This window comes from Lygodium microphyllum, chromosome 22 (genome assembly GCF_053477565.2).
Source record: "Lygodium microphyllum isolate KBCC chromosome 22, Lygodium_microphyllum_v1.1.10, whole genome shotgun sequence".
In the NCBI taxonomy this organism is placed as follows: Eukaryota; Viridiplantae; Streptophyta; class Polypodiopsida; order Schizaeales; family Lygodiaceae; genus Lygodium; species Lygodium microphyllum.
The window spans coordinates 88,299,964-88,372,052 of NC_141156.1; the positions used below are offsets into that span (position 1 = coordinate 88,299,964).

At 39.0% G+C, this 72,089-nt stretch overlaps 1 protein-coding gene across 1 annotated transcript; it reads right to left on the bottom strand.

The window, feature by feature from the left end:
* Positions 1–28,924: 28,924 nt before the first annotated feature.
* On the bottom strand, positions 28,925–29,967 carry LOC148017388 (uncharacterized). Its single transcript, XM_087662382.1, has 3 exons — positions 29,818–29,967; positions 29,422–29,639; positions 28,925–29,226 (listed from the first exon to the last, which is right to left on the bottom strand). The coding sequence occupies exons 1-3, from the start codon at positions 29,951–29,953 to the stop codon at positions 29,122–29,124; spliced, it is 459 nt and encodes a 152-aa protein (XP_087518508.1). The 5' UTR covers positions 29,954–29,967; the 3' UTR covers positions 28,925–29,121.
* Positions 29,968–72,089: the final 42,122 nt, after the last annotated feature.

Sequence of the window (72,089 nt, forward strand, 5' to 3'; positions counted from 1 at the left end):
GGCGCCTATATTTTGTCACGCCTATTTATTGAGACGTTGGATATTTATTTATTATTTTGTATGCGCATGGGCGCACGATTATGATATTTGTATTTGGACATTGTATTGGGTATGCCTGTCTCTTTGGGCGCCCGCCCATTAGCTTTATTTCTATTTTGTGCTAAAGCAAACTCAAAAGCCAAAAGCGTGCTATTTTGTAATTTGGGCTATTATTTGAGCTTGAAGATGATTAATACATAAAATACATGCTTTGTGGAGCGCTCACACAAGGCATGGGGGGAGATTGCACCCAATTGGTCTCTTGTTCATATCGTGCATGCTTTTTACCTTGAGTTTTGTGCAAAAAGTAGAGTTCTTTTGTTCTTGGGGACCTTCCGGCATTCACTATGCGAGCATACAACATCTGATCTGCGCACCAAGAAGAGATGGCAAGATGTTCACACTTGATGTGTCTATTCTTGAGTTAAAAGCAGCCGTTTTTGCCCATGATAGTGGAGCAGTTCAAGATGTAGAAATTTAGCCCAAACACATTGGTCATGTAAATATTTAGAGACTGAAAAATATGCAATAGAAGCAGGTTGTACTTGGCTTGCCAAAGTTCAAGTACAATGATTTAGGACATGTATGTTATTCTGCCTGTTAGTTTGGAAAACATGCAAGGTTTTTATTTATGTAGCATGTTAGAAATAGTTCTCCACCTTTGCAATTGATACATACAGACGTATGGGGTCCATCCCATAATGCCTCTTTTGGTGGTGCCATGTATTATGTATTGTTCATTGATGATTTAGCCGGTATACATGGTTGTACATTCTGAAACACAAGGACGAGGTACTTGATGTATTCAAGGATTTTAAGAAAGATGCTGAAAATGAGTTTGGCTACTACATTCTATATCTAAGGTCTATTGGAGATGGAGAATATGTCTCTAAAGAGTTTGATAGGTACTTAACCAAATATGGCATAAAAAGACAGCTCACATGTAGTTACACACCTCAACAAAATGGTGTGGCTGAGCAAAATAATCATGTAATTATGGAAGTTGGCAAGGAAATGCTCAACGAAAAAGAATATGCCAAATGGATATTAGGCTTAAGCAGCGGTTAGTGAAATCTATGTATCGAATCAAACACCTACAGTTGGATTTCATGATTTAACTCTATATGAGAAATTGTATAAGCACAAACCTGACATCAACCACCTTAAAGTGTTTGGTTTCATTGCTTATCTTCATGTGCCTAATGAAAAGAAAAGGAAATTAGAACACCCCAAGGCAGTAAAGAGTGTCTTTCTTGGATATGCACAAGACAGAAAGGTCTACAAGTGCTATAATTGGTCTACTCGAGAGACTTTGATCAGCTAGCAGAGATGTATTTTTTGATGAGTTGGCCTCTTGGTATGGTGCTTCGAATAATGTAGTGGTTTTTTATGCATCAACCACAGCTCTACTCATATTGAAAATTACCCTTCAATTAGCACTACAGCCAATGGCCCCTTAGGTAGTGGTTCATCTACTGTTAGTCCTTGGACAGGACGATTGCACAATTATGACAATGGATCCACTGAAATAGATATGTCAATGAGGGGGAGATTGGATAAAGACAAGGAAAAAATTCTTGATGATATTATTGGCCTGCTTATGTCTAGATATGAGTCACTTGTCAGTGATAGCCTTGATAATGAATTGGGCATACCATTAGTTATGACGCCTAGTGTAAGGCAGAGCAGGTACATGCCACCTCATGAGAGGCAATCGTATAAGTGAATTGCAATTGAGAATATCTAAAAGGGCTAGGGAACTAGTTGATAGGCTGACATACAATGGGTATTCCGCCACACATTATGCATATATGACCAAATTGTCAGGCTATAGAGAGCCTATGAAATTCAGTTAGACAATTGGAGATAAAAACTAGTGTGCTCCCATGGATGAGGAATATGCAGCATTGAATGAAAATAACACATGGGAATTGGTTACTTTGCCTAAGGGCAAAGTACCCATTGGCTGTAAATGGAATTTCAAAGTGAAGTGTAAGGAAGATGGTACACTGGGAAGATATAAAGCCTGACTGGTTGCAAAGGGATATGCATAGCAATATGGATTGGACTATGAGTAAACCTTTAGCCCAATTGCCAAGATGGCAACAGTGAGAAAAGTAATTGCATTAGCAACTTCAAAGGGATGGAAGCTTTGGCAAATGGATGTGAAAAAAGCCTTTCTAAACGGTAACTTGGTTGAGGAGGTTTATAGTTATGTTTTTCTGGTGGTTTATGTGAATGATCTGATCATCACTAGAGATGATGATCATGGGATTGCTGAAATTAAAGCAATGTTAGAGGCTGAGTCCAAGGTGAAGGATATTGGAGAATTGAAGTATTTTCTTGGGATTGAGGTTGTTTCTACACCTCATGGTATATGGTTGATCCAAAAACAATATGCTCATGATATGTTACAGAAGTATGGAATGATGGAATGTAAACCCATGGAAACACCATTAGATTAGAATGTCAAACTTGCAATTGATGTTGGGAATGAAATAGAGAATGTCACTATGTATAGACAGATGGTGGGTAGTCTGATATACCTCACTATCACTCGTCCTAACACTTGAGCAATGCAATGGGCCTCATTAGCCAATTCATGCAAAAACCTCATGTGCCACATTTAGATACTGTCAGGAGAATCATGTGGTATGTTAAAGGTACTATTGACTATGGATTATTTTATGAGCATGGGAAATCACTTGACTTGACAGGTTATACAGATGCTGATTGGGTTGGTTGTGTCTATAATAGAAGGTCAACTAGTGGGTATGCTTTTAGCTTGGGTAGCTATATGATTAGCTGGAGTAGTAAGAAACAACCAACTGTTGTATGGTCTAGCACAGAGGTAGAATACAAGGGGCCAACCTTAGCAACTTGCGAAGCAGTTTGGCTTGTGAAATTGCTACATGACTTGGGCATTTAGTTAGACAACAAAGTCACATTGCATTGTGACAATCTTAGTAGCATGATGCTGGCTTGCAACCCTATCTATTATGCAAGATCTAAACACAGAGCGGTTCATTACCATTTCATTAGGGAAATGGTGCTTGCTAGACATATTGATCTACTTCATGTGAAGACAAAAGACTAGGTAGCAAACATCTTTACCAAATCACTTGGTAGAGATAAGTTTGTTCATTTCAAAGAGCTATTTGGAGTACAATAAATAGTTTGAGCTTGAGGGGGAGTATTGAGATTCAAGCCCATGATCACCAACACAAACTCTACCTTGACAGCCATAGTCATAGTTGTCCTCATATGTCATGTGCGTACAATAAATGAGTCAGAGTGTCAATTGTAGTTAGTGACATAGTCAATTAGTAGACTAGAATGTTAAGTGCGTGTGACTAGACTTTAGTCTATGAGTTATGAATAATGAAGAGTAGAACATGAGAGTAATCTAGTCTCTGTGTGGGTTTCTAATGCATGTGTCTTTCTCTCTCCCTCTAAAACTTTGACACATGCCATGCGTCCTAGCAGCATAGGACAACCTGATTGATGATCAAAAATATCATTCATGGAATGGCTACTAAAAGAGACCATCAATTCTGATAGTAGCAACACAATAATGAAGGTGGTGGATTAGCCACCGATTATGGTAGATGAACTTCATGACAACCTGGGCAGTAGAGGCTATAAAAGGATCAAAGAAAAAGTATTGTGTTATGTTCTCTCCTCTCATCTCTCTTCCATTTTACTTCCTCCTTTGATCTTCTATTTGGGTCCTGCTGACCTTTCCTAAACCCTAATGATCACCATATAAAAGGATCTAAGAAAAAGTATTGTGTTCTATTCTCTCCTCTCATCTCTCTTCCATTTTACTTCATCCTTTGATCTTCTATTTGGATCCTGACCTTTCCTCAACCCTAATGATCACCATATAAATCTTCAACACAATGTAACACTGCAATGACAGTCAAGTCAATCCGGTCCATTATCATCTATTTCTTCTAAGTCGTTACCTTTTGGGATGTACTCTACGTTCCAATATTTGTTATCAAACCTTGTAAACTCTTGATGGAATATATTGAGCAGTTTTCTTTTCTTGATTGAATACTCATCTCAGTAGTGCAAATGGTAGTTAGCTCTTTTGGTATGAAACGATGTTGAGTCCATGATGCTACTATACCCCTGTGTTAGGTTCGGGTATGATAAGGCTATGTTTTTTTGGAAAGCTGGTGCAACCAATTTGCACCTTGCAACCGCAACCAAAACTTGGACTTGATTATAGTACCTCAAATTGAAGTACAAAATATATTAGTCAAGGATTGAACTCAAGAAGAAATGCAACAATATATGCAAGTCATAGGTAAATATCCACAACTATTTTCTATTGAATATACACACATAGGGGGAGTAGATAGTATACAATAACATATAGATCTAAAAGAAGGTGCAAAATCGGTGGTGGAAATTTTAAAAATTCTTAGGGTAATACAATAAGGAATCTTACACAAAGAGTTGCAAAATTTCTAAGAAGTAGGTTTTTATATCCGATGGAGAATTTAGAGTGGGTGTTAAATGTAGCAATAACACCAAAGAAGGGAGGAAAGTGGAGTATAAACTTTAAACATTTGAATGCAACAACAAAAAGAGATAATTTCTCTTTCCCTTTTTATAATAAGATACTAGATGATGTAGTAGGACATGAAAGGTGTATGTGTGATGGTTATTCATGTTATTTCCAATTGAGTGTAGGCCTAGGAGATTTAAAAAAAGACAACTTTTATAATCCCTTGGGGATGTTTTGCTTATTGGAAAATGTTATTCGGACTAATGAATGCTTATGGACTTTTCAAAGCTACATAAATTATGATTTAGCAATTTTCTTGAGGAAGAGTATTAGGGTTTTCCCATATGATTTTTGCATCTAGAAATCAAGAAGTTTACATGTTAAAATCGTAGATGAAGCTATGGTAAACTAGACACTAATAAAAAAGCTTAATTAAATCCACAATCAAAATGTCATATCACATTTACTAACGTGTCTGTAGTGTCAAAAAATTGAATGGAGCTAAGCCTCGAAAGAGTAAAAGCTTTATTGTTGAAAGAGTCTCCAAGAGATATTAAAGAGCTATTATCATTTACACAAAAGGTTAGGTACTTATCTAGATTAATACACATGTCACATTGGCTATGCCTATTGCGTTTTGATAAATAGAATTAATTTGTGCAAGTTTTTACGCTAGTGGAAGGCCTACTTTGATAATAGACTTGAAGAAAATATCCTATTCTTCAAAGAATTGCTATATCATAATGTTCTCTTCATCACCCTAATGCAAGAGCAAGGGGTTGATACTAAGAATGAAAGTGGAAAATTCACAGATGATGATATAAGCACTGACTTAATTGACTACGACATTAATGGCCAAATGATAGAGCAGATCTTGGCTCATTCTAAGCCCTCTTGCATAAAAGGTTTGTTTCTTGATGCAAGCATAGTTTAAGTAAAATCTTAACTTGAATGATTGGAGCACATAGAGGTATTAGAGTATGAGCATATGAGATACTAGCCCATTGAACTCATTCCTTTTGTAATAGCCTCAATTAATAAAGAAGAGAACCTAGTATTTCATGCTCAACTAATAGAGTATATCAACTCAAAGGCATATGGGAGTGATGATTTAAATCCTAAAGTATTGCCACCATCCAACTCTTACAAGGCTAGAACAAAACTACCAATTCATCTCAGATACAAACACCTTAAAAACATCACACTTGAGAATGAGGCAAAAATTGAGAGCCAAAAGAAGCCAAAAGATCTCCCAAAATGATTTACATGGTATAAAAAAGGAGATTGAATAATTATTATGCTTGCCGCTAAAAGGAAATGCAAACCAGCAAATCTATTGCAGACCTAGTGAAGGTCAAAGAGTCTAACCTTGCTAGGCTAGGGAGAATCCCTAAATTAGTCTACATAAATGAGGATGTCAACGTATATTATGACCAATGATTAATTGATCCACTTAAGGAGTATTGTGATGTGTTCACTTGGAATTGCTCTGACCCAAAGGGCATTCCTCGTCAAGTACTAATACATACAAGTCCTTTGAAATTGATACCAAACACACTAAACAATGACCCTACCCTATACATCCTCACTATCCATCATGTATGAGAAGAGCTTGAGAAAATTTTGCAAAAGAATAGGTTTCATTTACAAGATTGAGCATATGGATTGGGCATCACCCATCATTGTGGAACTAAAGAAAACAGAAAGAATCGAGTATGCATTAACTACAAAAAACAAATAGTAAAACTAAATACTATTAATTCAATAGCTTTGAACAAACTGGTAGGAGATTGGGCCATAACATTAGCGAAAAAACTAGGATCTAATCCATACATGTACTTATGTAGTTTAGCATCATCTATCATACTCTCCACATATATGATAAGGTTAAGAAATTGATTTATATACTCCTATACATTGAGTCCTTGTTGATCTAAGTTGTATCACCTTTAAGCAAGCCTTTCCTTTCAATTGGGGAGATAAAAACTTGTGCCAATAGTGCCTTAAAATCTTCCCACATCTCTATAATATGATCTTCCTTCTTCATATATTACCACCATGTATGTGTGAAGCTTTCTTAGTGCAAAGTGGTAAATTGAATCTTTTGGTCATCTATTCTTAAGACAATGTCAAAGTAAGATTCCAATTTGGTTTCCACGCCTCAAGTTTGGATGGAGAAGAAGATTGACCATTATACTTGGGTAGCACTATCTTATCTCTTAGTTTCCATTCATTATACATTGGCTGTCCATTATGGAGTAGATAATTTTGATTGCCCATAAAACCATTACTGCATGAATAATTTCTAGTATAGGAAGAATGATGTCTTGATATATGAATGGGTGGCCTTGGAGTAAGAAGATTCACTCCACCAATGTAGCCAATAAGGTTATGATTCTTATGAGAAGTCTCTCCTATCTCAAAAGAGGAAGAAGAAATCCTTAATATACCAAGAATACCTTGGGTATTGATATTTATCTATTGGAATGGTGGTCTTTTAGCATGTATTCTTTCAACCTGTGTCTGCAATCTCTCTCTACCTTGCTACAAATTTCCCCTTTCTTTCTCCTTCATTTGAAGTTCCCTTTCTTTCAATTGATTTTTCTCTTCCCTAGCTTGAAAATTTTCCTCCTTAAGCTAGCATCCTCACGAGAATCATAGACACGGCAATGACATTCTATGCTAACAAATCAGCATGATATGCATGAACTTGAATCAAGGCTTTCATTTTTTAATGAGATGTAATTGAGCTTGTAAATTTTGGAGTTACAATAGAGATTTACCGTAGGTAAATAGTGACTCACTACTATCACTTACCCTTTACAATGGATTATGAACTTTTATTGTTTAAAACAAATATGCACTAATCAAGAGTGATAGTTAGAATGAAACTTCAACTCTATTGAGATTTTATGACCAATACCCAAGCTAGAGATTGAAGACTAAAGAGCTTATTGATTTGAAATAAATAAGAACTCAAGCAAGATCATAGTTTCAAGTTTCTAAGAAGACTTAATTCTTGAGTCTCTCCAATAATTGGATTGAAACCCAACAATAAACTTTAAAATGAGAGACTAAAAATTAAGAAAATACATTTGATTAAACTTGAAGTTGAATTCCCTCAATAAGCAATGCAATTGGATGCATTTACTAATGTAAAGTCTTCAATGGATGCCTCCCATAACTCTCCCACAATCAATAGGTGAAAATTGCTCCATTATGAATCAAAGCCCCAAAATATTGCTTCAAAATTGTACTTCATAGCTCCATAATACTATTATGGCACCATAATGCTACAATGTTGATAATGAGAAAGCAAGATCACTTGAAAGCACTTGGATTGAGTGTCTTCAACTCTCTTTTATCTTCAAAATTGAATAATCACTTGCTTTTTTAAGAACCAAGAAGTTCTTCTCCAATGGAAGCTTGATAGACTCCAAGAATGCCAATAGGCTTCAAATCTTGTAAAGATATTGAGGAATCTTGTTGTAGGTAGACTCTGGGGTTGAAGAAAGAAAAAAACATCTTAAATCTCAAAAATTTTGGCAAATTTTTGAGAGCTCTCATACCCTACACCATTAGGGTTTCAAGAGGGATAAATGCTTGAAGAAGTGAGATTTTATTTTTGAACGATTAACTAATATATATATATATATATATATATATATATATATATATATATATATATATATATATATAGAAGAAAATAGAGAGAGAGAGAGAGAGAGAGAGAGAGAGAGAGAGAGAGAGAGAGAGAGAGAGAGAGAGAGAGAGAGAGAGAGAGAGAGAGAGAGGTGGTTTGGAGCTCGAAGGCATATGGTACAAGTGTAGTAGAAGACACATGGTCATTTGCGGAGAAGATTGGGGATGCTTGAATAGTCTATTTTGTGTTGATTGATCCAGCATGTTACTATCATCTCCTTGCTCAATGATCGATATAATGGTACTCTATCTATCGCTCATGATATCCAAGAACTTTCTACGCTATCCATTCTTGAGGAAAAGTAAGATTCATGGAGTAGAATGGAGATGATGCATTGAAGGTTTTATGAAAGCCTAAGAAATACAAAAGAAGAAGCTCTTTCTCAAAAGGTGACCATTGTTTAAGCTTCGATTAAGTCTAGGTATCTCTCTTTTTGTTGGAGCTATATATGGCTCACCCTATCTAGACTAGGTCTCACCTATATATATGTAGATTGTGATCAATATGATATAGTCTTTGGGAGTGTATATAGTGTGCCTCTTCTCCCTCTATCGTGTCTCTACATATATTTTCTCTCTACATTTCAACATGGTATTAGAGCTATCGCGATCAACTGTAACCAATTCCTTGAAGAGGACAATTAGGAAGTATACCTATGTAGTATCTCTTCTATTCTTGATTCATGGTTAAATTTGATGTATTTTTTATGTTATGAGTATCTTATGTTATGAATTTTAAGCATAGAGGAAGTTCACTTGATCATCATCAGTCATCATTTAGATTGCAAATATGTTGAATGATATGCCTTGCTTGGACACCCTAAAATTTTCTATTTGGAAAACTCTTAAGGAAATGCCTTTCTCAAGAAAATAAGTTTTTGTGATGTGCTAGGACTCACAAGATTTCTTCCTATTAAATCCTTGCTCAATTTGGAGTTTTGTATCAAAAGTTATGTCAGTTCAAGAAAACTAAACTTGAAATATGAAAATAAATTGGACAATAAGTTTTCATGCAAACTTCTATGACATAGGTTTTGTCACAATTACTCACTCTTGCATTTTTGCATTCCTGCCAAAATTAGCTAGATCGTCATCTATTCTTGTCCAAAAAGTAAAGTGATAATGCTTTGAGCATTGTTCATATTTCTCGTCTATGTTGTTGGACCAATTTCTTCTCTCACACATTTTGTCTATTTTGGGTTGCTTTATTCTTGCCCATATTTTATCTATCTTGCATCTCTTTCTTTTAGAGTATGCTTTTTAAACTAAACTTCTTTCCTTACATCATAGCTTTTGCATGCGATTTATTGTGCTACACTTTCATCATCGTTTCATATATGGTGTGTAGTCTCTCTGTGATCTCATTTTGTATGTATTTTCTTAGCCAGCTATATCAAATTCTATAATCATTAACTGATTTCTTTCTGGGGTAATGTTCCATCTCTCACTTTCAAGGACAAGGATTCCTTGGGTGAAAAGTAAAGCGATGCTACTAATTCTTGAAGGCAATGACTTGCATGATATTGTTCTTGGTAATTATGAATGTTCGCCTCAACCAATTGATCACACTCATGATAATATCCTTGTAACTGAAGGATCTATCTTTGAATAATGGCAAACAGTTTATAATGAGTGGGTCATACGCGACAAAGCAGCTCATTGATATATTCTTTCTGCTCTTCAAGAATCTCTTATGCTTGATGTATGTAATCCTTCAATCTCACAAGCTATATGGGAGTATTTAATAGTAAATTTTGAGAAGAAATCTATTACAAAAATACTTTATCTTTATAGTCAATTGATGAGTTATACTATAACATCGAAACTTCTATGAAAACACATATCGAATCATTCAAGAACATTATCAATCAACTTGTTGTTTGCTGGTGATGCTATTCCACGAAAGCAACTAGTAACACAGCTTCTTAACACTATAAAGGGTCTTGCTTATGATAATATTATTACCATATTATCACTACAACAAAAAGGCCTCATAGATGCATATTTAGATGCGATTTTTGAATACAGAGAAAAACTTACAGGTGCGTCTATCTGCTCGTCTATTTGCGCGTCTATCATTCTGCGTCTATAATCTCATGTATCAACGCATTTACATGCACAAATAGACGCGCAATAGATGCACATATACACGCACATATAGACACGCTGGTAGACGCGCTTTTACAAGCACTGATAGACGCGAACAAAAAACAAAAAATGTCATTTAAAAAAAAGATATTTAATTTCTTTTTTAAATTTGAATTATGAAGCGCGTGTATAAGTGCGTGTAGTCTGCATTATAGACGCGCGAATAAACACAAATTATCAGCAATTTAGACGCATTGATAGATGCACAAAACAGAACTGGAAAAAAAAAACCAGAGAGCATGTGGTTGCAAAGACATTAGATTGTGTATTTGGAAAAAAGACAATGTATCTTACGGGCACGAGAATTGAAAGTAAAAGTCCATGTATTCATCATATATCAAAGCATTTACAAGGGAAGTTTTGAGTGCTTGCGACCTAAAGTGTGGCCGCAAGCAGTAGGCTCAAAGAGATATCATACATATACAAGAAAAGAAGGCCTTATGAGGAGGTATGGTGCTTCTCTACGAATCTGAAGAGGAAACATCCTCGCTAGTACCACCATGGCTACTAGCGTCGCTATCCCCCTCCTCGCTATGCTCCACATCCGGGTTCGCCTACACACACAAAAGATCAGGGTTGCTTACATAGAAAAGGTGGAGAAAAAGTTATAATTAGTTATACTTTTAATAGGAAAGTAAGAAAAACATACCTCCTCTAGTTGTCGAATCCTCATGGCCCGGTTGTATTGGTCCTCAGTGATAAGACCCTCCTCATAAAAGTGAAGCCATGTCGCTGCGCGATTATGGCCTTGATGGTAACCTACCTCTCTAGGGGTAGATGTCCTACCAACGATGGTAGTCTGCAAAACATTTAGAGATATACAAACAATTAGACGTCACAATATATTAGACTAAAATATATAAAGAATTGAAAGAAATTTAAATTTAAAAAAACTAGAAATCAAAATATACTTACAAACTCTGCCTCCACGACTCTCTGCTGTCCGATCCGTAATGCGACGATCCCATTGTTTCCATTTGGATCCGTCGCGCTCTGCGTGCTGGCGGCTCTTCACTTTCTCAGCTGCTTTCTTCTTGGCTTTCTTCCACTCTACGCGGTGGCACATAGGTGGTTGGCTGTAGGCTCCACACCCCTCCTCCAGCCTCCACAGTGAGTCCCTGGCTCGTGTCATGAGGTGGGATCTTTTGTTGTGAAGTATATCCCTCACTTTTGTACGTCCCCAATCATCCGAGAATCGCTGACTCTCAGGATTTGGGTATCTCCTATGGACTGCCCTCAACACCTCCTGCCACAAGCCGCTTTTCTGATTTTTGAAGGCAATGAAACAATCTTTATACGTCACATGCACGACGCTCCTCATGTACGCCATTACATCCCTTTCCTCATCATCATGAAAGATGCCACCATCATCTGTAACTCTATAGTACTGGCGTACAACCTCCTCTACATGATCTACTGGTGAGGGTGATCGCTCGCCACCTCCTAGGCAACCCCCACACAACCCTTGTCCTCCCCCTCGACTCTCCCTCCTCTCTCTCTGTCGACTGCCCTCTGCCTCGCTGGACGCATGAGCTTCTGCAGATGCACGTGCTTCTGCAGATGCTTGTGCTTCAGCCGATGCACATGGAGCACGTGGAGCACCTGCAAATGGAGTACCTACATATGGAGTACCTATATATGGAGTACCTACATGTGGAGTCTGGAAAGTAGTGCTAGGCAAAGACGCCAGAGGCGTCCCAGACATGACACTGAACACCTCGTCTGCTGTGGGAGAGCGGCCAAGGTGTCTGGTCATCTCTCCCATGAAGTCTTCCCTACTAGGAAAACCTCCAAAAAATGCATTGATCCCCCTGCCAAAGGAGGCCAATGTATCATTCATGCGATCCACATCTGGGTCATTGCTAGATAAACCAGGATACGACATCTGCAAAAAAAACATAGAAAAAAGATAAATTTATTTGAATACAAAAAATCATATATTACCTACATTTTCAAAGAGCTTTCTTTAGACATTGAGCATAACACTTAAGTGCTGATGCTTCTCTTAAACAACAAAACTGATAAACACAAACATGGGATTGGTTACATTTATCATTGCAAAAATATATTGTTTAATATTAGAACTGGGAGACCTGGCGCGTGTATCTCCGCGTCTACATTGTAGGTTAGACGCGCTCTCAGATGCGCTCCAGAGTGAATCTTCTGTCCAGCACGTCTATCTGCGCATCTAACATGCAGCACAACTCTGCCAGACGTGCATCCCAGGTCAATTTCTATCCAGCGCATCTAACATGCAGCACAGACGCGCTGCTAGATGCGCCTCCCAGGTCAATGTGTATGTATCCCCGCGTGTAGATTGCAGGTCAACCTTCTATGCAGTGCATGTATCATTGCGTGTACATTGCAGAGCACACACGCTAGCACACACACTCTAAGACGCATCCTCAGATACTTCGAGAGGAAACATTTTTTTGCATCTATGTCTGCGTCTACACTAAGATGTAGACGCGCTAGCAGACACGCTCGGTCGGCCGATTTTAGGCCGACGACCGCCATTGACGATTTACAAAATCCAATACATAATGGAATCACAAATCCTAAATACACAGACAGAGTAGAGAGAGGAAGAGAGAAACAAAGAGAGAGAGAGAGAGAGAGAGAGAGAGAGAGAGAGAGAGAGAGAGAGAGAGAGACTCACCTTGGGTGTTTGATGTGGTGGGTGGTGGCGCTTCTCCTTCTCCTTCTTCCTCTCCTTGGTAAGTTACCCTCCCTTGATGCTTGTTTGCTTGCTTGCTGCTTCTTCTTGTTCTCCTATTTCTTGTTCTCTCTTTCTTCCTCTCCTTGGCTTTCCTTTTTCCCTTCTTGTGTGTTTAAAATGAAAGAAGAGGTGAGTCATAAGGAGCTGAGGCATGAAGAGACTAGGTGAGGCATGAAGAGACTACATGTCGGCTAAACTCAAGCTTCAGAACCGCAAAAAACGCAGGAAAGGAAAGGCGGAGTTTGAAAAGAAATGATTTAAGTATGGTTTGAATTTTGACGTGTGCGTCTATTTTCGCGTGTATATGTACGTCTATTGTTCAAGTAGACGCGAGTATAGACGTGAACATAGACGCATAGTTAAACGCAGATATAGACACGTATTTGGGATTTATCATAATTTTTTGTTTTTAAGATAAGTTTTGATAGTGAATTCTTATCATAAGTTTTAATGTATTTATGATGATTTTTGTGTATTTAAAATTAAGATCTTATGTAAACATATGAATGACAAATATTTTGATGTTGTCATGAATTAGGTTTAATCATGTCGACGTTGTCATCACCTAGTGTGGTGCAAGCTGGTGAGTCAATGAGCACATCCTCAAGTGAGGATGAAACATTGCGTCTTCATAATTGAGATGCATGGCTACGACGAAAAATTAAATGCATGTGTGATAGTTGTTGAGGGTGTATTTTTCGAGCACGTCGAATTGCAATGTCACACCTCAGCTTGTATGGAGAATGGGACCGAGAAAAATCTCTAATGGAATGACTCCACAATCTCTAACCATTCAAGATTGGAAGGAGAGATGGATTAATGCCAACATCCACCCTCCACTCGGCATGAGTCGGTAAAAAGTGCATTTCTCTCGATTGACTTTAAAGTATTTAGCATGATGAATTGTTTACATAATATATTGTTTGTTTGTTAGGTTCTCTATATTCTTTCGTCTTCCATATTGGACTGAACTCAAGATCAATCACCTGTTGGCCCATGCACATATTCAAAAATGTTGTATCTACATTATGGGATCACTTGATAGGGGCTCGCGATTCAGTTAATGTAAGGGAGGATTCACGTAACATTGGTCGTATGAGACGAGCCTGGCCACGCATTGGACCCAGAGGAAAGATTGAGCTACCCCATGCACCTTGGATGTTGTCAAAGAACGAGGAAAAAATAGTGAAGGAACAAATATATAGCTTTTGAACACCCACAGGATGTATGAGATGTCTCAAGGGAGCCTTCATAAAGAAAAAAAAAAGAGGTGTGGAGCAACTATCTGGTTTGAAGTCCCACGATTGGCACAAAATGATTCAAGTAAGGGTATCTCTAACCATGAATATAGTAATTAGTGTAGTAACTATGTGTAAACTTTGGGGTATGATGACTTTTTCCTCAACTAATCATTTGATCTATGAATATTGTTTACATTCAGTTCGTACTTCCTACTAGCATATCCCATTGTGCCTCCAAACATGTACGTGATATCATTTATAAGATGGGAGAGCTTGTGAGGTGTGTATACATTGTATTTTTTCATTATACATCTTTGAATTTCTACACAAAAATAAACAATTCTCAAATACATCTTGACAGATATGTGAGCTCGAAGGAAATTGATCCAAACACATTGCAAGATGCTCGAGTATTATATGTTGAGGTGGTTTGTTTGGTGGAGAAAATTTTTTCTCGATCCATTTTGACTACTCAATTACATTTACTCGTACATTTGATTGATGAGATCGCACTTTGTGGGGCAGTTCATGTAAGGTGGATGTTTTTTCTTCACTACAAGGGAATGGGGCAATAGCGACGCCGATTAGCGACGGTGGATGTCGGCGTTGCTATAGGCGTCGCTATATGCGTCGCAATTGGCGTCGCTATATGCGTCGCTATTTGCGACGCTATATTTGCAACGGAAATAGCGACGCATATAGCGACGCCAATTGCGACGTCGCAGGGAAAAAAGCGCGGCCGAAACCAGAGCGCCGTTTTCATTTTGTTTTCTTCGCCTTTTGAGAGCGAGAGCGAGGGAGAGAGCGAGGGAGAGAGCCAAGGCTTTGTGGGAGAAGAGGAGGAAGAGACTTGCCACCGCCGCCGCCGCCGTCGCCACCGCCACTGTCGTTGTTCGTGAAGGAGAGGAGGAGCCCTCGTTGCAAAGAGAAGCCGCCCACGCTCGCCATATCTCATTGGTGAGTCTCCCTCTCTCTTTCTTTTACTTGTTGAAGGTTTAAATCGTTCTCTTTTGTTTGTTTAGGAGAGGAAATGAAAGAGAAGGAGAGGGAGAGGGAGAGAGAGGGAGAGAAAGAGAGGGAGAGGGAGAGAAAGAGAGGGAGAGTGCATTCTCTCTTTCTCCCTTTTGCTTGTTTAATGTTTAAATTACTTTCTTCTTTGCTTGTTTAGGAGAGGAAACGAGAGAGTAAGAGAGAGGGAGAGGGAGAGGGAGAGGGAGAGGGAGAGGGAGAGGGAAAGAAAGAGAAAGAGAAATAGAGGGAGAGGGAGAGGGAGGGGGAGGAAATAGGAGAGGGAGAGAAAGAGAAAGAGAGGGAGAAGGAGGGAGAGTGCATTCTCTCTCTCCCTCCCTCTCCCTTTTGCTTGTTTAATGTTTGAATCACTTTATTTTTTACTTGTTTAGGAGAGGAAATGAGAGAGAAAGAGAGTGAGAGGGAGAGGAAGGGAAAGGAAATGAGAGAGGGATAGAAAGAGAAAGAGAGGGAGAGTGCATTGTATCTCTCCCTCTCCCTTTTGCTTGGAGGATGTTTAAATCACTTTATTTTTTGCTTGTTTAGGAAATGAGAGAGAAAGAGAGATAGAGAGGGAGAGGGAAAAAAAGAGAAAGAGAGGGAGAGGGAGAGGAAGAGGGAGAGGGAGGGGGAGGGGAAGGAAATGAGGGAGGGAGAGGGAGAGGGAGAAAGAGGGAGGGAGAGGGAGAGAGAGGGGGAGGGAGGAAATGAGAGAGGGAGAGAAAGAGAACGAGAGGGAGAGGGAGAGGGTGAGGGTGAGAGAAAGAGAGGAAGAGAGGGAGAGGGAGAGAAAGAGAGGGAGAGGGAAGGGAAGAAAATTTAAGATAATATACGTATTGATAATGGTATGCAATGTGCTTTGCATACGGCCATATACTTCATCAAAATGAACCCAAAATTATTGTTATAGAAAAAGAAACCCTTAAATTGAGTATAGGATAATTTCTCTCAGGTCTTATGACTATGAGTAGAATTGATTGAAATAAATTTTATTACTATAGCTATAAAATTTCATAGATGGCGCGCATTAATTTTAAAATGGATTACTTATACTCAAAGCCGAGATATAACAAAAAATTATCTACCGGGACAAACAAATCGTTGAGCATGATACAAGGCTGAGATATAACATCGGAAAATCTCTCGACTACTATATACAATGCAAGGTTTATGGTCAACTTGCAACTTGACGTACATCTCCATAAAGCTATCCATTTAAGCCTTGTTTGCTGTAATGTAGATAAGATGGCAAACGAAGAAGGTCCTATTGTTCAAGACCACGAGTCGTATCTTAATCAACGTGTCCCATGTCCTTGCTCTCAATGCAAGTTGGCAATTAGACGAAAACGCCGATTGTCTATAGAACACGTACGACGATTTGGCGAGTTTCAATCTGAGATCATTGATCAGGCGATTGTAGACTTTCAGCAAACGGTAATTTGAAGTTAGCATTTTTCATGCATTGTACTCTCAAGCTAATTGAAAACCATACACAATAAGATTGGGTCTTGTTGGTAAATTTTGTATCCAGGGGGGTGATGTCTCGACCCAAGGGGGAGTGCACCCTTTGCGGCCAATTAGAAGAGTTCGTGGACGTGCGATGGATGGATTGCAGGAGCCAATCGACCACTCGCAAGGCCCATCTATACCGTCAATGCCAGAGGAGACAGACAACCTTCCCGACTTGCCTACAATCTTGGAGCCTGAGATGGAGGTAATGATCGATGCATTGATTCCCATGGATGTTGAGACATCTGACCCGCTCAGAGAGGAAGCATCCATACCATTATATGATGGGTGCTGAGTATCTCGGTTGAAGACATTGCTTGCACTCTTAAGTGTGCAAGCAAAATACGGTTGGAGCGATATGAGTGTGACTGAGTTATTCAGGTACCTTGCACACAGACTTCATTGTTTTTTTTTTAAAACAGTATTATTGCAAACATGGATAGATTTTTCAAGGTGTTTTATGATTTTTTCAGGTTATTGAAATATCATATATTGCCACCTGCAAACACCATGCCTGAGTCTCGTGATGATGCGCGACATGTTTTATGGAAGCTTGGCATGGACTACAATAACATCCATGCATGTATCAACGACTGCATATTGTTTCGAGATGAATACGAGAGTATGGAGACATGCTCAAAGTGTGGTGCTCACAGGTATCGACAGGACTTGCAAGGGCAAACCATCCCTCAAAAAGTCCTCAGACACTTTCTGCTCATCCCCTGCATAAACCACATGTTTCGCACGTCTGCCATGGCAAGCTTGACAACGTGGCATGTGCAGAATAGGTCCACGGATGGAGTTCAAAGAATATCAGCAGATTCGTGCGCATGGAGCCACATTGACTCTACCTTCCCAGGCTTTGCGCGAGAGCTAAGGAATCTTCGGCTCGGTCTCGCCATGGATGGTGTGAACCCATTCGGTCTGTGCTCGACTTCTTACAGTGTGTGGCCTATAGTGCTTGTCAACTACAACATTCCTCCATGGCTTTCTACGAAGAAAGGACATCTCATCCTTAGCTTGCTCGTCCCGGGCCGCTACAAAGTAAAAAATATGGACGTGTATCTTCGTCCATTAGTCGATGAGCTTAAGATTTTGTGGGAGGAGGGGGTCACGGTGCAAGATATGAGCATGCGTGATGGTCGGCGGTCAGCCAACATTCGAGCCATTCTCATGTGGACGATGCATGACTTTCCGGGATTGGGAGAGTGCTCAGGTGAGTAGACCTTTGTTGTCGCCGGTAATATCTATATTTTATTTCATTCAATCAAGTATTCACTAGGTCGTGGATCGCCTTGCAGGTCTCGTTACCTCAGGTTATCATGCATGTCCATTGTGTGGGCCACAGTTAGACTCCCGAAGGTTACGAACCATGAAGAAGATGGTATATCAAGGACACGCCGCTTTCTTGTCGGAGGATCATGAACTCAGGGAAGGTTTTCTTGGACGACCTCCAGCACGTATGAACGCTGCAAGCTGGTACGAGCTGAAAATGGTAAACCCGGATTCACATCCAAATGGAATGTGGCGGTTCTCAGTTTTCTACGAGTTGCCATATTGGACCCACTTACAGGTCAACCACTTGTTGGATCCCATGCATATTTTCAAAAATGTGGGCAGCTTGCTATGGGACCACATCACAGGAAAGAGAGACACTATAGGGGCACGAATGGATTTAAAGGAGGTAGGTAAGATGGAGGCGCTTTGGCCGCAGTCGAGTGCTGAAGGGGGAGTGCAGCTTCCTCGCGCTCCCTGGGTTTTGTCTACCAAAGAAGAGCACATTGTGAAGCAAGTAATCAAGTCTATCCGCACTCCGACGGGTATGATGCGTTCTCTCAGGTCCGCATTTTCTAAAGATGACCAGATTTCTGGGCTAAAATTCCATGATTGGCATAAGATATGTTAGGTTTGTGAACAGAATGGATTTTAATTAGCGTGGACATTTTGAAATTTGAAAAGTGACCATTATTCTTAATGCTTTCTCATTTTTGGCAGTTTGTCCTACCGATCGCGATCGCGGGATGCCTAACTCCAGAAATTCGCGGGGCCATTTACAAGCTGTCGACTTTGGTGCAATGGATCTCACAGAAAGAGATTAAGACGTCCTCTATTGAATCCGCAAGGCGGGGAGCAGTTGAGACGGTCTGTCTCTTTGAGAAATACCTGCCCACTAGCATGCTCACGATACAAGTTCACCTTCTTGTGCATCTTGTGGATGAAGTGGAGATTGTTGGACCTGTCCATACACGATGGATGTTCTTCTTGGAGCGCTTCATGAAAACCCTGAAAGGCTTTGTGCGACAACGAGCTCGTCCGGAAGGTAGCATGGCGGAAGGTTGGTTGGTGTCAGAGGCGTTAGTGCATATCTCACAATGGCTACCAACGGTGGAACTAGACAATGAAATGCTATGGACGCTGAAGGATGATGACAGGCTGACTGGAGATGTGGTGGTTGGAAATGGGATAGAAAAAAGAATCGATGCCTCAATGGAAGAGAAGGTGAATCGCTTTTGTATGTTGCACCATGCCTCTATGGAGACGTGGCTCGCCAAGTACCAGATTGCAAGGCAAGATCGAGAGGAAGCACGAGCCGAATTCCGACGCAGTACACGTCACCGACCGATTCGATATCCCGAAGGCATGGAGGAGATGCCGCGGTTTATGTCAACACGATGGTTGCATGGAGCCTTGACCGCAGCATCCAGCGAAGGGACAGAGGTCTCAATGGAGGAGTGGGAGTTCTCGAGGGGATGTAGTCCAAAGGTAATGAGGGGTTTAGAATGTGTCGTATCTAAATTTGCTTGCTACATCTAATTTGAGTGTTTCAATGTGCAGTACAAAATATATAGTGCAGCGTGGTCGCGCGGACGGCATTTTCGGGTGGAGCGTATTGACAAAATGCGCTCCACAATGGACTGTGGTGTCATGGCAAGGTTTGAGCAAGAGAGCCGGCGACGAGCAACGGATCCGAACACGGTTGTGGATGAGATGGAGTATTTTGGGAATTTGCAAAGTATTATTACGGTGGATTACCGTAGCTTCTCCATGATAATATTCGACGTGCAGTGGTTCAAAGTGGTACTTGGAGGAGCTGGCGCAACAGTTCAACGAGGTCCATCTGGATTTCTCGAAATAGATTCCGAAAAAAAATGGATGGATTTGCGCGACACCTTTGTGTTGCTGGCCCATTGTGAACAGGTGCAACTAGGCATTTGCTTGCTAATTGTAATACGACATGGTTTATGTCACAATGGTTTGAAGACGGTTTGTAAGTGTTTGTGAACATGTAATTTTCTATCCAAATCCCCGACAACCTCGATGGTGGTATGTTATACCTTTAACTCCTCGAGGTGCGAGAGTATACGATCAAAGCGATGTTCCAGGCATAGATGAAGAAAATATGCAAATAGAGGGATCGAAATTACAAGGGGTGGAGGCCACCGCAAGCTTGGAGCCTGCATTGGCTAACAATGATGGAAATACAGAAGTCGTAGAATTTTTTGAGAACGAAACAGACTCGTTGTTTTGTGGTGACATGTCTATCCACCTTCCAGTGTATGCAGAGTTGTGTCAGGAGATTAACATGGGACCATAGAATACTTCATTCTTGGAGAATTGTATTACTCAATTCGTTGTTTAGATCTTCCATAAAGGTAGATAAGATATGCATTTTAAGAGGGATTTTTCAAAAATGATTTTATTAATGTGCTTTGTATAGTTTAAATTGATTATTCTAACATTATTTTTTATCTGTGCAGGTATCGACATTTTCAGGATGAGTCGAGGGATGAGCGATGAGGAGTTTCAAGAGATGATGGCACGTATGTCTCTAGATCAGCTCGTGAGATTCAGAGAGATAGCAGATCAGGAGCTGTCTCGTTCTTCATCAGGACGCTCTGCTAGATCAGCTTCGGCGCGATCAGATGCTTCAGCTTCGAGTAGACGATCTCGACGCTCGCGACTTGGGCCAGAGGGAGGGATTGCGACTGCAGGAGGATCAGGGGGGTGCTGTTGTGGAGACACGGACGCGGTGTCTCCGTCTCGTCGTTCAGCTGGAGCTCGGTCACCGCCAGGATTTGTCACACCTGTGGGGACGTCCACTCCAGTTACTCCGGCTTTTGCGCAGCCGTTGGCAGATGTCATGCCTTTTGGTGGCACCCCCTCTGGTGGCACTCCTTTTGGTGGCACACCCTCTGGCGGCACCCCTTTGTGTGGCACTCCGGGAGAGGGTACCCCCGTCGGTACACCGAATGTTCAGGGATCTCCTGGATATGCCCAGGAGCGTGGACAGAGATGGGAGAGGGCCCATACAAGGCACACTCCTAGGGATTATGGATACCTAGTGGATGGTAGGTCAGGAGCCATCGTCATGAATGATGAGGGGAGGAGGGTGATGGCTCACATGAGGGAGTTGTGCCAACAAGTTTTTCGGCACAACGTCCTGGATCATTGGAGGAACATACCGGAGGGGAGCAAGGAGTACATAGTAGCATCCTTGCACGAGGAGTTCCCGGTGCCAGCCGCAGTGGATAGATTCTCTACGGGCTGGATGATGGATTGCATGCGTGCATACATGTCACATAGACGATCCGACGCACACAAGGCAATCATGAGTGGGGCTCCAAAGCCCGAGTGGTTAGATGCAGACGACTGGCACCGACTGAGGGAGGAGGCTACAAATTCGCCAGGACGTTGGAGTCAGCAACGGGAGGCGGCGAGGGCACGAATCGAGGCCGGATCGGTACATCATCTTGGGAGTGGCGGCCACAGGACATATTTGGAGGACTTTGTAAGATTCTCTTTTGTTTTGCTTATTTGTTTTTTTGAGATATTCTTTGTACTGACAATCATGTTTCTAACAGTTAGCATTTTGTTTTCTTTGCAGCACTCCATTACAAATCGCTATCCGCAAGGCCTTGAGACTCGATATGCGGAGAGGCACGGTCTCAGATCATTGATCGACCGATTGTATAGACGCGGCGGCCCAGTAAGTCACTCATCTTTCTTATCCGTAGTTACCATGAGATATTTGAATGCATTATTGTATGGTGGATTGATATGTTGTTTCTTTTTCTGCAGAATCCGTTTGATGCTCCTTTACAGCGGGAAGAGCTTTCGGGGGACGACGATTTGTAGCTCGCCCTTGGATCCTTAGAGCTCACATACCTTTAGTTTTTAGTCGCCCGATCTATGTAGACATTTTCTATGTATTAGTGATATTGTTTTATGATTGTACCAATCGCATTTTATGCGATATCATGTATTTATTTCATCCATCAGTTTTATGATTTCAGTATACATTCTTTTTGTTTGCAAACGCTTTGTATGAAGCAGTGCAGAAACTATTTTGTATGGCTCTCATACAGCACACAGTGCTTTATGTGGCAGGGCAGCTTGCTGCCCTGCCACAATTTTTTTTTTCTCTGTTACCGTCGCTATTTGCGTCGCAAATTTACTGCACGCGTCGCTATTGCCGTCGCTATCAACGTCGCAAATTCTCTACAATCGTCGCTATATGCGTCGCTATATGCGACGCATATAGTGACACATATAGCGACGCATATAGCGACGGTTATAGCGACGATTCTATGGCGTCGTCAATAACGACGCTTTTTGCGACGACGGGGGCAAATTTTGTTGTTTGTATTTTCGTCGCTTTAAACGTCGCTATAAGGTCTATATCTTGTAGTGGTTGAGCGCTTCATGAAAACCTTGAAAGATTTTGTGAGGCAAAAAGCACGGCCTAAGGGAAGCATGGCTGAGGGTGTATTAGTGCAATCATCCCTTATTTATATATCTAAATATCTTGTTGAAGTGGATTCCTCTTAACCATGACTATGAAAAGATGATGAAGACTTGAGGATGACCTCTATAGTACCTCAAGGAAAAGGAATGAGTAAAGTGCTAACAAAAGAAGAACTTTGTAAGTTAAATAGTTTTTGTGTGCTCAATAGTGATGTTATGAGCAAATGGGTGACACTATATAATGAAGCAAGGGCAAGAAGAAAAAGCAAAAGACAAGAATTTCGCACTAGATATGGACGTAATGTCTCATTTCCAGATCATCTAAATGCGCTCCCACGTCATATTGACATAGTTTGGTTACATGAGAAAATGGAGAGAATGAAAAAAGAGGAGGAAATTAATATATCTCAAGAAGAGTGGGAATACACACAAGGTTGCTTATCAAAGGTGAGACATACTATCAATTAATTTGTTTCTATATGTTTTATTTTATATAAATAATTGACATGTTTGATCTTTTATCTTTTACTACTAGTGCACATTATTCAATGCACTTTGGTGTGAGGGTAAACATCTTCGAACTCAACGTATAGATGAAAAGAGAAATACCTAAGATTGTGGTGTCCTTGCTCACTTCGAGGCTGCCAATGGTACCATGGAAGGTTATTGTGGCTTGATCCAAGATATTCTGAAGCTTGACTTCAGACGATTCTTTATATATGTACTAGATGTGAAGTGGCTTAAAGAAGTGGTAACAAATGGTGAGCATTGCACAATCAGACATCATCCAAGTGGTTTTGTAATCATTGACTCTACAAAATTTCACCAAAACAAGAATGACACATTAGTACTACCTCAACAATGCGAGCAGGTATATATGCAAAGGCTAATTTTTTTATATGTATACATGTGATACATATACACAATATAATAAGTACTTAAGTTTTTTTGCTTTTGTTTTTCAAATACAGGTTGTGTATCATCCAATGGTAAACAATAACCGATGGTGGTATGTCATCTCTATATCTAATCGTTCAAAACCAATATATGGTAATATTACCGACATGGAGATAGCAGATGACAATCCAACAATTAATGATGATGTGCATGATGACACCATAATGGATGATATGTGTGATATAGTACAAGATGAACCTCGCGAGGATGTTCAAGGAAACGCAGAAGAAGACAATAATGTGATTGTCGATGATATTGATGAAGTTATTGAGCAATATAGCAACACATCTGATAGTGGGATAGACTTATTTGTTTCGTTACCTCTTGGTAACATAGACCTAGAAGTAGATAGTTTAGCAAGGGCTAATCTCATTGAAGATGAGATGGATCATTCACTGTAACATACTTAATTTGCTTATTGATTCAATGTGTATTCCTAATTCTATGCTTTTTATCATGCGCACACGTGCATACTCAAGAATCAATAGTCAATTTTAAAGCAAGCATTGAATTTTCCATAATAAAAAGAAAGTATCTTTTATCATCTTCAAGTACATAGAGAAATTACGAGATACATATTGCAATGCTTGCTACTAATTGTAAGGTTTCTGTCGCTTGCTGCTAATTGCTTATATCAGGCTTGTCAACTAGAGGAACTGCCATTCATTAGAGAGCAATGAAAAAGTAATTAATAACTCTATTTTTTTAATTCAATGATTCAATGTGTATTCTTAATTCTATGTTTTTTATCATGCGCACATGTGCATGCTCAAGAATCAATTTCAGGTGGTTAAATAATTATTAACTTTGGTTTTTCAATTATGTAAATTGCTAATTTTAGGTGGTTAAATAATTGTGCATCAGCCGGCGCGTCTATATTAGCGTCTATTTGTGCGGATATATAGACACAAATTTTGCATCTATTTACAAGCAGATTTACACGCATTTATAGACGCTTTGATAGACGCGCCCGACTTTGCACGTCTAATGTGCGCGTCTATGCCTCGTTTCTGTTGTAGTGTATCGAACAAAGATGGGATCAATTTTGATCAAGATTATGTATCTTTGATTGAATATCCACAACGACATGAATGATGACATACAAATCAAGAAACATTTATGATCTCATAAGAGGACACATAGTCAAAACAAATTGAACAAGCTTTACTTGCTCAAAGGCATCTCTTTCCATGGTATATACGTAGGAGTCATCGTGATGGTAACTTCTCTCATCTCAAGATTCCTATAGACATTGTTCTTATTGTAATACTAATGGTCATACTACATATGATTGATGGGCAAAACAATATGATGAAGAATATGGTATTACAAATAAATAATCATATTTAACCAGTGATTATTCTCCTCATGACTACTATAAAAAGATTGATTATCCAAGCCATCCATGTTTCAAGAGTCATTGTGATTCAGATCATAATAGAGCATATGCTACTACACATGACAACACTATTGAAGAAGCAAATTGTGTGAGTTATTCTATCTCTCCGAAAAGAATACTTCATATACATGATAGATCCCTTTTTATTATTGCTTTTGGTGCTATGGGAAACATGACATATTAGTCCCAATGGTTACATAATTATCATTCTATTCCTATTAAGAAATCGGTGTATCTTACTGATGACACAACCTATCAAGTCAAAGGTATAGGTGATTTATATCTCGATACTCTTTCTTTAACAGGAATTCTGTGTGGAGTTTTACATGTCCCATATCTCCAAAGGAAACTTCTTTTAGTTGCAATACTTATGGATCTTGGTCTCTTTGTTGGTTCTAACCATGCCAAGTGTCACATTGAGAAAGATGGCCAAACCATAGTTGCTATTGCTCCTTGAAATGGTAATCTTTTTTAGTTATCCTTAAATAAAGATGTTGAAAATGTTGTTACAGCTCCTGGCAATCTTAACAACAAAATATGGCATCATCGCTTTGTTCACTTTGATTTTTCTAAGCTTGTCGATCTTTATTGGCGTGACCTTGTTCAAGGTATAAAATTCAAAGTTCGTCCTTATATGGATATTTGTGAATATATTTGTGCACTTGGAAAGCATTTTCACAAAGCCTTTTTCATTTCCACCACAACTCATTCTTAAGATTTGCTTAATCTTATTCACACTGATATTTGTGGACATTTTCCTCTGTCAAAATCTCAATATCAATATTTCATGAATTTTATTGATGACTTCATATTGGTCGTCACATCAAGAAACTTTGTAGTGATAATGGTAGAGAATACATTTCAAATGATTTTGATGATGATTATTATAATCAGGGTATTCATCATGAATACATGGTTTTCTACTCTCCTCAATAGAATGTTATTGTTGTACAACACTATTCTCAATGCCATGCAATGTATGCTCATTCATTCAAGCTTATCTCGATGTTTCTAGGCTAAAGCACTCTTAACAGTATTATTTGCACAAAATCATCTTCCTACAATTGCTCCTAGTAAAATACCGATTACTACTTGGATAGGTGAAACTCCTTCTATTTCATATTTTCAAAATTTTGGATGTATTGCTTATATTCATGTACCCAAAGAGACTCGCAGAAAACTTGATCCTCCTCATTTGAAAGTTATTTTCATTGGATATTCAAAATTTTCAAATGGATACAAGTTTATGATCACTGATGCTATTTTCAATGAGTAACTTATGGGTAGCACATAGTCTCAGGAGGATGCTGAGGGGACGTGATTACTAGAGGATGTTGATGATATAAAGTCATTACTCACTTCTTTTCCTTTTCTATATGATGATGAACCTCCTTCACAAGATAATATTGACTCTTTAAATCAGTATTCACAACTTGCACCTATTATAATTGTTGATGATAACCTTGGTGTTGATCTTTTTGTTGATAATCCAAGATAATGAGCATGGTACTTGTCATGTTTATGATGTTGATATTCTTGAGAATGCTCTCAATATTTGTAAAGACCTTGTCTCTTATAGTGATTCCATGTCATCCCCACAAAAGGAACAATGACAAGAGGCATTGGAAGCTGAGTATGAATCTCTTCTCTCTAAAGGTACATGGATTCTAATTGAATTACCACTTGGATGTACTGCTATTAGATACAAGGGGATTTATAAGACTAAAACAAAAGCACATGGAACATTCGAAAAACTCAAAGCAAGGCTAGTTGCCAAAGATTTCTCACAAATTACAGGAGTTGATTATCAAGAAACTTTCTCACCTGTTGTTCATATTACCAATATTTGGGTCTTGTTAGTTTTTCTTATTGAGTTTGATTTGGAGGTTCACCAAATGGATGTGAGAACTGTTATTCTTAATGACAGTTTAAAGGAAGAGATTTACATGGAAAACATAATGAGATCTTACTTGCAAACTTCATCAGGCACTCTATGGTCTCAAACAATCTTCACGAGCTTGGTATCAAAAGATTGATCTCTTTCTTACAAAACAAGGTTTTATCTCTTGTTCTTCAGGTCCTAACTTATATGTCAAGTGCTGAAATGATAGTTTTATTATTCTTGCTCTATATGTATATGATACCATACTTGTTTCTAACAATCTCAACTTCCTTCAACAAGTAAAAAAGGTTTTATCTTCTGCGTTTGACATGGTCAATCTTGGAGACATACACTCATGTCTTGATATCTAGATTCAACGCTATCAAGAAAAGGATGTTTTATTAATGCATCAAATAAAGTTTATTAAAGATATTATTCAAAAGTTTGGTTTTGGGTTCTATACATCTTGCTAGTACTCCTTGTCTTGTGAGCTCTACCAAAAACTCTCACTTTCTCCAAAATGATGGACAATTAGCATTACATGAACCTTATGCTAATCTTATTCGACGTCTTCAATTTGTTGGCTTAAATTCTCGTCCTAACATTCATTTTGTTGTAAATTTTATTGGACAACATCTTAGTTTTCCATGCCTTAAACATTGGACTATAGCTAAACGAGTTTTGAAGTATTTGAAAGGCACTAAAAATTTTGGGTTAGTTTATCGGTGCCAACAAAACTGTGATTCTCTTCAACTTTTGGGTTATACAGATGCAGATTGGGCAAGCTCTCACCTATCTATGCATTCTATAAGTGGAAATTGTTTCTTTATCAATGGTTGTCTTTTTTTTGGACTGGCAAAAGATAACATTGTATTGTTGTTTCCACTACTACAGAGGCTGAATATGTAGCAGCATCTTTAGTGGCTCGAGATTTAGTATGCCTTTGACAAGTTCTACTAGATATTGCCCATCCTCCTGGCCATCCTCCTCTCTCCAACACACCACTTTGATGAGATAACCATTTTATTAGCTACTCCTCTTCTGTATTCAAATGCTCACTTTAGGAGCTTGAACACATGGCGAATAACCCAACAACTAAGCCTCAATAGGCTCTTACACTAATAGGACTCATATCTCTCTAATACATACCAGTTGAAGTATACACTGTACTGGCTGCCATTACTCTATTGCAAAGATTTCAAAACCAACTTCCAACTCTATATTCTAGCTTTTGCTCTCTGCCGAGCTATAAGGCTTCTCAGGTTTCCATTGCTTCATGGGGTCAGAGGGGGTTCATGCCTCTGATACCATGTAGAAAGATGAGAGAAAGATAGGGGCAAGAGAGAGCAGACAAGTCTCAGTGAGATTTATCAATCCAAAAAACCAAAGTACATCTAACTTAGGTCTAACTGACTAGTGACTAACCACGGACTAACTCTAGTTAAGTCAACTACTAACTTATTATAGATACACACATGATAGATAGCTACACACACACAAAGCTGCCTTGTTATAGCTAGTAAGTAGATTGGGCTTGCATATCTCAAAAATTTCAATCTAGCCTAACATTTTAAAATATTTTGGTGTGTATTTCTGTCATGGATTATGTGGGTATACCCTACATCCCCTATAGTGTTTGATGAAAACATCTCATCCCCTAGGGTTGGCTACTCCGTTGGATTTTAGCAATTATTTTGATAGTAAATATGGTAAAGGTTTGGTAAACAATGTTATTGATGCATTCTCTAAAACAACCCACCTTCAAAACACTTCAATAGATGATGAACGCACAAGAAATATTCCATCAAGGGCAAGACTTTTACAATAGGCTTCTAATATACAAAATATTGACAATGATATCGCGAAAAAGAGGTTTTTGCTTACACACACACACACACACACACACACACACACACACACACACACACACACACATATATAGATTCTCTCCTAGAAATTATGTAAAATCCTCAAGAATTGTGTGAGAAATTCACACCTCAAAAAACTGCTGAGTTCTTGTATTAACCTTAACCATATAACACATCAAGCTTCCCGTTGGACCTTCTTAATTTGGCACAACGTTCGGAAGAGTTTGTTCTCTAAGAGTTTGTCCTCTAAGAGTTTGTCACCTACGTGGGCGACCTTCTTTCTTTGGGTTGCCTAATGGATATTTGACGGGAGTCACCTGGAGGCGGCCTTCATGCCCCAATAGCCTTGGCGGCCCTTCTGCAGCTATGATTAGAAGTCGGGTTATTAGCGACGAGGGGGCTCGGTGGGAGGGTGAGTCCGGGCGGAGGGGTAATCCAGCTGGTCGATCAAGAGCCTCCAGTGGAAGAGCAGCTCCTTATGAATGTGATGCTGCGCCCAAATACATCAGAATTCGATAGTTAATAAATGGATCGGCTCACTTGGAACCCACTCAATCTAGGCGTTGGCATCATCATGTTATAATAACTGAGCCCAGGTAACTTCTGAGTCTACTTAGACATGAGCTGCTTTAGAGACGATAATCGTAATTTGACAAGGAAAACATAAGGGCCCATACTAATTTACCTTCCTACGTTTGCCGCTCCGCGTCGAGCGAACATTGGGACTTTCAATGCTTTGATGGAGAGGATTAATATTAGCTCTACTGTCAATGTTGTTGATGATGAGAGCGTCGGTCATGAGATTAGGCGCCTTACTGCAATTGTTTAACGTATCACCATCCACGGGAGCGGCGGCAGCAGCTGGAATCGCGGTGTTAAGACTCGCCTTCGCCATTATATCCGCTGCAGTTGCAGGTCAAAACAAGCAATGAGAATATGTGTGTGTGTGTGTGAGAGAGAGAGAGAGAGAGAGAGAGAGAGAGCTGTGTCGGCCATGCCCATATGCATTGCGTTTGCTTATACCTTCTTTTCAACATATGCATGCACGTACTTATAATAGTCTAATTGCAGTGAGTGCTACCTGCGGAATAAACTGGCTTAGGCTGCATGAGCTTACGCGGCACTGTCTCTTCCTGTGAGAGACCAGAACCTACGTTCCCGAACCGGTATATTACGAACAGAAACGCGGGGATGTACAGATTCAATTTGGTTGCCATCTCTCTCTCTCTCTCTCTCTCTCTCTCTGTGTATAACTGTATGGGATAGCGAGAAGACGAGGCCACCATTTTATACTCACCCTTCGATTGCTCCACACTACATCTCTCTCTCTCTCTCGCTTTCAATTCCTCAGCGGCCCTTTCACAATGTTTAATTGTAGCACAAGAAAAGTAATTATTCTCTTCATCCATATTCTGTAATGGCAGACCTGGAGGGAGTAGCTTTGCGTCACACTCTCTCCAATGGAATATGGAAAGAAAGAAAGAACAAAAGGCATAACGAATTGCATCGAGCACTTCATAAGGTATACGACCAATCGGCCCACATGTGCATATGGACCACCACCCCTCGAATTAATCCGTGTACTGTGTATATAAGGCAATGAGCTCCAAAAGCAGAGTAGCCGAATATAGCGGAGCTTCGAGACGTGTGCCAGTAATGGAGCCTAATTGACGCATCTTACCAAGCCTTTGAAGTTTGCACTATTCCACTAGCAAGGACAGTTGACCTTTAACAACACCGCCCATCAGTTAGTACTATGACATCTGTCATGTACCAAATCTAAGCGGTCCTCTTACACCATGTCCACCTCAATATAGTTTAGAGAAAGATACAACGTCAAATACCACTGATGAGACCGGCCACTAATAATAAAACGATAGGTATGCATGAAAGTTTCACGAAGAAGACCTTTTAGCTCCATTCCTTTCCAGCGATAAGCCTCGTACTTTAGGACTTAATGGACATTAATTCATCATTGCTCCACACTTGTTACAAAAAGCTAGCTCACTATCGGCGCACCGGTGATGTGTTGAGATCGGGTTTGAATCCTAGGTGAATTGAAAGAAGATTTTCATAATTGGATTGTCATCCATTGCTTTTAAGGTTTTGGAAGCTAGACAGCTAAACCAATTATGGGAGTCTTCTAGTTAAGCACACAATGGGGTGAACAATACTATGATAGGTGACCTCCAAGGAAGCCTAGGGAGATTTGGTTCCGCCCATCCACTTTCTAAGTGTAAGATAGCTACTGACGAATTGAGAATATGGCAAATCAAAAACTTAGTTTATTATAGGTGAATACAATAGATAGTAGATGCGCCTTTGTCGTGCACTTTTATTAGGAAGCTCCCATAGCACATAGGAAATAGGCCAACGCGAAGATTGTATATACGAAAAGACATAGCTATAACAATAAAGATGAGCCATAAATTGATATGCTAAACAGGGCACTGCATGCATTTTTGGAGCGAGTCATGACAAGGCTAGTGGAAAAAACCATGCTGTGAGATATGATCCTACACATGTATGCAACCAAGTTGGTAATGTGCCAACCGCCACAATGGTCTCTCTCTAGCTATCTGGCCACACTTTGCTACAATCTAATACTGAAATCAGGACCTACTAGGTGAATGTGTTGCTCATAAATGCCTCTTCGTATATGGGTAGCTCACAATGCTAGAGCAGTAATAACATATGAGCTATCGTCATGGTACTAGTGATTTTAGCATTTGTCGACATTCATCCTTTTCTATTGAAACTTCCTCTGTTGATGAAATGATCACCCATGTGCCACCTAATTGACTCATTAACTATCATGCATGGATGCATTTTTCGTCAACCAACTAGGGTACTGCATTTGGGGTCATTCAATTTTGCTTAAAACATGATCAACCATCCATCCACATTTCTCTTCACATGAATTTGAAGTACATGTTTTACTAAAAGAGTATTGCTCAATCCTCTGCTAACCACATCAAATTGTATTAAAGCATATGCAATAATGTTGAAAAATATGCAACTTGCGTGTAGAAACTACATCCACATGATACATGGTGAGATATTTTGAAAGTATAACATCATTTGAGCCACTCAAAGATCACCATATACTGACAACCTTTTCTACCTAATTAGTTGACCATTTTTCCCATTATGTGATCGTCATGTCGAATTATTTGTCAAGAAGATAGTCATACATAATACTTGGAGAGTTTGAAGTGTAGCCTTGTGATATTTTAGTCTTTGAAAAGGGAGAAACGTGATGGTATTCTTGAACCATTCCGTGATAATCCATTCTTTTCCAGTAGGGCACCAATACTCAATAGCCATTTTAAGAAGAAGATTAGCTAAGAATCTTGGGCTCTAAGATGTCTTGGCCACCTAGAACAAACTCCCTTGCTTAGATAGTCAAGGACTATAACCATAGCCTAGGAGACAAACTACCTCTATGAAGTTCTCTCCATCCACATACCCTTAATTTCATATGATTGAATCATATATAATCATACTCTTAACTTAAAGGGTACTCTTAATACTTGACCTTATGTTTATAAAATCCAAGCAAAGGAACCATCTTCATAATGTTTAGTATTTCATCAATACTCTTATCCTTTTGCTTTTGATTTATCTATATGTTGAATTTGGGTCCACTAAAGATAGTGGCATTATTTATATGTCTGTCTTCTCTTTTTCTTCATCTTTGGTAAAATTAAAGGAAATCTGTAATGAATGAAGCTGAGAGGAGAGAGGAGAAGAGCTGAAGAGAGAAAAAGAAAGCAAGAAGAAGAGAAGAGAAGACTAGAAGAGGAAAGAGAAAGACAAAAAAGAGGAGAGAAGTAAGGAGGAAGCCATGGAATCTGAAGATGAAGTTGAAGAGTATGTTCTTGATGATCACTTGTCGCCCTAATTTGGGACTCTTACACCTTATATACCCCGTAGTGTGACTAGGTGTCCAATCCCTAGTTTCTATATATTCCGCTTGTTATAATCCATCCCCACTCTGAAGGTTTTTGCCCTAAAAAACAAAGAGAACTGGAGGGGAGTGATGGGTGGGTGTAGGGAGGGGTGCAGAGTACTACTCTGAGCCATATTATGAGGAAAATTGGCGGGTAAAGACTAGGGATAGCATGTTGTCCATGACCAGTCTACTGAGGTAAAGTTGTCATAACATTTGGTAGGTTGCTCCAAATATGGGGCGTGCTGCATGTCAAAACGGAGCTTATGAAAAGTACTTTCAGCCTAGGTAGGATGCATATGCTTGAGATTTGGGTAAGTAATTTTTTTTTCTAAAATAGTGTGCAGTCTATAGGCAGAGGGTGGGGATGGGGGCATAATCAGCTAGTCTTCAATCCATTGGGCCTCTTGGAGGTGGGAAAATTCATTGACAATGGTGGCTGGGCATCAAGAGGATTCCTCCAAGGGCAAGCCTTGCCATTTGATGAGGTATTCCTTGATGAATTGAGACCTTAAGTGCTTATCTCGTTGCCCAATGATTGTCTCACGGATATACTAAGCGATGCCTTCTTCATCTATGGGGGGGAGTTCTTCCACATAGTCCACTGAGGTGCCATGAAGAGTTTCAGCTAACTGACATAAAATACATTTTGGATTTTGGTGGTATGGGGAAGCTCTAATCGGTAGGCCAAGTCACCAACTCTCTTCAAGATCTGGTAGGGGCCATAGAAGCGATGGGCCAGCTTGTTACTACTACCCTCTTTGAGAGTGGAGTAGCGGGACTTCGGCATTTTCAAGAGGACCAATTACCCTTCCTCGAATTCCAAATGCCTTCTTTTCTCATCAGCATAGAGTTTCATGTGCATTTGTGCCTTTTAAAGATTCAGTTTTCATTGCTGAAGAAGGGCTTGCATGCGATCCAAGTCAGCCTAGTTCTAATGGTTTATCTTATCATTAAATAAGATTATAGGGAGGGAAACCTTATACCCGTATAAGGCCTCAAAAGGGGAAACTCCAATGCTAAAGTGGATTGAGTTATTATAGGCAAACTCAGCCAAGTGGAGCCACGTATTCCAATTGTGTTGTACATCATGGTATCCTTTAACTGACTTGAAGCTATGATTAGTAGTGGCATCCCAAAAGAATGACTCTTTTTTTAATCGATCAGTCAAAGGTGCTGCAGTAGTGGCATAGTGTGCATGATGTATGCCATGTTTTGACTTTAACCAAAAGCCTTGTTTTATTGGTAAATTGAATGATACATGTTACTTTGTATATTTTGGTGATTCCTCATGGAAGATTACACATGGGAATCTTATCCTTGCACGAGGTAACAAGAATGGCATTTTTATCTCTTACTTGTATCTAGGTCTATTTACTATATTTTGATAATGCTACAATATCATATGTATTGTTATGACATCATCGCCTCAGGTGCATATAATTAAAGGGAATGAAAATGCTTATTCATTTGCAATATCTTTTTCCCTTTAACTATAAATTTTTGATTCTTGTGATCATTATCTTTATGGCAGGCAGATATGCACTTCACATAAGAAGTTTGGTATTATGTGTATGGGTGGACCTCTAGCTCTGTTCATTTTGAAATTTGTGGACCTATGTCCTATCAGGAATCTTTAGATGGCGTGAAGTATTTTGTTACTTTCATTGATGATTACTCACATAAGGTATGTGTATATCCCATAAAGCAAAAATCCCATGTATTGGCTACATTTCAAAATCTTGGCTTGCTCTTGTTAAGAACTAATATGGGTATAGGCCAAAATGCCTATGATCTGATAATGGAGGTGAGTATGTATCTAAAGCCTTTGAGTAGCTTTGTGATAATAAGGGTATCAAGTGTTAGTTGACCAATGTGTACACCTCACCCTAGAGAGTCCGTAGTATACTTAGCTAGACATGCTTACTACAACATTTTTTAAATCAAGTGCTACTATAGTTGTACATGTGATTAATAGATCTCCATGCACTATTATTAGCTATCAAGTTGTAGAGGAGATATCGTCTAGAAAATATCCATTATATGCTCATTTTTGTATCTATGGTGTGAGGTTTTCTTCCATGTTTCCAAGGATAAGCACAATAAGTGTGATTCTAAGTCATTGAAATGCACTTTTCTTAGTTATAGGGATGCAGGTGAGATGGGCTATTACCTATGGGATCCATTGGCTCAAGAGGTCGTCTACATAGTCATGATGTTGTTTTCCATGAGGAGAAAATGCATAACTAGCTTGAGCAAGTGGTTGAGGTAGGCAAGGTAATACTTTAGGAGAAGCCTCGTACTCCTATACAGTCTATTAGACAACCCACAACAAAACTGATTCTCCAATGGCCCATGACCATGATATTTGATAGGATGTACATGCCCCACAATCTACTTTGAGATATTCTACTAGAGATAGACATCCTCTTGAGTGGTTTTAGCCCTCCAGGGACTATGGTATGGTAACAGATGATAATGAGCCTCTTACTTATCATGGACCCATGTGTAGAGGTGAATCTAGTTACTCTTGGAAGAGGGCCGTGTAGTCAAAGTATAACTTATTATAAAAAAATAAAATATGGGATTTGGTTACTTTGCATAGTGAAAGGTGTGCTTTGCCATGCAAGTGAGTATATAAGTTGAAGAGTACCGATGTACACCCCAATCTAGCATATAAGACCAAATTGATTGCTTAGCATTTTAAGCATGAGCATGATGATGTCTTTGATGAGTTCTTTTCTTCCATAGTTAAGATGACTATCCCCTACACTTGGTATTGGCTTTAGTTGCTCCATTAGATATGGAACTTTATCAGATGGATGTGAAGATAGCTTTTTTACATGGAAACTTGCATGCTGAGATCTATATGCATTAATTTAAAGGCTTTGAGAAAAAAGGTAAGTAACGCCTAGTGTTTATGGCCTTAATTAGGCATATATGGAATTGTATCACAAGTTTGATACTTTCATACATTCATAATGATATACCTACAGTGATAGATCTATATGTATGCAAAAGAAGGGATGTGATGGCAGTCTTATAATTTTGGTACTTTCTCTGGATGATATGTTGATTGCTGGAAGAGCTCATGATGAGCTGGATATCTTGAAAAAGTTTGTTCAAGAAGAGCTTTGAGATGAAGAACATGGAACAATAGGCCTCATAAATTATTGGGATGTGCATCATGCATGATCACTATAAGGGGCTCTTTTACTTGTGCACAAAAGGACTACATCTAGAAGATCCTTGAGTGGTTTCATATGGGGAATGTTAAGCCTATTGGTTGTCCTTTACCTTCTTATGTAAAGGTTATTTAGGTCATTGTTCACATTCTAATGAGCACAATGCCAAGATGGCCAAGTCCCTTATGCATCCACAATGGTGGGCAATTTGATATATGCCATGATAGCTGCTTGTCTTGACATAGCATTTGCAGTGGGAGTTATGCCACACTATATGACTACACCTAGTAGGTGACATTAGGATATCAATGAAGGGTATGACATGCAATGGTATCTATTAAAAAACCAATCCTAGTGGAAAGTTAGGGCACATAAAGAGTATTAGGAAATAGATTGTTTCTCAATACTCTTTATTCTTTTCATGGAGTTGATCTAACAAGTAATGTTTGTGGATGTTTGATAGAGTTATAACATATCAATTGTTTCAAATTCAAATTTGATTTCTTTCCACACTTCATAAGAAGCAGAGCCAATTCGAGACTCCATTTAACAGCTTGTATCATGAGGTACCTTAAGGGCACTATAGATATTCACATATGTTATGGTGGCTAGGATGTAGGAGACATGGAGTACACTGACTCTGATTATGTAGAATATGAAAATAGTAGGAAGTCCACATCTGGCTATATCTTTATCATTTCTAGATGTGTTATTTCTTGGATGTTCAGGGTGCAAAAATATATAGCCCTATATACTATAGAGGTAGAGTATGTTATAGGCATCGTGGCTTGCAAGGAGGCTCTTTGGTTAGGTCGTGTGGTGGTAGACCTTGGTAGTACTAATGGTCCCTACATTGCATTCGAATTCTATTTTAGTTGTCCAAGAATCCAAACTTCCATATAAAGCACAAAGCACATTGAGATGCATTATCACTTTATCAAAGAGGTCGTTAAGGAAAAGTCCATTGAGCTTGTCAAGGTATCAACTGACCAAAATCCTGTAGATCTGCTCATTAAAAGTCTCTTAGTTTAGTGTTTTGCCTTTCATAAGGAAGATGATGGGCATTGGATGAGATGATGTCTATCCCTTATCCTATTATACTTTATGTACATTTGTATTTTTCTTTTTTCTTTCACTCATCATTGGAGGTACATTTTCCTTTAAGTGGAAGGTTGTTGGAGGTAAAGGTGCATGTGCCCATACCACTTGTGTATTCACTACACTTGCAGTACCTGCCCACATATATAATGTAGGGACTGGCTAGGTGCCCATCACTACCACTTTATTCTTTATTCTTTTGGTGACTAACGATTAAGGAAATGCTGATCATACATTATCATTGTTGGTGTTTCCACATCTTACGTCTCTATCCCTTGTCTCTTGCTCCTTCCTTCATAGCTCATCTCTCTCTTGCTTCTACTTGCTTGTGCTTCCAATTAGGCTCCACCTTTCAATAGGATATTATAGTGAAGAAAGGAGGAAGAAATACTAGGGTTTTCAACTTCTTATCTTGCATGTATTCTCTCTGTATTGTGTATCTTGAAAGAGCTCAAGCTCTCTCTCTCTTCCCCCATTTTATCATAGATAGGCATAATTAACTAGACTTGTCTAAGATAGATCAAATGGTTGAGCAAATGACTCTCTCAAGTTCTCAAACAAAGTAAGCTATTGATCACCTCACTTATTGAACCAAGGAGTTATTAGACAAACTCTCTCTCCAAATCTCTCTAATTAGTAGCACTTCAATTGTCTAAGAGAAAGTAGAGACAACTTTAAGAGATCCCTTTCAACCCTTGAATGTGAACTCTTAGTCAGTAATAATAAAAATAAAATTATACCAAATAGTAGCTATGAAGTGGGTAAGCCATTGAAGGCCTAATTGCAAGTACTTTTACCATTAATTCTCAAGCAATAAGAGATCAAAATCATCCTTATAAAATACAACGGGCATTTTCTTTCCACATCAGATCTTGAGGAGTGGACATTAAAACTAGAGTCTTATTTTGATATACATCTATAATCAAATGATCATAAGATCCACTTCACCACCCTCCATTTAGAAGCCTTTGTTCATGCTTGGTGGAGGCATATAAAAATGAAAAAAAAAAATTAATGGATGGAATGACTTCAAATCACAAATGGTTCAAGCATTTGTTTTGCATGTAGAAAAAGAGAAGTTGGCTAGGAATGCTATCATCTTGAACAAAGGAGTCTATAAATGAGGGAGTACATTAACGAATTCTTGAATTTGATTATGCATATAGAGTGTTTAACAATGTCAAGTTGTATAAATACATATATGGGTTAGAATCAATCTTACTAGATGATGTAATGGCACAAAATCCCTCCACTCTCTTCCAACCAATTAAATTGGCTAAAAGTTATGCTTGAAAGTACAAGAAGGATGGTAATTCTTAGCAATATTTTGAATAGCCCAAAATTGACATAAAGAAAGGATGAAGAGAAACCAAGGAAGCCATGCAATGAAGTGGTGGTGGATGGAGTGGGCCAGTCCTTAACACATTGCATCTTCTTCAGGTCAGCCTATATACCATTTTTGCTCACAATGTATCCCAACTACTCTATTGATGTGTGCATGAAGGTGCAAAGAGTCCATGCTCTCTCAATATGTCAAACAATCTTCTGACATGTGCCAAGTCGTCCTTTGGTAACCTGCTATAAATGAGCACTACAACAGAAACGAGGCAACATTAAATGCAATGTTATACTATCCTTCTAGGGGTTTTCTTTCTTCTTTTAGACTCACCTTGTAAGATCCAACCCTTCCTTAACTAGATTTCTAGGTCAAAATGCTCTAGGACAAAAACTACAGTCATCTATTATCCCTCAACTAAGTTTTTGACACATTTATATAAATAAAACCTATTAATTTGGCACACCATAGCTTGTACATCCTATGAAGCCTTGCACACATATAATAAACCTATTTATCTAGAATCGCAATTTTTCACTCTTAAACCTAATACCCCAAGTCAAAAAGAAAACCCAAATATTATTGCCTTTTAACACAAGATACCAATAGATGCACTATCAACGTATGTACAACTAAATAACTTACCTAGCTAGAAGGTCCTCTCTTATACACCACTATGTAACCTCTTTTCATCCAATAAGACAATTTGTATCACTTAATATTCATATATCTTTAATATGTTTCCTTGGAATTTACAAATATCTAAACTATATACATTGGGAGCCTTAGCTAAAACATCAATGTCTTGTATAACATCATCTCCTTCTTTCTCTATGTTACTCAACTGCACCCCTAACCATCCTATTAGGAATGAAGACTTAGATATTTAAATATTGGGCTCCTCTATCTACTCCATAACCAAGTCTTTGCCATCTTGCATAGCACTAGCTCCTGTTCTTCACAATCCCAAGCATAGTTTAATAATATATTACTTTTTACTTTTGATTATCTTCTCCTTTTGCATCCAATGCCATACCCAAAATCTCTCTTTGGTTCTTTTTACTATAATTTGCCCCATTTGGTCTTTACTATAGGGTCATCATAACCTTAATCCTCTTCTTCTTCCTCATCTTCAACTAGGACATAAGATGCATCACAAGTAAAAGTTATAGTATCATCTCTCTTTATACTAGCACCTTCTCCACAATCTTGGGACTTTGAGAAGGGGGTCTCATCACATGCATGTGTTTTTGGGTCCACTTTATCCAACATATGAACAACGTTTTTTGTTTATCCAACATCTCTTTTTATACCAGTACATTCTTCGCACTCTTCAGACATTGAGAAGGAGGTCTAATCACATGCATGTGTTTTTTGGTTGACTTTATCCAACATATCAACAAAGTTCCTAATCTCCCTAGGGCACCACTCATCCTATTAGGAAGTCTCTAGAGACAAATAACCAACATCATCTTCATCAAAAACCAATGGCCCTTCTACATGATGCATTCCTAGAATTCTCAAGGGATTCACTGTATGTAAACCCTCTATATCACATACATTCAAGGCCTATTTAAAAATACCCTTTTTTGTTACTTTTTCCAAAGTAAAGAACAACCTTTTTCTATTTGATTAGTAAATGACCCCTTTATATGGCACCCTTTTGGATGAAAAAAATGTAGCTAGATCCCCACTCTTCTTATTCTTAACAAAAACCTCCTCATTCCAAGCACTTGATTGCAAGGGCTTTACAAAAACATCATGCACAACTCTATGGTCCCTCTCTATAAAACAACCCTAATCATTACATCTCATAACCCTAAAAAAGATGTGGAAAATCCCTTCATATATGGCTATTAGTAGCCATGCTTCTTCATTATCTTCACAAGCATTGATCCAATTTAATACGTCCTCCTCATGGTTAGTTGGATGCTTAACAAGACTTGAAACAATATTTATTTTCATAAGTCCAAATGTAAAACAACATGTATTTTAATTTTCATATATTTTGCAACTTTTATTGTATTATTTAGATTATCCTCATAAAAAATTCATTTTGAAACTTCCAAAACTTGTCCACGTAACTCTAATACATTCTCATTTACTTCTATACTATAATGAGGGCCTTCACAAACACAAGGCGTATCCCTAAATCCATACATATTGCAAAAATGAGGTGTATCCCTAAAGCCATACATATCACTTAAATCTATACTATTATTACCATGTTCAATAACAACACTATTGACATGAGTATTAAGTGTAGGGCCGATGTGAGTCTAACTTCAATGTTTGAATAATATTGGATTATCCCCTCAACAACATGACTAGTCCTAAGATGAGTCCTAAGATGAGTCTTTCCTTCATTGGGACCTGATTTCATTTGGGAAAAGCTCCTAAGGATTTCCTGATGATGTGCATATATACTCTTAGGCTTTGAATGAAATCAAATCCTTTGAGACTCCCCAAGATTCCTCATATGCTTGTAATGCTGAAATAAAGTAATACTCTGTCATCTCCACGATTCAAGGTGTTTGTAGTAAGTAGGGTTCTTTATTTAAAATGAAAAAAACCTTTGGGTGAGGATGGAATGTAAAGAGGTGGAAAGACTTTGGTATTTTTAGGGGGAAAATAAGGGGAAAACACTAACTACATTGCTTAGTATAGAAGGTATAAGGGTTATTTTATCAATTATTATGCAAAAAACAAAATATCTTTCATCTTCATCTCCTTGATTAGCTTTCATTATTGCTCACATTCTCCCTCTTCTTCTTATATTTCTTCCTCCTATTTCTCTCTCTTCTACAATCATCACTCCTCTCTTTCTCCTCTGGTTCCCTTCTTGAAAGAATTAGGGGTGAGGCTTGGGAATTGTTTAATAGTTTACTTGAGGATGTACAATATAGTTGGAATTTGCTAAAAGGAGTCCTTAAGATAGTATACCTTAGACTTGAAGGAGTCCTTGAAGAGGATATGCCCATGGAATTTCATGAAGGTACTCCTATATATGATAGACAACTTGCTATCTATCATAGACCTAGCTATACTAAATTTGGAATAGCATTCTGGGGGATGCTCCAAATCAAGTGTGCTATATGTCAAAACAAAGCTCATTCCATGTTACCCTAGGAAATCATGGGATTTTGTAACAAGTAGGATACATAGAAACTAGGGATTGGACACCCAGTCACACTACCAGGGTATATAAGGTGTAAGAGTCCCAAATTAGGGCAACAAGTGATTATCAAGAACATACTCTTTACCTTCATCTTCAGCTTCCATGGCTTTCTCCTTCCTTCTCTTCTCTCTCTCTCTCTCTCTCTCTCTCTCCTCTTTTTTGTATTTCTCTCTCCTCTTTTAGTCTTCTCTTCTCTTCTTCTTGCTCTCTTTCTCTCTCTTCAACTCTTCTTATCTTTCCTCTTTCCTCTTTCCTCTCTCCTCTCTCCTCTCAACTTCATTCATTACAAGTGATATTAGAGCTTTAGGCTGTGGTCCTTTTCTTCTTTCCCCTTTCTTCCTTTTCAAATCCAAAACAACCCTAGTTAATTAGCTTACAAGTATAGGTACAACAAGAAGGACTACAGTTAACCATAGCTTTTGGAGCACGCAGGAGCTATGGTTGGAGACTCAAACATATCTGGAGGTAAAATGGTTAAAATAGCATGTCTCACTTCTTTTCATGCAAATTTTAGGGGTTCCAAGCCAAGTTTAGAGTTCTAGGAGTTAGACGAGGGCAAAACCCTAGTTACTTTTTACCTTAGCCCTCCTTCTCTCATCTCTCCTGCAAGATGCCATGGTTGCCAACTCCTACAACCCACCCCAACTTGTTCCAACCTCCTCTAGGCCATCAACCACCACTAGGAATTGATTCCCCTCATCCTGAGCTTCAAGTTGAACACCCTAGAGGCAAGGGAAACCCTATTGTGTGGGGTTTAGGCAGTAGCCCATAATTTGTGGCACAAATTGCACTACTGTCCCTGGCCTCCTCCTACCTCCTGCTTTAGCTTCAGGCCTTTCCCTTGGCATTTCTGGCCCTTGGGCAAGGGGGTTGAACCCTCCCTCAACAAGATTTGGCACTTTCTCCTCCGACATTGAGTAGTTATGATGCATGCATACAAGAGGGATTGAACTACTAAGCCTATGGAATCTTTAATCTCTCCAACAAAGGGATTAAGCTCAGTAAGTGGATAAATATGAGAGATTAAGATCAGATTGTCATACAGCTTCAGTGCTTGGAGAAGATGGTTGAAGCATTGCCCACCATCACGATGCCTATTTTCTCCATCAAGCAAGCCCGGCTGGTTAGAGCACTCCCATGGATGAAGACTTCAACATTCAAATGCTTCCAATGATGATGAGGGCACCCATGCTTGAACTTCAAAGAAGAAAAACTTCAAATGAAGCTTTCATGGCTGCCCACAAGAAGCCTATGGATGCTGATCTTGATAACTTCTATCTGGGTAAGAAAGAGGAAAAAAGGTGAGGGGTCTCCTGAGGGCTGAGATCAAGGGGTTGTGGGCTGGATAAAAAACTTGAGCTAAGTTGTAATGGCTACCCACAGGCAGTGTATAGCAGGGTGTTCAATCATGAATCAATTGTATTGGCTAACATTAATCCCCATCTTTGTCTTGTGTGGCTTGGATAAGCCTCAAAGTAAGTAATAGCCTTTGTAATTGGGTAAGTAGTAGCCAGTGAGTCACTAGATTGCCAAGCTAATCCCTATCAAAGTCTTTGTTCATTCCTTGCATCTCATGAAATGACCCAATTTTTCCTTTCTAATGTATCTCATGCTGATTGCTTAATAAAAATGTCTGCCATCAATGTATACTTTGATTGAGGAAAAAGGCTGATGCCAGGCAAGGTGGTAAGACAAAAGAGAGGTGACCCTCCCTTACTACTTAAGACCATGAAGGGGTGCACAACCTGGTCCCTGGGGGGAACTTTGCCCATCTCTCGATGATCCAAATCACGATACTTGGATGCATGTGTAGGTACTTTCCCATGATCACCATCTCCCCTAATGCAATGACCCCCCTTGGACAATCTTTCAATGTTAATGGCCCCATATATGACACTTGAAGTGCATGAAATCAGAAGAGATATATGGCAGTAAATTCACTTCTACATTGATGACATAGCAAATGGATATGCAATGATGCTTGGGATAATTTTCACTATGCTTAGGATGCTATTCATGTTGTTGATTAGGCTCCTCATCATTTGACTCATCCATATAATGCTTTTGTACTAAGAGACACGCTGTGTTTTTGGTCATAGTCAAGCAGGACAATCACAGGAAGATCCCATTACATAAAATTCTGTATTGCATCTAGGAGTAAACCCTATAGCTCATCTCAAAGATGGATTTGTCCCCTCTAATTTGAATAAAAAATCTCATGCCTCCACAATTCTCTGAATGGCTGATGATAGTTTAAGATAACCTAAAGGTTGCATCACTAAATTCCATATGACTATTGCGAATGTAGAATGCATTCTGGACTTTAGGGTGATCAAGTTTGTAGGATGGCCTAGCTATCAAGTATTGCTAGGCAAGCCACGGGCTACGCTTTGAAAGTTATGCCCATTTTTGTGCACTAGGGTCATTGTGGAGGACAGGATCCATACCGCTCTAGAGACATAGTAATTCCATTGCAGAAAATTCTGATCATTTTCTATCACAAAGACTAATAGCTCATCTCGAAGAGGAATTTGTACCCTCTAATCTAAATCAAAAGTCTCACCAATCCAAGTTTCCTACCAAAATTTATGCCCCATTTACTGACAACAGGTCCTGTGGACTATATCCAGATGGTTGGCTACAAAGGCAAAAGTAAGGCCCATGAGGAACTCTAGAGGGAGATTAGAGACTCTAGGACATGCTTGATATGCTTGACACGGTGTCTGGAGTTCATGCAAGAGCTGTTGAACACGGGGTTCAAGATGCTGCAATGTGCGAGGCTAACAAGAAGATCTCAAAATTTTTATGCCAAAGATCACTATATTGCTTGCCAAGTGAATTACAACAAAGAAGCTGCCAACTACTCTTGACAAGAAGCTGCAGTTATAGGCATACTGCCTTAGAAAAATAACTTGTGATCTCCATGTATATCCAAGAAGATTGGCAAGTTCAGCTCCTTTGCTTATCTGACATTACGCCATCACCGTGCCTATGATAAGAAGCTGAATCCGCAGACATCAAGGGCGGGGTGACAAAAAACTCCTCTTTTTTTGTATTGATCGACTTCATCCATAGGTATGTGCTACTCTAACAATACATTGAGTGTACCACACGATACATGATGTGTTTCACCAAGTATGGGATTGAAGGGAGCCTGTCCAAAAGGCCTTCTGGTTGAAATATGCCAAGCTACCGCACTATGAAAACGTTGCATCGGACTTGTGCCTATTGCACATTTGGAGAGTAGATCTTCTCCATAGCAATACAAGCTTCCCCATAAACTTGCAATTAAGATTTGGGCATGTTCCATCTCAATCCAACAGCTCAGGTGCCATGTAGAAGAGATTTGCTGTCCTGCCATGAAAAGAGGTCTCCTCCAACAGTTTGCAGTATCGTGCCAAGAAGAACATATGAAACAGGAAGTCCAAATCTAGCCATCATAAAGGTGAGCGAATTCAGCTCAAAAACAGATTTTTTGCTAGGAACTCAGACACCAGATGGAACATGCCACCAACAAGCACAATTCCTGTCAAGATGCTTTTCCCTCTGTCAACAGCTGCCCGACGGTCCCTTTTGCGCATGGCTACAGGAGCTGAGATTCAGGCATGCTGTGAAGAATTAAGTGACGAACGATGGAATCATAGATCGAATACCAGCAAACAGCCGTGTTGGCTGGATTTTAGGTGACAGAGCTTTTGCAGCGTTGCCCCAAACAACAGTTTGCGATCCTCCCCATATAGCGCGTCGTCCTCCCCAGAAAACCAGACAGAAAGCAAAAATGAAAATCACGCCCCTAGCAAGCACAACCAAATAGCTAAAATTGCCTTGATAGGCATTCCTAACAAGCAACTTTGTATCCTCTCAAAGTCGCCTGCACGTCCAAGAAGGTCTATCATAGTGGCATAATGCTTCGAGTTTGAATATAAACCAAACACTTTGCTCATAGACTTGAAACACTCAACACCTTCGCTAACAAAGCCAGTGTGACTGCAAGCTGAAAGAAGAGACACAAAGGTCACTTGGTCTGGATCATAACCTACCAACTGCATTTCCTGAGCATTTGCCATGTCTGCACAACTCCCATAAGCACAAACAAGAGTATTTTCAAGGGCTATGTTCATCTCATAACCTGTAGATATAGCATCAAAATTGCAGTTTCCTACAAGCCTCCAATTCTCCTACTCCATAGCAGGCTTGTAGAATAGTCATCAATGTAATCTCATTTTGAATTGCATGTTCCTCTTGCATATGGCGATACAATTCTAGAGATATTTTGTCTTGTCCCTGCTCTACATATGCTGTGAGCATTGCATTCCACAACACAGTGTTGAGCTGGGACAAACTAGTAAAAACAGTTTCTACTTCATTGTCCTGCATGTTACGTTGGCCTTGTTCATGTGCAACCTTTGTCTTCATAGCTTAAATGTCGGCTTCTACAAAGCTTCCTTTGATTCCACGGTTTCTTGCACTTTTCTTGGAGTTCTTCATTGAAATTGACAGCATGATAATATTCTTTGGCATCAGTTTTTCATATTTTTCTGACACACACACAACATGCACACAAACAGAAACACACGCAAACACAAACACACAAGTGGAGTATGTACATTGGATGCGGGTACAGAAAAGGATGGAAAGATAACGCAGCAATCAAACACAATGAAACACACGTGAAAAGATAACACAGATACACAACAAAAATGGAGGTGTTTACGGCTCGTATGCGCAACAGCACGACAACGCATCCCTACAACTCAACCATAGCCTATGCCAACATGAGCTTTGTCACATGGAACGACATAATGACATGGTCACCAACCACTGCCAAGTGGTGTCCAAGTTTGATGAAGAGATTGAGCACATGGCCGTCTCAAACTCGAGGACTCAACAAACCTTGGAGCAGCTCACTAATCTTGTTGCTCAGTTAGCTACAACTTCATCCCAAGAGAAGGCCAATGACTCTAGGCATGAATCTAGATGTCTACTACCTCAGGAGCCATTGCATGGTCCATAGGGCATACATGGTGCTAAGGGAATCCCCTCTTCTACTTATGAGATTGGTGAATCCTCTCATGTGCATGATGAGCCTCTGTTGAGTTCCCCCATCAACCATGTAGCCAACACCCCACTGAGGCCCACTCCCACCCTTGGTAGAAATTCCCCCACTCTCCCTAGGAGCCCCCATGTACCCTATATGAATTAGCCCCATCATGGATAGTATAGTACCAATGGACAGCATGGCAATCATGGGTAGCATGGCTATAATGGACAACATGGGATAAATGCACCACATGGTATGTATGGACAACAATTTATGTATGGTCACCATTGGATGTATGGACAACAAGGGTTTCATCGGCAGCATGGCCCTCATGACCCTACGTGATAAGATCATCCCCACTAAGTACAATGGGAAATTTCCCTCACCATTCAACTTGAAAGAATGGACATCAAAGTTGGAGTCCTACTTCAATATCTACCTCCGTACTGATGATCAAAAAATAATCTTTGCTTCTCTCCAATTGGAAGGATTTTTCCACCCATGGTTGCACTATATCAATCGAGAGAATCATCAGTTCATTGACCGGGAAGATTTTAAAATGCATATGGTCCAAGTATTTGTGTCTCCTATGGAAAAAGAGCGGTTGGCAAGATGGTGGTACACTCTTGAACAATGTAACCTTAGTGTATGTGAGTACACAAATCAGTTTATGAACTTGACCATGTAGGTGGAGAGAATTAGCGATGATGCTAAATTGCATAACTATATCTATGGGTTGGAACTGAGCCTATCGGCAAATGTCATGGCCCAAAATCCTACCACACTATTTGAAGCAATTGAACTAGTTGAAAGATATGCAAGGAAGTACTGTAAGAATGAATATTTTTAGCAAGGTTCTAGATAGCCCCGCATCCCTTCAAGGTCAACCCCATATGGAGGCTGCCTTTGAGACACTTCTGTGCCTAATAACAGCCCCCTAATATCCACCTACCCCACCTTCCATACTGAAAGAAAACAAGGCACTTTTGGGATAGCATTTGGCTCTAATGTTGAGAATAAGTATGCTGAAAATAAACAGTCCATTGCATCACCTTCCCATGGCTCTAGTGGCCAATGCTTCATTTCTCCGGATGTCATGAAGGAATGGAACGAAAAAGGAATATGATTTAAATGTGGGGACAAGTACACTACTGACCATGCCTCCAAATGCCCTTACAAGACAGCTAATATCAAGGTCCATAGCATGTATGTCATGGAAGATTGGCACAATGATGAGGATGACCTACACATCAACCATGTTGACTTGCTGAGGATGTAGATCGCAAGTAGTTCTATGACTCGGAGGATGTGTTTCCTTTTGACCCGGTCGGCTATCTATCACAAATACTTGATCTGACATCCCACCCGCCTACCACTTCCCTTTGCTCCATCTCCCTGGATGCTTGGACGGGTTCTCAACACCCTAGCACCCTGTGCATTATTCAAGGAATTATCCATGGAAAGAATGTCTTTATCCTTGTGGACAATGGTAGCACTCAAAATTTTGTCAATAAATTAGCCATTGAACAGTTGAAATGCATCCCTATGGAATTACACCATCCCTTGAAGGTCCAAGTAGAAAATGGAGAAAAAGAAATCAGCACACATGTATGTTCCACAATCCCCTTATGCTTGGCTGAAAATTACGTAGCACTGGTTGGTCTAATTGCCCTAGATATGGGCCCCATTGATGTTGTCTTGGGTTGTGATTGACTGAAACAATTTGGAAAAATTGCTATGGACTTGTCTCAGCTCTACATGGAGTTTATGATGTATGGACAACCCATCTGCCTAGAGAGAGTTCAAGGTCATGTGGATTTTCAGCTCATTATAGCAAAGAAACTCAAAAGGGAGTTTAAGAAATGCTCACAAATCTTTGTCTTGCAATTGAATAAGGGCAGGTCAGTCCTTTGTAGTATCTAATGATTCGGTCTTGTAGGCCCTCCTTGAGGAATATAGTGATCTATTTCATATGCCTACAACCCTTCCTTGTAAGAGAAAAGTGGACCACCCACTTGATTTATAGCCCCATTCCAAGCTAGTAAACAAGCCATCTTAGAGACTCTCCAAATGTGAACGTGAAGAGGTTGCAAAGCAAGTCAAGGAGATGTTGGAGATGGGTTTCATTTGTTGAGAATAGCAAATGATGCATGATATAGAGGCTTGCCCATAAGTGTCTTTGTATGAGAGATATGACATAGATGTAAGCTCTAGGAAGAGATGCCCAAAATCCCATAAGCATAGAGAAGAAAAGTGGTACTATCCAAAAGCTATAAAGGCATGTACATGACACTCATTTCAATGCAATGGTACTATCAGGTTGAGTCACTGAAGATTGTGTTTATGAGTCCAAGCTAATCTATCTTGGAACCTAATTTACTTGAGTTACAATTCATCATTCTGATAATGTATTGTGTGTTTGACTTGCATCCGCCATAGCTGATCTAGCTCTAGATCCATGTTTATTAACATGGTATCAGAGCCATCGCTGAGCTAGATAGCTAGTGGACACATCTTACTTCTTCCCTGTATACTCTAAATCCTTCATATTTTTGTTTTTCTCCTTGTACATGCCATCAAATCCTATTTTCATCTCAATTTCTTCAAGCCATCCACACATCCATTGTCTTGTATGAGGTGAAGGAGCTCAAGGAAGGAGGTGTTGCTCAAGAAACTTGGTTCGAGGTTTGCATTGGAGGTGCTGTACCAACATCCCTCTCCCTCTAACTAGGACTAGGAAATCATGATCCTCCAAAAAATTCCAAAGAGCATCTTTCCACAGCCCTTTTGTTGGGGAGACTAGCAACCACATGTGGCTCTTCCTACAACGCCACCACCTGCACCACTGCTTCTACAGCGCAATCATTGGTAGCACCACTAGGTGAAGTAAGAATGTTTTTGAATAGGGAGGTTGGAAGGTCACAAGGGTTTGAATTTGTCACTATGTCATCAAGGAAGACTTGGAAGATCTAATTTTTGATCTAAAAGTGCATTCTACTGCATTGAACAAATCCTCAGGGCTAGTGGGCCAGTTTCTCATCATAGTGGCTATGGCTATGGTTTGGGAGGATGGATTTGTTGGTAGTAGCACAAGCAACAACATTGTCACAATGCCAAAACCCCAATGCCATTGAAGGTAGCTTGTCAAACAAGCGAAGCTTGTTGGGGGTAAAGGCGCCTCCGCCTATCCATCCGTGCACTACTACACTGATAGTCACTGCCACTGCACACTGTAGGTGGTGGGCGCCCATCACTGTCACTTTATTCTTTTAGTGACCGTTTGAATAAAGGAAGGCCTGGTCACACATTGTGATTGTTGGAGTTCCCATTTATTGTCTCTCTCTTTCTTGCTCATGCTTTCCCGCCATAGCTCTTGAGTGCAAGCTTCGATCCTTCTCACCTTTCAAGTGGTATCAGAGCACAGAATCTAACTCTTGAGCTTGGCTTGTGGCATTCTCAGCTTCCCATTGACTCCCCACTCGCATTGGGTCTCCTTCTCGGCAGCCATAGCTTATTCTCTTGAGCTCCCGTCACTCCCCGGCTTCCCAAGCTTCTTCCCGGCCTATTGAGGCACCATCAAGGAACTGACATTGAGGTATTACTTCAGTCCATAGGTCTAGGTAAACAGGGTTTTCACAAGTTGTGGGCAGCCATAGCTCACACCTCTTGGAGTTTCCTTCACTTGGATCTTGCTTCCAGCCTATCAAGGCTTACTGAGGCTTGGTGTAGGCCTTCTTTGGCTCCCATTTGTGCCCCCTTTGGGCCCCATTGTTGACATGTGGGATAGCAGACCCCCCTAGCTAGCTCACGTTTTTTTTGTGCATGTTTTAAAATCTAGCCCAAAAATCACTCTTTTTGTCATATCTCGGGCATTCAGAACCCGATTCAGACAAGGTAAGAGTCTAAGTTGGGGTTTTGGCACACTCTGGATGCGATGATGATGTCAGATTTGCCAAATTCTGATGATATAATAGTTTGAAACAGATTTTAGGTCTAAGAAAACATGTATTTGTATGCCTATGGATTATGTGATGCTTCTACTGATGTCTATTTTGTCGGATCACTTGTGGATGTGATGCCTCTTATGTGAGACACATTTGGAGCTGATTTAGCTCAACCATTGACTATTTTGAATAATCCCAGATCTATCCAGAATAGGTCAGCCACCTGTTACTTCAATTTTATGCTTACATTTCTTGGCATTTGATGCCTGATTATGCTCGGTTGGTGCCTATACATACGGGAATGTATACCGATGGTTTGCCTATGGATTTGAGGTTGGATTAAGCACTGATTTGCTCAGTTTAAAGAGGTTATATGCTGCTGGAAGCTTTAGGGTTGAAGCTATTTATGCTATAGTTGGGTTATGCCTGGTTATGAGCTCCCCCGGCTACTCGGTATGATGTCATGATGTATTTGGACTCTGCCACATGTCTTGTTTATGCTCCGAAATGCTTTTGAGCTGAGATTAGAGCTCAATTTGGGTTTGACTATCACTTCTTTGCAGCTGGAATTTCATCTATGACATGGTTTATGCCTAGGCTACTTAGTACGGGTTATGATGTCTTGGTGAATGCTTTATGCTTTGGCTGTGGATGGCAGTTTTTTGAGCTCGTCTTGACATTCATTTGAGTATTTTCTTGAGCAGTTGGACATTGACTTGGATTTTTCTGTTACGACTTGGCTTTTTCCATTACGACCTTCGATGCTATTGAGGCATTATCTTGGTTACATGTCTTTGGTACTTTGACTTGGTTTGGTTGAGCTATTGAACTTGTTTATCCAACTTTTGTGCCAGTGGGAGCATCTTGTATGCTTGACTGGCATTGAGCAGGAGGTTTATGCTATTTTGAGCATTTTGCAGATACTTGAGACTTTGGGATCTCTTACACTTAAATGTTGCATGGTTCATGCATTGATATCTTGGAGTTGCTTTTGACCTGAGCTTGGCCTTTGCACTCTAGTGAGCATACATCTACTGGTGTTAGGTCTTGCCAATGTTATGTATACTTTGCCCTACTATCCACGGGGTATGCCTACTCACTGAGGGATGCTTTGGTGACATGTTTGGGTGTTTGCTCAGGGCGTTGATGATTGCTTGGTACTGATTTATGCCCGTTTATGGTTGGTCATGTCTTGGATGTCATTTATTGACTTGGTGCAGTGATTTGGTCAGAAATTGACTCTCATAGTAGCCTGCTATCATTTATTACAGCAAGCATATAACTCCAGGCTGACATGTATTTTTCATGCTAAAATATTTTGAAATGATGTATTTTCACTAGTACTTGGTGGGTAGCAGCTTTGGTTATACTTTTCTCGCCATTTTCTCTCGATTTTGGTGATTTTTTGGTCATTTTCTGTAGTAAACAACAAGCAATTTTTGAACTGTCTACAGTCTTCTAGCTTGCATTATGGCGAGTTCGTCCACTGATCATGCTATTTTCAACATTACTAAGCTTGATGGTACAAATTACTCTTATTGGAAGAGCCAGATTTGGCATATGTTGGTGCAAAAATCGCATACCAAACCTTTGAGGTTGAGCAGACATCCACCTGCAACTATGTCAGATGAGAAATGGCTTGAGCTTGATGAGTTATGCAAGTCCACTATTGTATTATCTCTCACATAACACGTTCATTACAATGTATTTGAGGAAGAACAAAGTGCATGGCAGTTGTGGGATAAAATCAAGAATCTCTATGACAAGAAAAGTCTAGTGAGTCAGATGTATTGACTGAAGCAGCTTATGAATCTACCCATGAAGGAGAATGTGACTATGTCTACTCACTTGAGCCAGTTCCATGCTATACTGAAGAACTTGACTTAGCAAGACATCACTTTTGCAGAGGATGTCACTCCTCTTTTCTTGCTTGGTACTCTTAATGAGTCATGGGATGTATTCCGCACTGCATTGTGTGCCTCTACTGCTACCTTGAAATTATCTGATGTTGAGAGTGCTCTTCTGCAGGAAGAGGTTAGCCATAAGAATTTGGATGCCTCTCGTGTGTCACATGCTATGACAGTTAGAGACATGAATGATGGATATGGAAAACATGGCAGTGGCAGTGGCTGTGGATGGGATTCTCAGAAATCTCAGTCCAAGTCTTGTGGGAAGTCATGTAGCAAATCCCGTGGCAGGAATATAGTTGTTACTTGTCACCATTGTGGGAAAAAGGGCCATATTAGGCCACAATGCCATGAACTAAACAATGAAAGGCGGAAAGATAAGGGGAAAGACAAAGTGCAGGATAAGTCTTTTGATCACAGCATAGTGCTTGCAAAGTCCAGTGTTAAAATTATAGAGATCAATGTTATGCAGTCTGAGGATGTTGATGATGATTATATCCTTGCAGCTTCTTCTAGTGCTTCGTAGATGACAGAGATACACTCCATGTATGCACAGTGTTGGCTCTTGGACTCAGGTGCGTCTTTTCATGTGACACCTTGCCGAGAGTGGTTTCATTCATACCGTACTGTTTCGGGTTCTGTGCGCTTGGGTGATGACAGCTCTCTTGATATTGTGGGCATTAGTGATGTTAGGCTGCAGTTTCCTTCTGGTAGCAGTTTTGTTATATAGGATGTATGTCATGTACTTGCTTTGACACACAGTCTCCTATCAGCTGGACAGCTTGATGACATAGGTTATCATGTATCTTTTGGAGACTCTGTATGGAAGATCACTCGTGGAAGACTTGTCATTGCAAGAGGTGCTAAGGCTGGCAACCTCTATCCCTTGATTGTATCCACTTATTCCCTTGATTATGTTTTGTATGTGGGTTCTATCCCACATGTATCTCCTTGGCATGCCCGTTTGGGCCATATGTCTTTGAAGGGAATGAAAATGCTTTCTCATTTGCAGTACTTACCACCCCTTGATTATGCATGTTTTGATTCATGTGAGCATTGTCTTTATGGCAGGTAGACTAGGTCTACGTATAAGAAGTTTGGTAGCCCACGCATGAGTAAGCCCTTGGCATTGGTACATTCGAATGTTTGTGGGCCCAGGCCTTGTCAGTCTATGGGTGGTGCAAAGTATTTTGTTACTTTCATAGATGATTTTTCAGGGAAAGTTTGGGCTTATCCCATTAAGTTGAAATTCGATGTCTTGGCTGTGTTTCAGCGATGGCTTGCATTGGTTGAGAACCAGTCTGGGTATAGGCTAAAATGCCTAAGGACAGATAATGGGGGTGAGTATGTCTCACATGCTTTTAAGCAGTTATGTGATGAGAGGGGTATTAAGCATCAGTTGATCGCCCCCTACGCCCCCCCAGAATGGTTTGGCTATGACTTAACTACAATCTCTGTAGTCGCACAAGCCCAGTGACTATGACAAAAATGGCTATGAGGCACCAATCTAGGCACATCTTCAGTCTCATCATACTGTATGGGCTGAAATAAAGGATAAAGAGACTTCTTGGACTACATACATAAAGCTCCATCTATAGACTCCTCGATAATCTCCTCATCAGAATCAATCTCCTCAATATGCAACCCATAGAGAATAGCCTCATTAAAGCCTCTCGATGGATCATATCCTATGTCAGCTCTTCAATAACGTGTCGTTTTATTAAAATGATGTCGATGATAACATCATGAAATTCTATTTTGGTAATCCCCAAGATTTATCCAAGATTAAATTCAAATTTGCAATTAAGAATCTAATCCTCAAGTACCTTTTTCAAGTCCGTAGTCATCTCAATGTTGGAAAGCAGCTTGAATCTAGGTTGCTTTTTTGGCTTTGGATCCTTTGTCTTTGGGCCTTTTTAATCTTCTTGAACTTTTGGCTTCTAAACATTAGCCATACTCTGGTCTGTGGTCTCGAAGAAGAAGGTTGAGAAGTTGGGTCATTCCTCTTAGTCACCCTCTTCGATCCTTCGAACTGATCATTATCTCTTTTTCGCTTCTCTTTAACAAGTGCTTCAAATCCTTGAGATTTCATGATGTAAGCATAGATAGAAAAGATATCAACTCAATCATTCCATCCAGTCCCTTTTCTGATTGTATCTCCTATGGCTAAAAGTTTTGATGATGAAGTTTTTCTTTTCTTCTTTGCATGTAGTGCATAGGACCATAAAGGAGATTTGTGTTTTGGCAACTACTCCAGCTGAAGATCATAGGTAGTAGCTTCTCTTGCCACCTCTTGCATCGTATAAGAAGAGTGCAAAAGAGACTTCTCCAATAATTTCTTCATACCTCATTTACCAAAATTTGGTTTAATCAGTTGCTCTTTATCTCCCAAATATATAATCTTATCCTTCCAGACTACCAACTTCAGCCTTTTTGCCTCTTCAAAATCTTGACAATACTTTTGCTCATGGTGTGGACTATCACACCACATGCAATGACAAACACAACCATTTTTTGAAGAATTTGTAGGAGTAGAAGAGGTTGGGAAAAAAATTGGAGCTAGGTTAAGTGGTTGCTGCTCCCTTGTAGTCATCTTAATTTAAAGATCTTTCAAGTTCTTTGAACTTTCCTCCACCATGTCTTAATTTGAAGATCTTTCAAGTTCTTTGAACTTTCCTCCACCATTTCTTTGACAGTTGGTTTTGTAGATGGTCTGATAATCACTTCAAGAATAGGCATAGGCATAGAAGTAGGCATAGACACAAGATGAGAAATAGGAGATGAAGTGGAAGGAGCAATAGGAGAAGTCGAGGTAGGGGAAGACATTGCTGGTGGTGGTTGCATGCTGTTCTTCAAGCGAGCCTTCCATCTCCGACTCTTTGTCAGTGTAGAAACCACATCAATAGCATCCAACCAATTAGTCTTCAATCCCATAGGCTACGCAAAGTCTTTAAGAAGCTCTCTCAACTCATCTTGAAGTGCAAGATCAATCACCTGTGCAAGAATAACCACTTTCTCTGAGTTTAGAGCTCTTTGCTCTAATGCATCCAACTGGGTATATCACTCTTCAAACTCCCACAACAATTGAGATGCAACAAGACCTTTTTTGGACTGATAGACCCACTCTCTGAATGTCTTTCATGTAGCAATACCATAATCCTCTAAGAAATATTTATCTTTGAGCGCTTTTTAAAAACATTCTAGTTTGAGTCGCACAAATAAATCTGTCATTCGCAAAGTAGGAGTGACAAGCCATAGGAAATAGTTGCTCCAATTGATAGAAACTCTGAAGAAACACATCTAGCTTTCAAAGGCTTTAAGATAGGCTGAAACATTTTGGTCATCAAATAATTTGTGTTCACTAACCACAGCCTCAATCGCCTTGGTTGCACCATACGTATGCTCTTGTTCTTGATGCAACATTGATTGTTGATCCAATTGTTGCTGATGTAACTACTGCTGCTGCTGCATTGATAACTGCATCTATTGATTCTACATCATAATGGTTGAAGAAAGAGTTTGCAATAAAGTCTTCATCTCATCGGTCGAAAATGAAGAACCAGTTGATGAAGTGGGTGGATTGTTCGAAGAGTCTCCCATCTCGATGATCAGAAGTGATGCTTTCACATTGGGTTCACCACATGTCGCGGGAAAGAATACACGCAAGCGAGGGTTTGCAAAATTCACTCGTCACAAGGACACTTAGCAAGATGGGAGCAAAAGATTATGAATATTTGAAGTAAAAGAATGGCTAAAATTCACATTCGATCGAATACATGTGAGGATTTCCATCTTCACAAGATCCAATTCACCAAATTCTTGATTTGATCCATTCAAGAATAAATTTCATGAATCTTTCTCAAAGATATTCAAGGTTCCTTGCTGACAAGAGAGGGTAATTGCCATAGTTATGCATGAATATGCATGAAGGAAAAGTATTTTTGATAATGTAGATATGGTACCTCCAAGAATTAAGAACCTAAAGGTTGAGGAAGGCCTTCTCGTTGCCAATATATCTATCATGTCCAGATCACACTGTAACACCAAAGGGGAAGGCTTCTAAAATTGAAATACTGCTCAAAATCTCACATAGATATTTGCAAATCAAAAATTTCAGGAGCTAATAGTTACATAGCATTAAAACACTGGAGGATCAAGCTAGATATATTTTCAACTTGCTAACAGATCACAGGCTGTCAGCCTTGCAAGTTATGTTGTCATGAGGTCCCCATAATTTCACATTAGAAAAATATCCCCTGCAAACATGGCAAGAGCCTTCGACAATCTTATGTTGACTGCAAACTTCTTATTATTGTAAAATTTAGGAGACTCCACGGTATAAGGAAAAGGTGGCAAAAATTCTTGGTCCATGGCAAGGTAGCTCTAATGCTTGTGGTGACAATTAGCAGTCCACCTTCGTTGAATCATCTTGTCGTCCTCTCCTTTGTCATCACCTTCTGGTCCTCCTTCGTCGTCACCTTTTAGTCCTCCTCACAATCTGCTGTCTTCTTCGTGGTCATCCCTTCTAGCCTTTCTGTAGAGCTTGTCGATCTTCTTCTCATTGTCACCTTCTGTTGCTACTCCAGGCACTATCAGAGAAGGTGATCAATCACCAAAACGTTATCCCAATAGTAGTCATCTTTTCCATCCTTAGAGCTCATGGATCTTCTCCCTTTATAATCATCCGCTACCTAGTAAAGCTTTAGAAAATCTTTAAAAAAAACATTGTTCGTGACATCAATGGCGATGTCAATAATATCATTTTACTTTTTTTGTTTGAGATGCCAATGGAAATCTTTAAAATCATTTCTTATTTTCGATTCTGATTATCGTCACCGATTACGTCATTGCTGAAAAAAAAGCGGGCTGAAGACTAGAACGATGTTTCTGTCCCTTGAATATTCTATAATCATTATATGTTTCCATGCAAGGTGGTGTGCAAATCGGATGCTGGATGCATACGCACATAGCGAGTGTCGTAAGGTTCCCAAGAACAAAGAACTCTACTTTAAGCTCAATAAACAAAAAGATAGATTTGCACGACATGAGGTAAAAAGACCAATTGGGTACAATCTCCCCCCATGCCTTGTCTGAGCGCATTAGAAGGCATGCATTTATAAATTTATTCATCTCAAAGCTAAAAAATAGCCCAATTTTACAATAAGCATGCTTTAGCTTTTGTGTTTGCTTTTGTCTAAATAAAGAATAAAGCAATTGGGCGGCCCAAAAGTCAAGTTGTGCCCAAATACAATGTCCAATAATGAATTATTTGAATCGTGCATGCATGGCATTCAAAATAATAAATATTTGTCAAGCACTTCAATAAAAAAGTGCACCTAAATAGATATTAGTGCCACGCCTTTAATATAGGTAATTTGAATACACGCTATCGCCTGGTGCTTCCCAACGCCATTGCCACCTGCTCTACACATCAACTGAAGCATTCACAATTGTTAGAAAATAATAAAATTAAACCAACAAAAGTGAATACGTAGCAGTCTTTAGCTACAAAATAAATAAATAGGTTGGAACTCTATCTTAACCTTAATTTAATACGAGTGCACTCTAAGCTCATAAGTGTCCATTAATTTAAATATGTATTTTGTGAAATCACCCGTTGTGGAACCACCCAGGTGCACATTAAATTAACATGATACCCGAAAACGACACGTGTCCCTGTCAACTTCTCGCACAAGGAGTCCACCTTGTGTATAAGTCGCAATAAATAAATATAGTTTTATAGAATCCACAAAAAAACTTCACGGAATCCACCGTGGAATAAAAACTCACACAATCCACCGTGGTCTCACGAAATCCACCATGGAATATGCCTCCTGGCATCATACCCTCGGGGTGGGATAGCAATTATCTCTGAATGTGGAGCGAGCAGTGAGGGGTAAGCACTTAGATCACAGGCATGAATTCATTGGGCCTCTTCAATAGGATAATTTTTAAACTTAACCAAATATCTAGAGTATCTATGATCAGTTCTAGTGGTCATAAAGTCAGTGTCTAGAATAGTTTCGTGTTCAAGGATTTCAGTTTCTTCTTCTAACAAAGGAGGGTTTTTATAGACAGGGTGAATAGGTAATTGGCCTCCATGGGCACATATTTCAATAGATTTTACAACTAGTTTTCCTAACACCTAAGCTAATCATGATATGATTTAGACCATTGTAGATCAATTTAGCAAACAAGCATATTTCATTCCATGCAAGAAAACATTAACTGCATCTCAAGCTACTCAATTGTTTTTGAAAACTGTTTTCACCAACCATGGTTTGCCAAAAGTTATTATTTCTAATCGTGATTCTAGATTCTGTAATAATTTTTGGACTACTTTTTTTTGCTAATTTAGGTATAAAGATTGATTTCTCATTAGTATTTCATCCTGAAACAAATGGGCAAACAGAAGCGACTAACAATACAATTCTAGATCTTTTGCGTGCATACACAATTCCAAAACCACAAACATGGGATACACACTTGCATTTACTTCAATTTGCATACAATAATGACCTATAAAAATCTTCAACCAATATATGCAAAGTAGAAATAATACCCCTAATAATGACATTGATATGGGGACAATGAATTTTGTGCAAGACAAATGATTGAAATGGAACAATTACACAACCTTTTCTCATAAAACATAAATCCATCAGTATATGAAAATGAATCTATTGGAATCCAGTTATTTGCAACTAATTTACTCCAATCAGCGTGAAAACTAAGGTCTTGGTCATAGGTATCTTTCATAGGGATAAGGGAATCAAAAGATATAACAGAGATATTATGGATACTTGGTCTTCTACTTAAGGTATTGGCAACAACATTCTCTTTTCCAGGTTGATATTGGATATGTGGATGAAAACTTTGAATAAAAGCAGCCCATTTAATATGACGATAAAAAAATTGTGGCTGACTAAGGAGATGTTCATACTTTGTTGGTCAGATTTGATCATGAATTCAGATTCCATTAAATAGTGTTTCCATTGACGTAAAGCTTTTACTACAACTAGTAATTCCTTATCATAGGTAGAATACTTGAGTTCAGATGGTTTAAGTTTGCAGCTAGAGTAGGCTATAGGACATTCAGCTAGAGTGGCTGGTACATTAGTTAAACCAAAAAGGCATAACAAGGAATTCATAATGACCAAATTGAGTTCTAAATGTAGGTTTGAAAATATTAGGTGTATCCAGTCGTATTTGATGATATCCAGATTTAAGATCTATCTTGCTAAATATTGTGGCCCATTGTAGTTTATCCATGAGGTCGTCTACCCTAGGAATCAGATATCTATTCTTAACAATTATCTTGTTTAGGGCATGATAATCAATGCACATCCTATAGGTATTTAAAAAAAAAACTAATAAGAGAGACGCACCAAAAGGAGAACTACTAGGCCTAATGAGTCCTCGGGTTAACAATTGTTCTTCAACTTGGGTTTAATTTCTTTTTGTTCAATTTGATTATGTCGATAAGATGCTTTACATGATGGTTGAAAACCTCGAATTAAGTCTATTTTATGATCTTCAGGACATATAGATGGTAAGCCAGGTGGTAAGTCAAGATCAAAACAATCTTTAAATTGTGAAAGAAATTGTGAGTGCCTAGGATACATCTAATTTTCCTTAGCTTCAATTTCATTCACCCATATTAAATAGGATTTGCTACCTTTTCTTAATGCATGTTTAGTCTGTGTGTGACTAAGCAATGGCAAATTATCTAAAGTGTGCATACCATGTAATGTGACTTGTTTCCCATTAGAATGAATTTTCTATGAATGTATGGAATAATCTATATCGGGATTATATTTATGACACCAAGGCATTCTTAAAATAATGTCACTAGATTGTAAATGCACAACTAAGAAATTTATGCGCTCAACATAATCGCTAATTTTAATTTCTAAGTCATGAACTTCTTGTGTACCATTATATCTAGTACTTAAGAATGCAGCCTTGATGTGATAATGAGTTGGAACGGTATGTAGATTCAATTCGTTAACCAATTTCGCAGAAATAAAATCGTGTGTGCTCTTGTCATCATGTAAAAAAATATTTTCTTTACCATGCATAAGACATTTCATCGTTAATAAAGAATGAGAATTTGGCATACCTGGTAAAGTATCTGAAGTAGTATCGATATCGTCATCGTCTTTTGTGAAATCAGGCATTTTCTCATGGTCTTCATCTTCAGTTGCTCCCAAGTAGTTGATGTGAATAGTTTGGCTTTTTGGATTGATAATTCACCGCTAGATGTCTAGGTTGGTGACATTTGTAGTAGACTATGGGTTTGGCTTTGGAAACATTATTGGTAATAGCGGGGAGTTTAAGGATGTTGGGATTTGGCTGGAAAGATGGCTTAGGATTTGGATTTGTGTTTGGTGGTAAAGCAAGGGGTCGTGTCCAAGATTTATGGAGAGAAGATGGAACAAAGCAATTTTGATCAAATCTTCAAAAGTTAGAATTGAATTGCTTTGTACCAAAGTTATTGTTAGTTGGAAATTGTTGTGGTCACTTCTCTCGTCCTTGAATTTTGTCTTCAACATCATGGGCCAAAGAAATTGCATCCTCGAGAGTCATTAGCTTGAACATGTTTATCTCCGCATAAAAGTGACCAAGCAAACCAAACATAAACTTGCGCTTGTGATTGCCTCAAGTACGTCTTCAAGCATTAAAATTTGCAATAAGGCATTCCAGAAACGCTCAGTATATTGTGAAATAGGCTCACGATCTCTTTGTTGCAGAAGATCCCACTATTTGATTGCTTTTTCATGGAATTGAGATGGAATAAAATTCTACAAAAAATTCTTTTGAAAAGCCTCCCAAGTAGTAGGACAATCAATACTTTTGTAGACAACAGTCCACCATAGCGATGCTCTATCCACTAAATGGTTAGTGACACACTTGAGTTTGTCTTTTTTGGCATATTGTTCTTCATGGAAATAATCATCAAACTAACTGACAGAAGTGAGAATATTCTTTTTTTCATGTAACCCATTAAAAGTATGGAATTTTAAATTTATGTTACTTATCTTGTCTTCTTTCCTAATAGATTGTGTGATCCATCCTCCAAGAAGATAATCAGAAGTTGCGATGCTATTTTCAGTGAGCAACTTATGGGTAGCACAGGGTCTTAGAAGGATGTTTGGAGCACGTGGTCACTAGAGGATGTTGATGATACAAAGTCATTACTCACTGCTTTTCCTTTTCTATATGATGATGAACCTCCTTCATGGGACAATATTGACTCTTCACATTAGAATTCACAACCTACACCTATTATTGCTTATGATTATCTTAGCATTAATCTTTATGTTGATCTTTCAATTGATAAGGAGCATGGTACCTGTCATGTTTATGATGTCGATATTCTTGAGAATGCTCTTAATATTTGTAAAGACTCTATCTCTTATAGTGATGCCATGTGATCCCCACAAAAGGAAGAATGGCAGGAGAATATGGAAGCTGAGTATAAATCTCTTCTCTCTAAAAGTACATGGGCTCTAACTAAGTTGCCACCTAGATGTACAACTATTCAATGCAAGTGGGATTATAAGACTAAAATAAAAGTAGATGGAACATTTGAGAAATTCAAAGCAAGGCTAGTTGCTGAAGGTTTCTCATAAATTACAAGAGTTGATTATCAAGAAACTTTCTCGCTTATTATTTGTATTACCAATATTCGAATCTTGTTAGTTTTTGTTGGTGAGTTTGACTGGAAGTTCACCAAATGGATGTAAGAACAACTTTTCTTAGAAACTTTCTCGCCTATTATTCATATTACCAATATTCGAATCTTGTTAGTTTTTGCTAGTGAGTTTGACATAGAAGCTCACCAAATGGATGTGAGAACAACTTTTCTTGATAACGATTTAAAGGAAGAGATATACATGGAGCAACTAGAGGGATTTGTAGTCAAAGTTAAGGAAAATCTTGCTTGCATACTTCATCGAGCACTCTACAGTCTCAAACAATCTTCACGATCTTGGTATGAAAAGATTGATCTCTTCCTTACAAAACAAGGTTTTATCCCTCACTCTTTAGATCCTAACTTATATGTCAAGCACTGTTATGATAGTTTTGTTATTCTTACTCTATATGTGGATCATACCATGCTTATTTATAACAATCTCAACTTCTTTTAATAAGTAAAGAAGGTTTTGTCTCCTGCATTTGACATGGTGGATCTTGGAGACATACAATCATGTCTTGGTATTGAGATTCAACGTTATTGAGGAAAGGGTATTTTATTATTGTATCAAGTAAAGTTCATTGAAGATATTATTCAAAATTTTGGTTTGGGTTTTGCACATCTTGCTTCTACTCCTTATCATGTGAGCTCTACCAAAAACTCTCACCTTCTACAGAATTATGGACAATTAACATTACATCAACCTTACGCTAATCTTATTAGATGTCTTTAATTTGTTGGCCTAATTCTTACCTTGACATTATTTTTGATATAAATTTTCTTGGACAACATCTTAGTTCTCCATGCCTTAAACATTGGATTGCAACTAAACGCGTTTTGAAGTATTCGAAAACCACTAAAGATTTTGGGTTGGCTTATTGGTGCCAACAAAACTTTTATTCTTTGCATCCACTTCAACTTTTGGGTTATACAGATGCAGATTGGGTAGGCTCTCACTTATCTATGCATTTTACAAGTGGAAATTGCTTTTTTAATCAATGATTGACTTGTTTCTTGGACTATCAAAAAACAGTTATGTGTTGCAATTGTTTCCACTACAGAGGCTAAATATGTAGTTGCATTTTTTATGGCTCAAGAGTTAGTATGGCTTTGACAAGTTCTCTCAAATATTGGCTAAACTCCTCTCCACGACACACCACTTTGATGTGATGACCAAAGTGCTATTAATCTTGCTAAAGACTATGCTCAACATGACAAGTCTAAACATATTGCAATGCATTCTCATTATGTTTGATATGAAGTAAAGAAAGGCACGATCATGATTGAACATTATCCAAGCAATTAGATGACTATAGATGTATGCACCAAAGAACCGAATGAAGCATACTTCACTTTGTTGCACTTAGAACCTGGAGTTGTCTCAACTTCAACCTTGGAAAATTAATCTACTATGACATTGTAGTACCATTATACATACTCCTTCTAGGCACCATGCACTTCACACATTCACATACAACTCAAACCTCTTGATCATATTTATGCATACATATTCAATTTCACTTAACATTTACGGATTCACAATAATTCTTCGTAATCATGTTTGTACATTTGTATATAGGAGCTCGACATTTTCCCTTCTGCTCCCCAAGGGTTTTTTCATCCATAGCTAGAGACATTTGTTTGAGTAGGGTGTTGGAGCTATATATAGCTCACCCTATCTAGACTAGGTCTTACCTATATATGTGTAGATAGTGATTAATATGAATTAGTCCTTGGAGTTTAGATCGTGTGTCTCCTCTCTCTCTCTCTCTCTCTCTCTCTCTGTCTCTCTCTCTCTCTCTCTCTCTCTCTCTCTCTCTCTCTCTCTCTCTCTCTCTCTTCTACATTTCAACAGTCCCATGGCTTTGTAGTCTACTTGTCTAAGGGTTTACATAGCTAGATATATCCTGAGTAGGTCCACTGATAGACATAGTGTTTTATTGCCCATTTTCAACATACATATCCTACAGAGTGTCATCATATACTATAAGATGCTTAGCATCATACTATGATGCTAACTCATCAATAATGATTTTCAATCACAAAATTTAAAACTATGACCTACCTACTACCCAGATTTTGGGCTACCATATTCTTTCTTTTAGCCATTCCATTCTATTGAGGAGTGTAGCTGCAAGTTAACTGCCTTCTGATCCCATACTTTGCTAAGTATTTGCCAAATTCCATTGGCACGTCCTCACCACCACAATCAGACCATAAGCATGAGTCATAACTATTAAGCTCTTTTTCGGCATGAGCCTTAAGATACATAAAGATTTCTAGATCTCATTCTTATGCTTTAGGATGTATATCCATGTGTACTTACTATAGTCATTCACAAAGGTCACATAGTACACCTAGACCCACCAAGTGATGCATTATGCATGGATCCCTAGACATTTGAGTGCACAAGCTAGAAAGGCTTGTTGCTATTCTATGTATTCTTGGCAAATGGAAACCTCGCTTGTTTCCCAAACTAACATGTTGAGTAGACATGCCCTAAATCAACATACTTAAATCTTGGTAGCCCTATAACAAGGTCTTTATGTTGCATATTTTTAGCTTTTGGACATTTATATATCCAATCTGCTTATGCTATATATCAATGTCTCGGATACTTGCCCCATCATAAGCTTACATAGTAGCATTCAATTTAGGGATATTTATATCTGGTATAAACATCCTACCATGTCTCTAATCTTTAGCAACCAATCTACGTCCTTTGCCATACTCCTCTATGAAGAAGCCATCTCTATTAAATCGTACCTGTAAGTTTTGCTCGACCATGTGACCAATAGATAACTAATTCTTGGTGATAGATGAAACATACAATACATCATTTAATTACTTTTTCGTGCCATCAATCATAACCAAAGGAACAATCTCTGTGTGTACTATCACTACAACAGAAACAAGGCATAGAGGCGCAAAGTCGGGCGCGTCTATCATTGCGTCTATATGTGCATGTAAAAGAGCGTGTAAATAGACACTAATTTTGCATCTATATATCCACCTAAATAGATGCTAATATAGATGCGCCTTTAGACGCGTAATTATTTAACCACCTGAAATTGGACTTAATATAATAAAAAACCAATTTTTTTAATTATTTAACCACCTGAAATCGATTCTTGAGTATGCACATGTGCGCACGATAAAAACCATAGAATTAAGAATACACATTGAATCATTGGATAAAAAAACTAGAGTTAATAACTATTTTTGCATTGCTCTCTAATAAATCGCAGTTCCTCCAGTTGACAAGCCTGATATAAGTAATTAGCGGCAAGTGATAGAAACCTTATTATACAATTAGTAGTAAGCATTACAATATGTATCTCGTAATTTCTCTACTTGAAGATGATAAAAAATACTTCCTTTTTATTATGAAAAATTCAATTTATCTTTAAACTTGACTATTGATTATTGAGTATGCACGTGTGCGCATAATAAAAACCATAAAATTAAGAATTCACATTGAATCATTAAGCAAATTAAGTATGTTAGAGTGAATGATCCATCTCATCTTCAATGAGATCAGCCCTTGCTAAACTATCTACTTCTAGGTCTATGTTATCAAGAGGTAACGAAACAAATAAGTCTATCCCACTATCAGATGTGTTGCTATATTGCTCAATAACTTCATCAATATCATCGACAATCACATTATTGTCTTCTTCTGTGTTTCCTTGAACATCCTCGCGAGGTTCATCTTGTACTATATCACACATATCATCCATTATGGTGTCATCATGTACATCATCATTAATTGTTGGATTGTCATCTGCTATCTCTATGTCGGTAATATTACCATATATTGGTTTTGAACGATTAGATATAGGGATGACATACCACCATCGGTTATTGTTTACCATTGGATGATACACAAGCTGTATTTGAAAAACAAAACCAAGAAACTTAAGTACTTATTATACTGTGTATATGTATCACATGTATACATATAAAAAAAATTAGCTTTTGCATATATACCTGCTCGCATTGTTGAGGCAGTACTAATGTGTCATTCTTGTTTTGGTGAAATTTTGTAGAGTCAATGATTACAAAACCACTTGGATGACGTCTGATTGTGCAATGCTCACCATTTATTACCACTTCTTTAAACCACTTCACATCCAGTACATATATAAAGAATTGTATGAAGTCAAGCTTCAGAATATCTTGGATCAAGCCACAATAACCTTCCATGGTACCATTGGCATCCTCGAAGTGAGCAATGACACCACAATCTTGGGCATTTCTCTTTTAATCTATACGTTGAGTTCGAAGATGTTTACCCTCACACCAAATAGCATTGAATAATGTGCACTAGTGGTAAAAGATTAAGATCAAACATGTCAATTATTTATATAAAATATAACTTATAGAAACAAATTAATTGATAGTATGTCTCACCTTTGATAAGCAACCTCGCGTGTATTCCCACTCTTCTTGAGATATATTAATTTCCTCCTTTTTTTCCATTCTCTTCATTTTCTCATGTAACCAATCTATATCAATATGACGTGGGAGTGTATTTAGATGATCTAGAAATGAGACATTACATCCATATCTGGTGCGAAATGCTTGTCTTTCGCTTTTTCTTCTTGCCCTTGCTTCATTATATAGTGTCACCCATTTGCTCATTACATCACTATTGAGCACACAAAAACTATTTAACTTACGAAGTTCTTCTTTTGTTAGCACTTTACTCACTCCTTTTCCTTGAGGTATTATAGAGGTCATCCTCAAGTCTTCATCATCTTTCCATAGTCATGGTTGAGAGGGGTCCACTTTAGCAAGATATTCAGAGATATAAACAAGGGATGATTGCACAATCCAACCCTCGGCCATGCTTCCCTCAGGCCGTGCTTTTTTCCTCACAAAATCTTTCAAGGTTTTTATGAAGCGCTCAAGAAAAAACATCCACCTTGCATGAACTACCCCACAAAGTGCAATCTCATCAATCAAATGTACGAGTAAATGTAATTGAGTAGTCAAAATGGATCGAGAAAAAATTTCCTCCACCAAACAAACCACCTCAACAGATACTACTTGAGCATCTTGCAATGTGTTTGGATCAATTTCCTTCGAGCTCATATATCTGTCAGGATGTATTTGAGAATTGTTTATTTTTGTGTAGAAATTCAAATATATATAATGAAAAAATACAATGTACACACACCTCACAAGCTGTCTCATCTTGTAAATGATATCACATACATCTTTGGATACACAATGGGATATGCTAGTAGGAAGTACGAACTGAATGTAAACAATATTCATAGATCAAATGATTAGTCGAGGAAAAAGTCATCATGCCCCAAAGTTTACACATAGTTACTCCACTAATTACTATATTCATGGTTAGAGATACCCTTACTTGAATCATTTTGTGCCAATCGTGGGACTTCAAACCACATAGTTGCTCCACACCTCTTTTCTTTTTCTTTATGAAGGCTCCCTTGAGACATCTCATACATCTTGTGGGTGTTCGAAAGCTACATATTTGTTCCTTCACTATTTTTTCCTCGTTCTTTGACAACATCCAAGGTGCATGGGGTAGCTCAATCTTTCCTCTGGGTCCAATGTGTGGCCAGGCTCGTTTCATGTGACGAATTTTACGTAAATCCTCCCTTACATTGACTGAATCATGAGCCCCTATCAAGTGATCCCATAATGTAGATACAACATTTTTGAATATATGCATGGGGTCCAACAGGTGATTGATCTTGAGTTCAGTCCAGTACGAAAGACAAAAAAATATAGAGAACCTAACAAACAAACCATATATTATGTAAACAATTCATCATGCTAAATACTTTAAAGTCAATCGAGAGAAATGCACTTCTTACCGACTCATGCCGGAGTGGAGGGTGGTTGTCGGCATTAATCCATCTCTCCTTCTGATCTCGAATGGTTAGAGATTGTGGAGTCATTCCATTAGTAGGGAGAACATATTTGGGATGGTCAATAGGAAGAAATCGATGATGATTGTCGTAGATAACCTTCTTTAAATGTGCTGGCCTAGAGGAAACTAGAGAGGGACTGCAAATAGGACATGCGTGATATCATGATGTGGTTAAACTTGAACAAATAAGTGAATTAATAAAATGCAATTGATTCAAGTCTAGAATTTCAAATATAGAGTTATATACATGTACCTGAACACTCTCCATATCCTAGAAAGTCATGCATGGTCCACAACAACATGGCCTTCAATGTGAAATCTCTAGAGGATGCAGATGCGCTTGTATCTTGCACCTCAATACCTTCCCATAACATTTCTAACTCTTCAATCAAAGGCTCTAAGTAAATGTCCATGTTTTTTACCTTGTGCTTCCAGGAATCAGAAGGGACAACATTACATGTCCCTTTTTAATTGCCATGGATGGATGAATATTATAGTTCACCAATACCACCGTCCATACACTGTATGATGTGCTTTTGATGCCAAATGGATTGATTCCATCCATACCTAAACCAAATCTCAAATTTCTTGGCTCTTCTTTGAAAACGGGCAACAAATTATCTATATGTTGCCATGCCGGTGTGTCTGCAGGGATCCTCCATTTTCCATCACCTGAACGATGACTAGCATGCTATGATATGAGCTTTCCAATAGAATTACACTTGAACATAATTTTTCTACGTGAAACAATCGAAAAATGTCGCAAAACCTTACGAGGCACATCCACTGACTTCATCTCCACTTGGTATCTTGATTTGCCACAAACAGGACACTCTCGTGTGAACTCATGAATCCCACGAAATAAGACACAATCATTGACACATGCATGGATCTTGACATAATCGAGGCCTCCTAGAGATGTCAAGTAATGTTTTGCTTGCTCTCTCTTAGTTGGCAATTTGTTTCGTTTTGGAAGCATTTGTGATAATAACCTATATATATTTTTAAAAGTGAGTTAAAAAAACCACCAACATATATTTCTATCTGATTTCAAAATAGAACAATTAATATTATGATTCATAAGCCAAACTTAATTGATATGTACTTCAATAACGCATCCAAATTGACATTATGCCATCCATAAATTGTTTGCAAGTTGAGTATCTCGAGGGATGCACGAAGAACGGAGTACGTACAACCTTCATACAATGGAGTAGATGACACTACGTATAGTGGATCATTTGGCTTCATAGAGTGACCTTCTCCCTGATCCGGTTGCAAAAATAGATGGCGTACCATGTTGTCCAAAATCTCATCCTCTACGACTTGATGGTCATGAGAGCTACTATCACGGTCGTCACTCTCCACTCTTCTTGAAGACTCTGCCTCCTTACGTCGACGTTTTGCAGCCTCTCGACGCCCAGGAGGAACCATCTGAGGATGTGGCACCGCATCCTGCTCAATCATAAAAGGGAGTTTCATGTAGATTGATATATATTGAGTAACATAGACTAACAATCTTAGTGTTAAAAAAAAATAATGAATACCGGTGATTTTTCTCGGTCCCATTCTCCATACATGATGCTGACGTGTGATATTGCAACTCGACGTGCTCGAAAAATACACGCTCGACAACGATCACACATGCATTTAATTTTTCATCGTAGCCATGCATCTCGATTATGAATACGTAATGTTTCATCCTCACTTGAGGATGTGCTCGTTGACTCATTAGCATGCACTGCACTAGATGATGACGATGACATGATTAAACCTAATTCATGACAACATAAAAATATTTGTCATTCATATGTTTACATAAAAACTTCAAGCTGGCGTATTAATTGTTCTAAGATCTCAATTATAAATACACAAAACTCATCATAAATACATTAAATATTATGATAAGAATTCACTATCAAAACTTATCTTAAAAATAAAAAATTATGATAAAACCTAAATGCGCATCTATATTTGCGTTTACGTACGCATCTAAATTTGCGTCTATTTGTACCTCTAAGTTCGTGTCTATACACGCATTTACGTAAAATTAGACGTGTATATACACGCCAAAATAGACGCACACGTCAAAATTCAAAACATACTTAAATCATTTCTTTTCAAACAATGCCTTTCCTTTCTTGTGTTTTCTGCGGTTCTGAAGCTCCAGTTTAGCCAACATGTAGTCTCTTCATGCCTCACCTAGTCTCTTCATGCCTCACCTCCTCATGACTCACCTCTTCTTTCATTTCAAACATACAAAAGGGAAAAAAGGAAAGCCAAGGAGAGGAAGAAAGAGAGAACAAGCAAAGGGAAGAGACAACAAGCAACAAGTAAGCATCAAGGGAGAGTAACTCACCAAGGAGAGGAAGAAGGAGAAGGAAGAAGCGCCACCACCCACCACACCAAATACCCAAGGTGAGTCCTCTTTCTTTCTCTCTGTGTGTGTGTGTGTGTGTGTGTGTGTCTGTGTATTAGGTCGAATGATTGCATTTTGTATTACATTTTGTAAATCATGAATGGCGGTCGTCGGATGGAGGACAGAAATCAGCCGACTGAGCGCGTCTGCCAGCGCATCTATCTTTTAGTGTAGACGCAAAGATAGATGTGAAGAAATGTTTTCTCTCATTGCGTCTAAGGCCACGTCTCAGAGCACGTGTATTCTGCATTGGAGACGCGAGAATACACGTGCTCTGCACAGAGGCTTTTACTTCAGAATCTCGTCTCTAGGCGCGTGTATTTTGCAGTCGACATGTGAGGATATACGCGCATGCCACATTGACCTATAAATCACATCTGATAGCGTGTCTATACTGCATCTTAAATGCGAATATAGAGGCACTCTGAAAAAAGGGTTGACTTTAGGGACGCATCTGAGAGCACATGTATCTTACATTTTAGACGCGGTTATACATGCGTCAACCCAGCTCTAATAAAAAATAATTTCCATTGCCTAAACAATATATTTTTGCAAACAAATTTGTCTTTTTCTTGTGTTTTTTTTACAGATGTCACATCCTGGTTCATTTAGCAATGACCCAGATTTGGATCGCATGAATGATACATTGGCCTTGTTCGGCAGGGGGATCAATGCACTTTTTGGAGGTTTTCCTAGTAGGGAAGACTTCATGGGAGAGATGACCAGACACCTTGGCCGCTCTCCCACATCAGACGAGGTATTCAGCGTCAGGTCTGAAACGCCTCTAATGTCTTTGCCTGGCACTACTTCCCAAACTCCAATTACAGGTACTCCACGTGCAGCACCTATACATGCATCGATTGAAGCACAAGCGTCAGCCGATGCATGTGCATCTGTAGAAGCACGTACATCCAGCGAGGCAGAGGATAGGCGACAGAGAGGAAGGAGGGAGAGTCGAGGGGGAGGACGAGGCTTGTGTGGGGGTTGCTTAGGAGGTGGCGAGCGATCATCCTCACAAGTAGATCACGTAGAGGAGCCAGTACGCCAGTACTATAGAGTTACAGATTCTGGTGGCATCTTCCATGATGATGAAGGAAGGGATGTAATGGCGTACATGAGGAGCGTTGTGCATGCGACATATAAAGATTGTTTCGTCTACTTCAAAAATCAGAAAAGCGACTTGTGGCAGGAGGTGTTGAGGGCACTCCATAGGAGGTACCCAAATCCTAAGGGTCAGCGATTTTCGGATGATTGGGGACGCACAAAAGTGAGGGATTTGCTTCACAACAAAAGATCCCACCTCATGACACGCGCCAGGGACTCACTACGGAGACAGGAGGAGGGGCGTGGAGCCTATAGCCAACCACCTATGTGCCACCGCATAGAGTGGAAGAAAGCCAAGAAGAAAGCAGCAGAGAAAGTGAAGAGTCACCAGCATGCAGAGGCGCGACGCATCCAAATGGAAACCATGGGATCGTCACATTACGGATCGGGCGGCAGAGAGTCGTGGGAGGCAGAGTTTGTAAGCATATTTAGATTTCTAGTTTTTTAAATTTCTTTCAATTCTTTATATAATTTGTTCTAATATATTGTGTCTCATAATTGTTTGTATATATCATAATTGTTTTGTCGACTACTATCATTGGTAGGATACCTACTCCTAGAGAGTTAGGTTACCATCGAGG

What these genes read in the sequence shown, in the direction of transcription:
- LOC148017388 (XM_087662382.1), bottom strand. Translation starts at nt 29,953, where the DNA reads ATGGCAACCAAATTGAATCTGTACATCCCCGCGTTTCTGTTCGTAATA. An exon ending in TAAGCCAGTTTATTCCGCAG is followed by an intron (nt 29,640 to 29,817) that starts GTAGCACTCACT and finishes CTGCAACTGCAG; the next exon opens with CGGATATAATGGCGAAGGCG. An exon ending in GGAGCGGCAAACGTAGGAAG is followed by an intron (nt 29,227 to 29,421) that starts GTAAATTAGTAT and finishes ATTTGGGCGCAG; the next exon opens with CATCACATTCATAAGGAGCT.